This window comes from Ptychodera flava, chromosome 17, assembly GCF_041260155.1.
Source record: "Ptychodera flava strain L36383 chromosome 17, AS_Pfla_20210202, whole genome shotgun sequence".
Taxonomy (NCBI): Eukaryota; Metazoa; Hemichordata; class Enteropneusta; family Ptychoderidae; genus Ptychodera; species Ptychodera flava.
This window is the reverse complement of record NC_091944.1, coordinates 20403457-20475545: the sequence shown is the minus strand read 5'-3', so window position 1 is coordinate 20475545 and position 72089 is coordinate 20403457. Positions and strand designations below refer to the sequence as shown.

General features: G+C 37.5%; 4 protein-coding genes and 1 long non-coding RNA gene across 6 annotated transcripts; 2 read left to right on the top strand and 3 right to left on the bottom strand.

The window, feature by feature from the left end:
- The first annotated feature begins 2016 nt into the window (after nucleotides 1-2016).
- Nucleotides 2017-17597, top strand: LOC139115744 (nose resistant to fluoxetine protein 6-like). The gene is made up of 13 exons (XM_070678068.1): nucleotides 2017-2590; nucleotides 3068-3225; nucleotides 3719-3791; nucleotides 4410-4496; nucleotides 5302-5465; nucleotides 6069-6239; nucleotides 7093-7189; nucleotides 7718-7976; nucleotides 8490-8569; nucleotides 8847-8954; nucleotides 16264-16408; nucleotides 16777-16962; nucleotides 17461-17597. The coding sequence occupies exons 5-12, from the start codon at nucleotides 5450-5452 to the stop codon at nucleotides 16876-16878; spliced, it is 978 nt and encodes a 325-aa protein (XP_070534169.1). The 5' UTR covers nucleotides 2017-2590; nucleotides 3068-3225; nucleotides 3719-3791; nucleotides 4410-4496; nucleotides 5302-5449; the 3' UTR covers nucleotides 16879-16962; nucleotides 17461-17597.
- A 2384-nt stretch (nucleotides 17598-19981) lies between these two features.
- LOC139115745 (cAMP-responsive element-binding protein-like 2) lies at nucleotides 19982-25737 on the bottom strand. Its single transcript, XM_070678069.1, has 3 exons — nucleotides 25535-25737; nucleotides 24150-24353; nucleotides 19982-23191 (listed from the first exon to the last, which is right to left on the bottom strand). The coding sequence occupies exons 1-3, from the start codon at nucleotides 25634-25636 to the stop codon at nucleotides 23075-23077; spliced, it is 423 nt and encodes a 140-aa protein (XP_070534170.1). The 5' UTR covers nucleotides 25637-25737; the 3' UTR covers nucleotides 19982-23074.
- Nucleotides 25738-31382: 5645 nt separating this feature from the next.
- On the bottom strand, nucleotides 31383-34705 carry LOC139115743 (uncharacterized). Its single transcript, XR_011548177.1, has 3 exons — nucleotides 34265-34705; nucleotides 32288-32439; nucleotides 31383-31548 (listed from the first exon to the last, which is right to left on the bottom strand). It is a non-coding gene; the product is annotated as an uncharacterized lncRNA (long non-coding RNA).
- Nucleotides 34706-35323: 618 nt separating this feature from the next.
- On the bottom strand, nucleotides 35324-39586 carry LOC139115742 (uncharacterized). Its single transcript, XM_070678067.1, has 4 exons — nucleotides 39420-39586; nucleotides 38681-38850; nucleotides 37979-38078; nucleotides 35324-37600 (listed from the first exon to the last, which is right to left on the bottom strand). The coding sequence occupies exons 1-4, from the start codon at nucleotides 39534-39536 to the stop codon at nucleotides 36893-36895; spliced, it is 1095 nt and encodes a 364-aa protein (XP_070534168.1). The 5' UTR covers nucleotides 39537-39586; the 3' UTR covers nucleotides 35324-36892.
- Nucleotides 39587-42282: 2696 nt separating this feature from the next.
- On the top strand, nucleotides 42283-53683 carry LOC139115740 (uncharacterized). Of its 2 annotated transcripts, XM_070678065.1 has the most exons (13): nucleotides 42283-42371; nucleotides 45113-45275; nucleotides 45993-46228; nucleotides 47023-47083; nucleotides 47653-47730; nucleotides 48147-48295; nucleotides 48571-49284; nucleotides 49888-49934; nucleotides 50633-50692; nucleotides 51748-51801; nucleotides 51974-52026; nucleotides 52294-52378; nucleotides 53593-53683. In XM_070678065.1, exons 5-12 carry the CDS (start codon nucleotides 47660-47662, stop codon nucleotides 52349-52351), a joined length of 1206 nt encoding a protein of 401 aa, XP_070534166.1. In that variant the 5' UTR covers nucleotides 42283-42371; nucleotides 45113-45275; nucleotides 45993-46228; nucleotides 47023-47083; nucleotides 47653-47659; the 3' UTR covers nucleotides 52352-52378; nucleotides 53593-53683. The 2 variants fall into 2 exon arrangements, with proteins under 2 accessions (XP_070534166.1, XP_070534167.1); XM_070678066.1 differs by lacking the exon at nucleotides 52294-52378 and having other exon boundaries at nucleotides 42284-42371.
- The last annotated feature ends 18406 nt before the right edge of the window (nucleotides 53684-72089 follow it).

The following is a 72089-nucleotide window of genomic DNA, read 5'->3' as shown; positions in this document are numbered from 1 at the left end:
GCGGGTCTATGATTGTGTATACATTTCATCGATTAAGTCGTTATTGTCATGGTTTCATAAAAATCCTCTGTTAAATGTTACCCTCCTTAAACTGTCTATTGTAGAATTCAACCGCCTCTGCAACAGTTTTGTAAACCACCCCATGATTTGCCCGATACCCACCTCCCCGTACAAGATGAAGGCTTCCTAACTTTACATTTATTGAGCACGTACATTACGCACGTAGTCGGCTCATCATGATGGGCACTCAAAAGTCAGGATTACACTTTAGTCACAAAGAAAGCAGTCACAATATTGATCTTATTACGATGTTTTTAAGTTTATGTTTTTAGAGGGCTCTGATGGAAATTACAATTCATTTTGCAAATCAGACTACCCTCGTTAAATAAAGTATAATAATACTAATAATAATAAGTGTTGATTAGAAGTGGGAGAAGAATATAAGATTTAAACAAATACATCGTATACACTCTGCCTCTCGAGCAAATAGACAGTTTTCATTTAGACATAACATCCAGAGAAGCATTTGTGACACTGTTCGAGTATTAAATAGAGGGTCATCAGAACTGCACCTATGCAACTTTCTTATTTACAGCCTGTGCGACCTCCTTGTTTACATACAACATATTTCATACACAATGTCTACATGAATCACGTCAACACTACGGTTGTGTTGTAGCGACCCCTATCTTAATTTTTCCCAGCAAACAAGTACTCCACATTTTCAACAAGTACGGCTCGTTTTTTTTTTCAGTATCCTTTTATATCTCTTCTTTTTTCCTGACATTCATAAAGCCACTGAAAAGTTTTGCATCATGATACGCTCGTATTTTTTCCAAAGTGAAGGTGATAACTTCGGTTTTTCTCTCCCCTGTGTGTTCTTTTCTGGATTTTCCAATTTTTATGTGCCCCAGCCTTTTTCCCGATCACCACAAATATCTGAAGTAATTTGAAACTGCATTCTCCCACCCTTCACTTATTTCTGGATCCTCACAACCATCCCAGTTTTTATTTCAGCGCTAAGTCCCCCTCCCTTGTTTTTAATGACACAAACGATTTTCTTTAATTTGGATCTACCACTACAATAGTACCCCCTGTTTTCTTTTTTTTACCCCAGCGATTTTTTTCTGGATGTTACCCCCCCCCCTCGTATTTTCATTACCCCAAGATTTTTTTCTGGATGTACCCCTCCTTTCTTTTATTCACTCCAGCGATTTTTTTCTCTATCTACCTCAGTACCCTCTCCGTTTTTATTTTCTCCTAGCGACTTTTTAAATATTGGATGACCATGCCCCGTCGTTTTTTGTTATCGCGCCCCAGCGATTTTTTTCTGGATCCTCACAAATATTTAAAATAATTTTGAAATAATCGGCGCGCCGCACAATACAGCTGCAACATTTAAAGTTAAATATGTACATTATGACAAACATGGCATGTTTTAACTTTCATCTATCTCGAACGTACCTTGGATACAGCTTTTAGATTGGTCGCATTGGTCCAATACGACCTTTGAGCGCAGTTCAGCCGACGCCTTCCCTTTAACATTAAAAATCATCTGTGTAAAGAGATATTAGCCTAGAGCCAACAAAAGTATATATCGATGTCCTCCTAACAAAATTGAGGAACACTTACAGGTAGTGAAAACAAACAAGACACAAAATATAATCTAGACTCGAGCACCGTCGGGCTAAATCTGTAATATTGGTACGAGTTTCAGATTAGCATTTTACGGTATATTACCTGATCATTCCATAGGCCACTGTATACATCTGTTGTTTTGTTTTCCGTTCTAAAAAGAGGGTATACACACATATGTTTTCATTGCGGCAATGATACCATTTTAGCTCGTCGAAGATAGCTAGCTTTCGTGTATGTGTACCAGGAACAATTAACTTCTGGATAAGTATAGGCCTTGTATTCATAGGGGTAGGTCACAATAGAACTGGGTCCTTGGGCAAACTTGAAACGCAGCCCATTTCTTTTCCTCGACAATTACATCACCTATAGACACAACAGATCATCCGTTCAGACTTTACTGGCCATGAAGCATTGTTACTGTCATAAAATGGTTCATTGAGTGACATATTGACAGCGTTTTATTTCGACCTTTCCGAGAATTTTGGAGGGAAACGCTTGGAAGGCGGAAGGCTTGGTCAACAACATTGAGGTCGGATTTTACATAACAAAGTGTGAAATACAGTTTTCAATACGGTATTGAGGAAGCAAAGGGACAACCTCCATGCTTCGTGCATCGCCAGCAAGAAAATGGCTGCTCGAACTCTTGACGTGCAGCAGAAAACTGTTAAGACTTCGAGCTATTTTCTCTACGTTTGTGCTTGCTTGTTAACGCTATGCCCGGCGCCATGGCCATGTCAAGCTGCTGAAACGGGCAAGCCTAAAAATAACAGTGATCAAGCTGTTGTCTTTTCTGATGGCACCTCGACTATTGCACGGCAAATCCCGAGCACGCTGACCTCCCTCCGTGTCGGCGCATGTGGTGAAAGTGGGTGTAATCTGACAGCCCGCTGCCATAACGATACGGCGATGTCCCTTGAAGATTTTCGACTTGGAAGAACTTACGCAAAACAGAGTGAGTGATCTCATGAATCTGATCCGATTTTAAAAGAACATATCGTAGCTGACGTTATTTGTACAAAAATATATACAGTTAAACTATGCTCTGTCTCCGACTCACGTTGCATTGTGTGCCGTTTAAAGCAATCCAGATTTAACATAGGACCCTTGGAGGCCTTTGTATGGCCGTGAAATGACCTTGCATATTACGAGCTATTAATGGGCGACACTGGAATGTTCAAATCAATTGTCTTATTCCATACGAAATTAAAGTAATATATATTTCTCAAAGTATGACCACGCTCAAACCGTAATATTAATTAATTAATCAATCCATTAATTAATTAATTATTCATGAATTCATCCATTCAGTCATTCATTCATTTGTTCGTTCGTTCGTTCATTCATTCATTCATTCATTCATTCATTCATTCATTCATTCATTCATCCATTCATTCATTCATTCATTTTTTTATTTATTTTAACATTCTAGTGTACTATTCGTACGGAACAGTGATGCCCGAAGCAGAATTTACGAAGAGTTACAAATTTCTCGGAAATTTTGACCTCTGTCGAGAAGCTGATCCCCAGTCGCAGGGAAGGCCGTTTTCGTCTCAGTACTGTCTAGCAACGGTGACGACAAAGGAACAGGTACAGTACGGGGGCAATCTTTTACCATCTATAAATAGACCTTTTCTATTAACTTGTTCACCCCCTGGTTCCCTGAAAGCCGGTCCCCAGAGTTACAGAAACCCGCACATTTTTCGTTGCCTTCTATGTTGAGAGGAAGTCTATGCTCTAGGTCGGCCAAAAAGAACGATTGAAATTGAAATAGAACCCATGGCAAATTAATTACTTGTTTGAGGTTGGTGTATCTGAGTGCATTGTAACATAAAACCACCTGTTGCACGATTATAATGACGCCAGCTATTTTCTCTTGTGAAATTTAAATCGTTTTATCTGGTTATTGTTAAATGTTTATGAACATTGCAACATATAGTGATAACCTACATTGTATACTTTAGACTCCTAAAAACGTCTATCAACGTCTATCATTACACGTGCACAGTCCCGCCTTGCACAGGAAGGGGTGTTGCGAGCCAGTGAGAAGCTGAGGTCATCATAACATTCCCTTTTGTTGTAGAAACGTGCAGAGCTGGGGGTGTGTTTTCCGAACACTTGTCGAGACTCAGAAGTGGCTGTAATATTATCACGCGGTAAGTTCAGTGTAAACAGCATTGCATTCGACGGGGCAAAATTATATGACTCTGGCAACCTTATTTTTCATTATCTTCAAAACTTTACATCTGCCGTATGATTGTATTTTATAACGTAATAAACTTACTTGACTTTCAGAAGAAAGTCTTTGGTCTTAACCCTTTGAGTGCTGTAATTTTTCCCACCAAAATTTTACTGCCACATTTTACCAATTTTTTATGAATTTTTCTGAAATTTTTCAATAATTTTGGACCAAATGGACATCACATTTCATTTGCTACAGTTTATTTTCAAAATTTTAACAAAAATTTGAAAAAAATGACTGGAGTATATTTTCTAAAGGTGACAAAAATTGACTTTGTCGCTCAAAGGGTTAATTTGTCAACCCCAGTACATTTACTTTGATCCAGAACAACATATATAGCTAGAAACGTCAACTTCACGCGCCAATCGCAAAGTTTCTTAGAATAACGTGCAAGTCAGGGCGCGTTACGAGTTGCCTCTGTGCCTCTTCTGCCTCTATGACGTCATTTTGAAAAATGAAAGAGGAATGAATCGGTGAGTTTATTGTACTGTGGCTATCGTTAAAAGCCAGATACATCTTTCTATTTTTTCAGCGATGGTGGCAGCCGACGTCACATCTGGTAAAGCCAACGTCCATTGTACAAAAGATGAACCCTGTCAACGGGTGCAATTATAGCAATGTATGTCATTTCACAATATATTCCATTTAAAGAAAATTCTTTGTTTGCCGTCCTTGGATTTTTGCAAAACCTACCAGCCAGCCAGGCAAAAAAAAACACAGACAAAAAACACAAGTGTATTAACATAAGCAATTTTTTTAATTTTTTTGTTTTGTTTTGTTTTGGTTTCTTTTGGAAAGGTAATATTTTTCTTTGTAATAGTGTTAATATTGTGTTTGTTTTCTTAATTTTCTCTGAAAAGTTACCAGCACGCGGACGGCAAAAATAATTTTACCTAAAGCACCTTACAGTATTAAACGTGAATTACATCGTTTCTTCTGAAGTGAATGCTTTGAGCTCAACATGCACATTTTCATTGCTGAAAAAATCCAAAGGCACATTTCTAAACCGTATATTTTTGTTGAGCATGACTGATTAATTCAAATTGAAATGTAGTTCGTAAATTGTCCTCACTTGGTTGACAAGATTCACCCTCTTCCGGCCCATAATGGACGAACGAAAGCAAACTTTGCAAAACATGGTGTACGAGGCGCGGCGAAGCCTCGTACATGGAGTGCATTATGGCCGGGAGGGGCAAATTGTTAGATTGCTTGTGAATTTGCAATGCCAGTGAATTTGTAGATGTAGAAACATATTAAGCCACTACACAATACTGGATAATTGATAAAGGCAAATAAATGCATTTCGGATGCATTATCAGTAATACTCTTTGGGGAAGACGGCGCAAAATTCACCGGTTTTGACAAAGCTATAATGAAATATATTGTAATGATCATTCAGAATAATTTTCTTGCCTTTTTGTCAGTTTTATATGTTCGCTACTTGGAGTGACCCTGATCCTTGCGACGTCATACGATGTACGGTTAAGGCGTCATCGTCAAGGTGGTGCTGATTTCGTCGACAGCGATAAATACGTAATAACTAGTAAGGTTACTGGAGGCGATCAACAGCGGATGACGAGGAAATCGGGTGTGGTGTAACTTTGTTTAAACTTCCAGTTTCAGATAAAACTGGACCTGATGTAGTCTGAGACATCTTCCGTTTTAGTTATAATCGCACTTTGTATACTGAGATAAGTGTCGCCGCATAATATTGACACACACTCCCCGACTTACTTTATACAAAACAGGAATATTTTCGCTGAGAGTTATAGCACTCGTGATCGTAGTTTTGCTGTTACGTTCTTCGTTATGTTTGAAATACATCGTAAAATCAACTCTTCATTCAATGTCAGGCATTTCTATAGTATTTGCTATATCATTCAGCCTTTATCATTTGTTTTAGAAAGACTGAAAGTACAGAAATTGTGCGTTGTTAGATTCGCTTGCCTTACATCTGAAGTATTTTATCGAAGTGTTCAAATCACATGGCATGAAATGAAGTGGAAGATATGATATATTCAGGACGACGCAAACTTTTGCCTGACTCAGCTATGATAGGCAGTGCCTGTCATGCAGGCGCTCTTTGTTCAAATAAATTTTCGAGCTGTGGCTCTCAAGCCCCCACAGTATTTACGACTGTTTCAAAGCCCCACTCTCTCCATTATTCATTGTAACGTACGATTTCTTTCAGGCACCGTGACCGACGTCTTCTTGTCATTCTCCGTCCTCCAAAGTTACAAAAGATGGACGTGTCTTACTCAACCTGCTGGAACAATCACCTGTCTCCATGGCATCCGCGTCATCAGCTGTGTCTGGATCATCTTGGGACATACGTATCAGTACACAGGACGATACTTTCCTGGTATAGGTCGTAATTCTTCTCGCACTTGCTAAATATACCTGTCTATCTGTTGTGGTTGGCACTTTCCTGATAGTGGCAATGTGGCCCAAGGGTTAAATTGCTGTTGAGTTTGTGCTTTGGCACGGCTACAATTGGGTTACAATTTTAGTGCTGTTGTAGACTACAGGAGTTATTAGTGTTGAATAGATGGTTGCGATGGCGAGGATGATGGTGGTGGCGGGGGTAGTGGTAATGGTGGGGGTGCTGGTGCTGGTGCTGGTGCTGGTGCTGCTGTTGCTGCTGCTGATGATGATGATCATCATCATCATCATCATCTGTGAATCTTCAAATACTGCTAACGCAAAATGTGAATATCAAATGGAATGGTGCTTTTTTTGACATCAAGAACTGCTGATCTTAGCAGAGAAGTCGTCAGTTCACTAGCATATTATTGTGAGAGAGAGAGAGAGAGAGAAAGTGTGTCGGTTTCCTTGTCTCTTTGAGGCAAGACAGGAGAACACTTGGGTCATGGTGAGCAGCAGGCAATTCAACACCATTCTAGGGGTACTTCGGCATTTCGTCATCACTAAAGGCACCCTATAGACAAGCACTGATAAGTATCATGGCGCAGATGGGCCAATGCATTTCAGGGCTATCCCTGTTTCGTCTCAGTAGGCGGGGTTAAGCCTACGTCTGTTCAATCAATTTTGCTGTCAGTTTAGTGCAAGGTGATGTAGCTGACTTCTTGTCTTAGACGTAATTGAAAGTAAAAATTACAATATAAAGGAATCGACTCTCCTTTTATAGTCTTGCTACCGTATAAATAGTTGTTGGTACACTATTTTTGCCTGTATTCAACTTTTCTTGATTACAGATAACCCAAACTATATATTGAATGTTGTTCTGAAGAGACTGTCTGCCCAGATCTATCTCAACGGGTATTTAGCGGTCGATACTTTCTTTGTGATCAGGTGAGACATTTATATCAGCGAATGAGAAGACTTACTGTAGACTAGGCCATCAAATCAGAAAGGAATATACGAGATCGACCACCACATGTTCCTTGAAAGTTAGTCAGTCTTCAACATGCTGTTTGAAAAAAAAAGACATTATTAAGGGTTTCTTGACAGCTACAATACAAACCAAGTATTTCAAGAGTTTGTTCACAGCTGATTTACATATGCGTTTACCAGTGAGTCAGTTTATATTCCTGGCATCGCGATCAATATGTTTTAGTGAAAAATTTCGTCAAACGTAATTTTTCGAGTCTCCCTGACATTGTGAACTTAAACTTTAGCCGCTGTAGTGTGTCGCGGTCGTGTGGTCATTTTGTACATCGACTAGTAACTAGTTGTGTGGAAGAAGTGTACGGTAAATGGGGCACAGACAGAACAGTTGTGCTACGCATGCGGTCAGTTTTGACTTTGTGACTGTGGTCAAGACACACAGGAACAATAATGTGCTCAAAACTATAATACGTGTTCTTCTCTGTCCATCAGTGGAATGCTGGTTACATACCTAACCTTGAAGCAGTTAAAGATCTCACACGGTGAAATGAATTGGGCGATGTTTCTGTTCCATCGGTATTGGAGATTGACACCCGTTTACATGTTTGTGATGTTGCTATGGACGACGATCATACCACACATTAGCACTGGGCCAAGATGGCACTACCTTAAAAGCAAGACAGATCTTTGCATGGAGTACTGGTGGAGCAACTTACTCTACGTCAATAATTTCTTCCATTTCACCAAGCAGGTAAGAGTTCACTAGAGAGAAAAGCAAAGCAACACCACGGTACTTGATATCGTGAGTTTTGAAAGTGCTTGTAAGATAATGGCATTGTTGTCTTTTACGGTGATGCCGACTCTAACAGTGATAAGGGCAAGAAAGATTGAGATGGTGGTCTCGGCGATTTACAGTTCAAGGCGACGATTATGGTGCGATGACGCCGACGACGACGATGGCGACGATGATGATCATGATGATGATGATCATGATGGTGGTGGTGGTGGTGATGACGATGATGATGATGATGGTGATGATGGTAGTGATGGGGTGGTGGTGGTGGTGGTGGTGGTAATGACGATGATGATGATGATGATGATGATGATGATGATGATGATGATGATGATGATGATGATGACGAGGATGGTAGTGTTGGTGATGGTAGTTATGGTGATGATGATGATGGTGACGGCAGTGATAATGATGATGATGATGATGATGATGATGATGATGATGATGATGATGATACTTTCGTTCCAACAGTGTATGCCCTGGGCGTGGTACCTGGCTCTGGATATGCAGTTTCATCTGATAACACCCATATTTGTAATACTTCTATACAGGTAGGTCACAATATCGAATCAATGTAGATCTTCATCTCTAAATATAACAATTCGTGCTTCTGTCGTGTATTCTCTTTCCTTACTCCAACTATACAAAGTTTATATAGTAAAAGCACAAGATATATGTCTATGAGAGAGAGAGAGAGCGTCATAGAAAGGCTGACAGAAAGTGAACATGGGCAGACACGTAGAAAAGAAGTATTATTGAGACTTACGAAGAAAAAAATATGCAGAGAAAGAGGAATGAATGATATTATCTTGCCTTTTTGATTTCAAGGCGCTGGAAAGTGGGCTTGGGCGTTCTTGTTGGAGTCTGCATAGCATCGTTCATCTCCACGGCAGTGATAAGTAGCGTGGTTGGCCTTAGTCCAGATTTAAACAGCAAGTGAGTCTTATATACTGGACACTTCAGGGTCGTATTAAAATTTCATGAACACAAAATTGTATTTTTCCTGTCAAATTATGGTGCGCTAGAATGCGGTAAATCCTAATTCAACACCGCAATCTAAACCATGACTGGCCAGAGCCTCGAGTTTGCAGGAGTGTTTGCGTAGAGTGTCTTGGGACAGGGAAAGCACTAAACCGCTATAGGCCGTGGGCTAGAGGGGGTCTACGTGCCCCCCCCCCCCACAGGATAACAAACCTGTATTTTTCAGAAGCCTTAGGATCCCTAGAATACGAAATGGAATTTTAACAGAAAAAATATAGGGATGGAATAGCTGTTATGGTCATGTTTTGAAGGGTACCGCAAAATCACGATTTTCCAAGCCAAATGCATTTTCGTCAAATCTGTCTTCTTGTAAGTCATGTGCTGAGCTCATTTTTTAACATAACCTCACTTGTTTGGTATCATTAGAAAGGGAATTTATTCCTCTTTAAGATGACATATTGTAACATGCAATATCTTCTACAGTTTTTGTCAAATATAACCAAAACTTACCCCTTACCCCAAAATTTAACATTGCAAATTACAGTAAATCTCAAATTCTACCAATTTTTTAGCTAGGCATAATAAAAAATGCAATGCTTTGTCTGAAATCTGTTTTATTTGATACAGGGACATGTCAGAATTATCAAATAGACTTTTAACAGAAAAAATATTGGGAATCTACAGCTGTAACAGTCATATTTTGAAGGGTACCGCAAAATAACAGTGTTGCAGATTTGCATGCATTTTTGTTAAAACTGTCTTCCTATAAGTTATCTGCTGAGCTTGTTTTTCAATATAACCTGGCTTGTTAGGTATCATTAGAAAGATAATTCACTAATCTTCAGAATGACATATTGTAACATGCAATATCTTCTATAGTTTTCATGATATGTAACCAAAACTTACCCCTTACCCCAAAGTTTACAATGAAAATTTCTGTCATAGCTAAAACCAAATTTTACAATTTTTTTAGCTTGACACAAAATCTCTGGCCGTTTTTGCTATTAAATCTGTTTTATTTGGTACAGGGACATGTCAGAAATATGAAATAGACTTTAAACAGAAAAAATATTAGGAATCTACAGCTGTAACAGTCATATTTTGAATGGTACCGCAAAATCACGGTGTTGCAGATTTGCATGCATTTTTGTTAAAACTTTCTTCTTATAAGTTATCTGCTGGGCTTGTTTTTCAATATAACCTGGCTTGTTAGGTATCATTAGAAAGATAATTCACTAATCTTTAGAATGACATATTGTAACATGCAATATCTTCTATAGTTTTCATGATATATAACCAAAACTTACCCCTTACCCCAAAGTTTACATTGAAAATTTCAGTCATAGCTAAAACCAAATTCTACAAATTTTTTAGCTAGAAACAAAATATCTGGCCGTTTTTGCTATTAAGGTGAAGTACTACGAATTACGTCAAAATTAAGTTGTGGTGTCATTTTCTTGAAACTTTGCACAAATATTCTTGGAAGTTGTGCAAGTGCAAAATGAAATAAAAAATGGGGGTCACCACGCTTGTTTCCATGGAAACGGACGTTAAAATGGCGTCGTTAGAAATAAATAAAAATGATATAATTCACTTAAACTAAAGAAAGCAATTATAAAACGCTTAGCAAATGAGTTAATTTTAATAAATACCAAGACTTAAGATCAATATCTATCGAATGTATATTTTCATGATGTTTGTGAAGAAATTTTAACATAAGTATCGATTACAAAATGACGATATCGAAATTATATCACTACATAATTTTCGAACTTTCTTCCTGTCGCTTTGAATGGTGTCATTTTGACCAAACTTGGCGAATAAACTCCTGACATAATACCATTTAGTTTACACTTTTAATAAAAGGGTGTCACCACGCTACTTTTTACAATATCTCCAGGTGATGGGTTATTTGCGCCATATAAATGGGAGAGAAATGTTAATTTTCGCTCATATTGAATAAAAACCAGCTTCCTAGGGGGTCAAAATATGACAAGGTTATAGGTCACATGTATTTCCAAGACACTGGGTCAAAAAATTAGGTAAAAGCGCAATTTCAACAATGACAGGTGATGTTAAATACATGCGCTACAAAATAGCCCATTTGCGGCAGGCTGGAGTTAAATCTGCGCAGAAACGTTCTAAAGCGTGTGCGCGTCCGAATTCGTCGCCCTTTACCTTAAATCTATTTTATTTGGTACAGGGACATGTCAGAAATATGAAATAGACTTTTAACAGAAAAAAGATTGGAATTCTGTAGTTGTAACAGTCAGATTTTGAAGGGTACAGCAAAATCTCAGTATTCCTGACTTGCGTGCATTTTTGTTGAATCTATCGTCTTGTAAGTCATCTGCTGAGCTTCTTATAGAATATAATGTAAGTTGTTAGGTATCATTAGTAAGATTATTTACTAGTCTTTAAAAAGACATATTGTAACATGCAATATCTTGTACAGATTTTTATGAAATATGACCAAAACTTACCCCATACCTCAAAATTTACATCGAAAACTACTGTCATAGCTAATATCAAATTCAAGCAATTTTTTTACGCAGACATAAAAAATTAGGCAATTTTTTGTATGAAATCTGTTTAATTTTGTACTTGGCCATATCAGAAATATGAAATGAACTTTTAACAGAAAAAGTATTGGGATTCTATAGCTGTAAGAGCTGTATTTTTAAGGGTACAGCAAAATCTCAGTATTCCTGATTCGTATGCGTTTTTGTTAAATCTGTCATCTTATAAGTAGTCTACTGAGCTTGTTATTGATTATAGCCGGGTTTGTTTAGTATCATTGGAAAGGTAATTAACTGGTATTTACAATGAAATATTGTAACAGGCAATATCTTGTATAGTTTTCATGGAATATGACCAAAACGTACCCCATACCCCAAGGTTTATATTGGAAGTACTGTCATAGATAACGTGATCAATTTCCGTGAATTTTTAGCTAGACATGATAAAAATAGTTCTGTTTCGGTATTAAATCTGTTGTATATGGTACTGGGTCATGTTAGAAATGTGAAATAGACTTTTAACAGAAAAAATATTTGGACTGTTTAGTTGTATCAGCCATATTTTGAAGAGAAATGCAAAATCGCAGTACCGCAAACTGGCACCTTTTTTGTTAAATTCTTCTTCTTGTAAGTCATCTGCTGAACTTATTTTGTGACACAACCTGGCTTGTGAGGTATCATTAGTAGGGAAATTTATTCTTCTTTAAGATGACATATTGTAATATACAATGTCATCCATAGTTTTCCTGGAATATGGTCAAACTTTACCCCATACCAAAAAGTTCAAATCGCAAATTACAGCTTATCACAAATTCTACCATTTTTTGCTGCACATAATACAAAAGGCAATTCTTATTTAAAATCTGATTTATTTGTTACAAAAGTATGTTACAAGTATCAAATTACCTTTTAACGGGAAGATGATACAATTTAGTAGCCACTTGGATCATTTTTGGAGGGGGAACCCAAATATTGCAAATGTATGTGTTTCGGCAAATTTGCCCTGATACCTGGGTACCCTTCCAAATATGATCCAAAAGGCTACAAAATCATATTATGTTCCTGTTAAAAGTTAATTTCATATTTGTAACATACTTTTCTAAAAAAAACACAGATTCCGTAGATTGCATACAAGCATTGCCTTTTGTATATAAAGTTAATAAATTGTAAAAAAAGATCGAGTTTCAGATTTGCAGTAATTTGCTGTGTAAACCTTGGGGTATGGGGTAAGCTTTGGTCCTATTTCATGAAACCTAAACAAGACATTGCATATTACAATATGTCATTTTAAAGACCAGTAAATTACCTTTCTATTGATACCTAAGAAGCCAGGTTATGTCAAAAATCAAGCTCAGCAGATGACTTATAGGAAGACAGATTTAACAAAAAGCAAGCGAGTTTTCAATACTGTGATTTTCCGAGACCCTTGAAAATATGACTGTTACAGCTGTAGATTCCCAATATTTTTTTCTGTTACAGGTCTATTTCATATTTCTGACATGTCCCTCTACCAAATAAAATAGATTTAATAGCAAAAAAGGGCCAGATTTTTTGTGTTAAGCTAAAAGAATTGTAGAATTTGGTTTTAGCTATGACAGAAATTTTCAATGTAAACTTTGGGGTAAGGGGTAAGTTTTGGTTATATATCATGAAAACTATAGAAGATATTGCATGTTACAATATGTCATTCTGAAGATTAGTGAATTATCTTTCTAATGATACCTAACAAGCCAGGTTATATTCAAAAACAAGCTCAGCAGATAACGTATAAGAAGAACAATTTAACAAAAATGCATGCAAATCTGCAACACTGTTATTTTGCGGTACCGTTCAAAATATGACTGTTACAGCTGTAGATTCCTAATATTTTTTCTGTTTAAAGTCTATTTCATATTTCTGACATGTCCCTGTACAAAATAAAACAGATTCAATAGCAAAAACGGCCAGAGTTTTTGTGTCAAGCTAAAAAAATTGTAGAATTTGGTTTTAGCTTTGACTGCAATTTTCAATATAACTTTGGGGTAAGGGGTAAGTTTTGGTTATATATCATGAAAACTATGCAAGATATTGCATGTTACAATATGTCATTCTGAAGATTAGTAAATTATCTTTCTAATGATACCTAACAAGCCAGGTTATATTCAAAAACAAGCTCAGCAGATAACTTATAAGAAGAACAATTTAACAAAATGCATGCAAATCTGCAACACCGTGATTTTGCGGTACCATTCAAAATATGACTGTTACAGCTGTAGATTCCCAATATTTTTTCTGTTAAAAGTCTATTTGATAATTCTGACATGTCCCTGTACCAAATAAAACAGATTTAATAGCAAAAACGGCCAGATTTTTTGTGTCAAGCTAAAAAAATTGTAAAATTTGGTTTTAGCTATGACAGAAATTTTCAATGTAAACTTTGGGGTAAGGGGTAAGTTTTGGTTATATATCATGAAAACTATGCAAGATATTGCATGTTACAATATGTAATTCTGAAGATTAGTAAATTATCTTTCTAATGATACCAACCAAGCCAGGTTATATTCAAAAACAAGCTCAGCAGATAACTTATAAGAAGACAGTTTTAACAAAAATGCATGCAAATCTGCAACACTGATATTTTGCGGTACCATTCAAAATATGACTGTTACAGCTGTAGATTCCTAATATTTTTTCTGTTAAAAGTCTATTTGATAATTCTGACATGTCCCTGTATGAAATAAAACAGATTTAATAGCAAAAACGGCCAGAGATTTTGTGTCAAGCTAAAAAATTGTAAAATTTGGTTTTAGCTATGACAGAAATTTTCATTGTAAACTTTTGGGTAAGGGGTAAGTTTTGGTTATATATCATGAAAACTATGCAAGATATTGCATGTTACAATATATCATTCTGAAGATTGTGAATTATCTTTCTAATGATACCTAACAAGCCAGGTTATACTGAAAAACAAGCCCAGCAGATAACTTATAAGAAGAAAGTTTTAACAAAAATGCATGCAAATCTGCAACACTGTTATTTTGCGGTACCATTCAAAATATGACTGTTACAGCTGTAGATTCCCAATATTTTTTCTGTTAAAAGTCTATTTGATAATTCTGACATGTCCCTGTATGAAATAAAACAGATTTCAGACAAAGCATTGCATTTTTTATTATGCCTAGCTAAAAAATTGGTAGAATTTGAGATTTACTGTAATTTGCAATGTTAAATTTTGGGGTAAGGGGTAAGTTTTGGTTATATTTGACAAAAACTGTAGAAGATATTGCATAGTACAATATGTCATCTTAAAGACGAATAAATTCCCTTTCTAATGATACCAAACAAGTGAGGTTATGTTAAAAATGAGCTCAGCACATGACTTACAAGAAGACAGATTTGACGAAAATGCATTTGGCTTGGAAAATCGTTATTTTGCGGTACCCTTCAAAACATGACCATAACAGCTATTCCATCCCTATATTTTTTCTGTTAAAATTCCATTTCGTATTCTAGGGATCCTAAGGCTTCTGAAAAATACAGGTTTGTTATCCTGTGGGGGGGTGCACGTAGACCCCCTCTAGCCCACGGACTACTACTTTTTACCTTGAGAAATACATAACAGGTTATGATGGTCATCTAAGATTTTACTGAATGTTTTCCAATCAGGTAGCAGTATGACTTGTAACAAAATTATCACTAGCAAACATAGGTGTATATCACAGGCGCCCGTGGGCTGGATAGTCTGCTAGATCGATCGATTTTCTGCTCGATCGATAGAGCAGGCTACCCAGCCCACGGGCGCCTGTGGTGTATACGAATACTGCCAGAGTTCATGAAGTTCCGGACAATTAAGCCAGGCTGAAGAACACCAGCACAAAACTTTTTCAGGAAGAAATCGATGCTTGCGTAAGGGACTCTTTGATGGTAACGACGATACAGAGTGGCAACGGGTATTGTTTAAGGCGTGAAGCGGTTACGTAACCCATCCATGTTCGCCTCGCCTCAGGTTGCTCTCGCCTCTCTTTTCCAAAGAGTGCCGACCATGCATCCTTCGGTAATTTTCGGATTTTCGCCAATTGTTAAGCGAAAGTATGTTCGGCAAAGTTTGTGTTGTTGTTGTCGTGTGGTGCTGAGCGGAATTGACGTGCTGGCGAAAACGGGAGTGTTTTGAGCTTCAGGAAAGTGAGTTTTACCGTTTTAAAATTCCTCTCATATTTTTATGAATATATAATGAGTGTGTTTGAACCAAATTTGAAAGTCTTTTATCGATACTGTCTGGTTTTACTCAATGGTTTACGGTCAGTTATACCGTCTTTTACACGTGCGTCAAGGAAGGACATGTTTATGAAACTGCTGGCGTGTTATGTTTTAATTGGCGTGAAGCAGTGTTTCTGGCCTGAGAGCTCACAAAGTAACTATGGTTGCTACGCGACTGGCAGTACGATAATCGCATAATCTCGTGTAATTATCAACCACAAACAAAGCCTCCAAAAAGTTTAACACCTTTGGAGCTCATTTTAATATGAAAAGCCAATAGTCTACCGAGACGACCATGGAACAAAAGACATGCAAGCGTTGCCACTCTGTCCATGTTACTCTGTGGTTTAGCTGAAAGTTCCAAACGTTTTATTTGTAAAGGCCTGGCTATACTATTCAAAATACGGGGATGGTAAGCGATAGAAACTAAATATACGGAATAGTGAACACGCAAGAGTTAAACGTCAGAAACGAGATTTAATCCTCCCTCTCTTCTCAAATCATGTCAGACCATACAGTGTTAAGGTCATCTACAACCCTCTTGGAGGATGGTTATACGACAAACCATACTATCGTATACAAGCCTATATCGTTGGCGTACTCCTGGGGTTCCTGTTCTACAGAATGGACGGAAAGAGCGTGAAGATCAAGCAAGTAGGTTTAAGAACTAAATAAATGTGATAAATAAGACGATAAACAAACAGAAAAACAAACAAAAATAAATAAATAAATAATAAAATAATAAATAAAAAGATAAATGAATGAATGAAGAAATAAGTAATAAATAAATAAACGGTATTACCGGCAATAAAATGGGCTAAAATTATAATTCTGAATGTTATGAATGACTCTGTTCCTCAGATCAGCAAATGAAAATATTCGTCGACAAAATTGCGCTGCTGAAAGTTTAAAATACGCCGATTCTCAGTAGCCTATTTATGAATTGATGACTAAATAAGCTGATTGTTTACCTAAACTCCACATCTTGCTTTTTTGTTTGTTTTGTTTCTATTCTCTCTCAGACTTTTAACATATTGTCCTGGTGCATTTCCGGGGCCATTAGCCTTGCTATTGTACTGGGGCTATATCCAACATATCGGGACAGCTGTTTCCCAAAGCGGTAGCAGTCCTCTACATCACTTTCAGCAAAGTAACCTTTGGTTTGGCAGTAGCATGGGTCATCTTTGCATGTCACTGCGGTTATGGAGGTGAGGATGAGACGGTATTCTGAGCGCTAGCGCTGAGTACAGCATGGTAGGGGTGAGCGCCCTCTATAGAAGTAGGCATAAATGCTCCTGACTTTTGTTTCGGTCGCCATGCGGGGAAGTATTTACTCTCTGAAGCTTTGTGTCAAGCACTTCCAAAATAAAAATCTTCCAATAAAAACAATTTAGAAATGTCCTTTTCCATTGAATTTATTGGACTGAAATTCCCACTTTATCTGAATCTAATTCACTACTTTCTCAAAGTTAGTTTGTAGTTTGAAAGATGATTGGGCATCACAGAATACATTGTAAAGTTCAGACAAATTCATAAATAAAGAGGTGTTGTTTTCACACCGTAATCTCGTTATATGTTATACTTAAGGCGGGCAGATTACAAATTTCAGAAATTAACATCAACGAGAACAACGTTAAAGCAAAAAAATGCATTTATATGTCAGAAAGGACGTTAATTGACATTTTCATGCATTTTTTCCTTAATAGGTGCAATAAACCATTTCTTGTCATGGAAAGCATGGATACCACTTTCACGACTGACATACTGTGTTTACCTGATTCATCCTGTTATTATACAAAGCCACAATGCATGCAGGGAGGTGTTGTACCACTATACAGATGAGAATATGGTAAATATTAGGTTATATTTAAATAGGCAACACAAGTTAACTTTTTATAATATGTTGATTATTTTGAAAGAAAATGAATGTTATCCTTGTTGCATATTTAGAAGTTGTAGGAATTCAAAGTCACACAGAAAAAAAGCCTTCTCTATAGCTCCTCCGGATGGAATTTGTGAACAGAGAGAGAGAGCGCGAGAGAGAGCGCGAGAGATTGCTCGTGTGAGTATGCTTGTCAGTGATACGTCACTTCAAATAAGTATAAAAGATATTTCATGAGGAACTTACAACATTGGTCTGTAACTTCTTCCTGTTGTTTTATCGTTGTTGTTTACACAGGTGTATTTCTACTTGGGCGTTGTTTGTTTGTCTTACATGTCAGCTGTTGTTTTAACTCTGGGAGTGGAAGTTCCTCTGTCTTCCGCAGAAAAGACTCTCCTCCGGAAGATCAAGGAAGGTCATCACGACAAAAGCGGCCCTCAAGTTGTTTATCTTTGACCTAAGCTACTTCATAAATCACGACATTTTGAAATTAATTTACATACTGATTGTTGATCTCAAGGACAGCACATGGACATGTACCATTTTGAATACCATTCCTGAGGGTTTTTTGAGAACGTAAAAATTACCTGTATTTTTCCAGAGTTAAATAATGAATCAATATCAATTGCACAGATCACTACCGTGCTTGACAGGTCTGTTTCTTTATTGTGTCTTAGCTGTTTAAACCATGTCATATTGATAAGTATGTAAATCTATAGAGTTTCACCTTAAAGTCGAATGAGCCTCGGGGACAGATTTCAGACTCTCAAACTTTCACAATGCTCTTCTGATCTACCACTTGTGGGGGTTCATTTTAAAGCTCTCGGCGAAAGAAAACTTTTTATAGTCTTAGTTTTTTTCGAAAATCAAAAATTTTAATTTTTCTCAATAGAGTAAACACAGGGATGGCGGCCATTTTGAATTTGAAATATTGGTAAATTAAGGTTGTTTCTCTAGTACAAAATTTGCACGATGACCCTGATGTTTGTTCTCAGTTGATTAGGTAAGAGAAAGGTTGAAATTGCCATTAAGGAAAGTTTGAACAAAAGTTTAAATCTCACTTTCAAGGTGCATACGACCTTAAGCTGTTCACTGCGGATAGAAAGTTATGATGAAGAACATCAATTGTTTCAGATTTTCTATAGTTACTTCATTGATATCTTGGAATTAAATGAATAGATTATACGTTTTTTTGATACAGATATTCAGACTCAAAAATTTGTACAATATAACTGATCTGCTGATCTGATCTACTTTTTACGCAAGCTCATTTTGAAGCTCTTGAAGTAAATACAGTTTTCACACTCATAGTTTTGTGAAAATAAAACAAAAAATTCCCCATAGCTTTAACACTGGGATGGATCTATGAACTCATGAGGACCTCGAAAGTGAAAGACCTAAACTTTTGCTCAAACTTTCCTCAATGAAACTTTCAACCATTCTCTTACCAAATCAACAATAAAAAATTGGGGGGGGGGGGGGGTCACCGTGTAAAGTTCGGAACTAGCGAAACAAATTATCCAACATTTTGTGATATTTGAAATTCAAAATGGCAGCCATTTCTGTTTTAACTCTATGGGAAAATTAAATTTTGGATTTTCGAAAAACTTAGGCAGAGTTTTTCTTTCTCCAAGAGCTTTAAAATGAGCTCCCATGAGTGGTAGATCAGAAAAGAATTGAAATTTAAGAGTCTATCTGCCCCCGAGGCGCATTGTACCTTAGTATATGAAAATCTCAAAGCTGTATTGGAATTTCTCTTTTGATAATCTATATACTGATTATTGTAATTTACAGCATACTTTCTGTAATATCAGCAATATTCAATTTAGGAGGTGATCCTGGAACAACTTTGGGACTATGTTCTAAGTGCTATCTATGCTTAAATTCTTTGATAGGGAGTCCTACAGATTGCAGGATCTGAAAGAGTTGACATGACTAACACAGAACCATGTTGCCTGACAGGAGAGGTCAGAGGTCAAACCATGTCCACTTTGTGGGACACACCCGCTGCACCTGTTAGTTTCTGGGCACTCCTGCGTTCGATAACTATGGAACTAATCAGTGTTCTTTCATTGCATGAACAGCACTGTACAGGGATGGTTTAGAAAGTTCCTCCAAAATCTGCAAAATTGGGAAAAAATACTGAGATTTTTTCACAATCTGGGATATTCATGGTATACTGTCACAGCACACTGTCACTGATAACTGCCAATTTTCTGTTTGCCTATCAAGCCATGAGACAGGGCACTGGACAAAATGAAAAAACATAATATTCTTTTGTGCAGCATTACTGTGTAAGTGACGTAGTCTTATATAAGCACGACAACTCTTTGATTCTGTGTGTGTAAGCTTCACTATTATAAAACTTTATTACATGTGGATGACATTCAAATTAAAAATTATACAGGACAGGCATATCTTTGTATTGAAAAAAATAAAAGTCACATACATTGTTCATCTCTTTATTGTATCCTTTTATTTAGTCAACCATCTTGATGTGTTTATAGAGTGTGTTGCATAGGAGTAATGTACATTGTATGTAAATATCAGTGACAGGAAGAAATTGAAGTTTACATAAAAATGCATACCTAATACAATACAGGTATTTCACCATCAGAGCAACGTGATGACCTCTCACCTTTCCATCCCACTTAACAAGGTCCAATCCTTGAATTATTGATAGGAATGTTGGACCTTATATTCTGGGAAAAGGGGGGGAGGGAGTGAAGTGGGTTCATTTAGGAGAATGTTTTACATAAATGTTTGCTATCTTGACATGCAAGTTGATAAAAGTAATTAACAAAATAAAAATCAGTAATCAACAAATCTTGATTAATGAAAGCAAACAAAACTGAACTCTGTACAGTGGAGAATGACATGATGCAGTGTTTTGTCAGAGCATGAGTTAAATCTGTCCTACATGCTTAACCTGTTCACACACACCATTGATTACAATGGGTTTGGGCCAAACCATGGTGGTGAAAGGGTTACAGACGATGTGTATTTACGCCAAATCACACCGGTTGTACAGATTGACCTGGCACAGCGTCGCCTTTCACTTTCCTCATCCATCAGGCAGTATTTCCACTAGACACAATGGAAAGTATCATGTAATTCTAGGAAACAATTCGAAAATCGCCAACTAAGTACAGAATAACTTAAAAATAAACGAAATAAATGTATGTACTGCAGCTTACAAAGGCATATTGCATGCAAAGTCCTGTCATTTTCAAACCTCTAATGAGCTGACAGCTGGGATATGTATATTGCATTATTGAGATTTTTGTCTTATTTTCGACATTTGCAATCAACTATATTATTAATATTGTGATCAATGTAATTATAAAAATTGGGGAACTGTGATGGCTGCCACATCAGATGACTAGATGGGCATCATGTCTCAGATTTTGGATATTTAAATTTATGCAAAAATATTCATATGCATATTTAAATGAAGTAGTACCAGAGGTCAGAAATCTGGAATTCTTCTCACGAATACTCGTGTTACCATCCTTAAACGTTTGCCGGGCTCAAGAGGGAGAGGGAGTGTGGTGATGCATGGAATGAAATAAAATACAACAATAATCATAAAGGATGTGTTATTACGGAAGTAATACTAGGTTGGTAGAATTTTGAAACTTGTGAAAGCCTACAACCTTTGGAATGTCCCACTTTCATTCTACCAAACTACGATATAGTCAACCTATTCCAGTATAGACATAAATACATAAAATCTCAAACTCTGTGTATTAAATAAATATTAAAGTATCAATTTCAGAGAAAAAATGTAAATTCACTCCACTTTCCAAACAGCAGATATATCAGACTATTTTAAAGGCATATAACAATGAAATAATATAAATGATACATATGTACATGTATAGTTTTTTCTCTGCTAATTTCTCCCTAGTCTGTCAAATGTTAATTATATATAACCTGATTTCAGTCAAATAGCACAGTAAACTCTAAACACATTGTTTCCGCATGGAAAAGGTCACAAAAAATGTACAATGGTATTGATCACTGGAGAAAATGCAAAACGAACAAACTGCCACAGCCACAAAAACACATATACAGTATACATTAGCCTTGACACGTATAGCATATACCTGAATTCCAATTCAGCTGGGAGCGGTAAATTTTTGATAAAAAATAATTGAAAGAAGAGGAAAGAAATTTCAGATACGCTCTCTTCTTTCAATTTGAAACAAGTTACATAAGCGGAATATCAACGTGGTCTCATTTGATGCTTGCTTAGATTTGTAAATGAATATGACGATAAATCTATTTTATACATGTCAAACATGTAAATTTCTTTACGGTAAGAAAGTTACTAAGTTATAAAGTGATAACATATGAATCAAAGAATTAGCCATTCCTCTCTACACATGGCAGTGTATTGGAAAAAATAAATCAATTTCTTTTTTCAGAGTTCTAAGGTTGGCTATATAAGATGTCCAGTGAAAGAAAAAGGTGGACATGAAAAGAAGATTTGTTGACTTTCAGACCCGCATATACGTTATATACAGTAATTTGTGCTTCACATTTGGCAAGATATACTGTGCACTATTTCAGTTGTCAGATTTCAGTCCCAGCTGAATCTTTATTCACCACATAATATAACCTCTCCATTCTTCTTATTCTTATAAAGTTCTGTTTTTTCCAGTACAATTTGTAAGTTTTTATTTTTGTTTTTTTTTCATTTAACGTTTTATGAAGATAATAAGGAAACATCTGCTAAGATAATTGCACTCCCATGAAGTGATTACGTTTGTTCCCGTTGTCATTTTTTGAAGATTTCTCACCGACAAGTTCTTCTCTTCATGAGCCAAAGTGACATAAAACGGATGTCACTGTTGGCCTAGCCACGCCTGTTCGATGTAAAGTGGTTGAATCAGTCCTTATATCTTGAACTTTTTTTTTCGGTGCAAGTTTCCGATGATGGTCACTCTGCATTTTTTTCCACTTTGTATACTTGTATATCTTCAAATTTGTCATCTCAAAGAAACACTCAGATGATGAAGACGACAGCAAAAGATGAAAACATTTGTATGATAATGTACTTATACATTAGATGAAGTGCAGAACAATCATTGCTGGCATGGATGAATTTAACTAGTTTATCGCATTTTCAGACACAGATCCTGCGCTAGATTGAGAATTACCGCTGGCTCTGATGCAATGACCCTAGCACTGGAACAGGTTGGAACTTCACTTCACACAAGATGTAAATGCAAATATGATCGCCAGTTGCTTTTAACGGAGACAAAATTCTCCCTACTTGTAAACGGCAACCTGGTCATAGCATGTATCACACGGCAAGCAGAACCGTACATAGATACAAATTATGAGTGTCACAAATACTACAGCTTCTGCTTGTCTAACGCAGTTTTTGTTTTGGAATCTGTGTTTTTGCAGTGTCGTTCATTCCATTTCCGTCACAAGTTGACAGATGCTTGTTTCCGTGCCCGCCCAGTGGCTGCTGCCAGTCTGAGTATGTTCTTTATTTCCGGTGGTAGAATCCCTTCATCTATCAACTGACACCACTTTTTGTACTGTGGAAAAGAAATGATGGTAGTCGTTTTTACAAAATATTCAGCAATAGCACCTATTATGCGATATTTCTAATGAAAATTGAGGCAAACCAATTTATATAATCTCCTATCATATTGATTAAAACGATATACAGTATGCCCTTTTCCTTTGGATATATTCTGTACAGTTTGTTTTAGAAAACTGCTTGAATACATCCTTCATGTCTTATGTAACATATAAGACTTTGATTGAAGGCCAAAACATTTGTATGATAATGTACTTATACATTAGATAACAGCCTAACTTTAACTTCTTAGACTTTCGCGACATCTTCTCAGTGTTTCTGTTAAGGGTGTAAGCAGATAAATTTTACCGGGGTTTCAAAGTTATTTTACAGGGTTTCGCCTTGGTCTATCAGTGACAATTGAGGGCTGCAGAAATGTTACTGTAGTTCCAGTGTGATTCACCAATGTTCTAAAACCTAGGCAAAAACACTGTCTTCTATTTGCCAAAATGTTCATGCTACACATACTTAACCCCTACCTTCAACTCCAGACTACCCTATTATGCATGCAACATTAGTCAACTGATGTAAACGTTGAACATGCCTCGGGGACAGATATTCTGACTCTCAAACTTTTACAATTCTTTTCTGATCTACCACTTATGGGGGTTCATTTTAAAGCTCTTTGTGTAAGAAAATTTTTCACTGACGTAGTTTTTCGAAATTCGAAAATTTTATTTTTCTCCGTAGAGTTAACACAGGGGCGGCGGCATTTTGAATTTGAATATAGTTAATCCTGGGTATTTTGTTTCTCTAGTACCAAAAATTTGCACAGTGAAACCCAATTTTTATTCTTGACTTTGAAAGAGAGTGGTTGGAAGATTCATTAAGGAAAATTTGAGCAAAAGTGTCAGTCTTTCACTTTCGAGGCGCATACCACCTCAAAAAGAGTCATTGGCAGAATACAAACTTACTGTTTCCAATTCCTCTCTGAGCTTGCTGATTTCTCTCTCTCTCTGTCCAACCATTTTTTCCAGGTTCTGGTATCTGAGTTTCTTTCTAGCCCGACACTCTCTTGCACTCTGTCGACTTCTTTCAAGTTTGGCTTTCTGATCTATCTTTGATGGCTTTCTCCCTCTCCTGCCTGTACCTGGCTTCTTTGCCTTGCTGGAGACTCTCTGTACAAGAAATTTAGTGTTCCATATAAAAAACTCTAGTAGCTACAAATATCAGCAAGCAGTGTTATAATAATGTAACTTTTTTATATTTTGGTGTACAGTGACACTTGCATGAAGTATCTTTAATCTTAGGGTTAGGGTTAGGAGAGTGGGGATTTGCTTGCCTTGGTACAGGGTTTGGTTAAAGAAACATGAACATTGTGAAAAATTTTGAATGTTGCCGCAAAAGCAATAGCGTTGATTGCGATTTCAGGTTTGTTACTAAATATAGCTGCACGCGCACGACTTTCACACAAATATGCTGAAATTCAGACAAATTTTGTCGTTGTATGCGCGGCTGTTATTGCAGCTTGTAAAGTCTCAGTCATCAATGCATACGAATAAGTGTGACGCTAAATAGCCATTCTAACACTCGCAGGTTTTATTTTCGTCTTTTATGCGGAAAATGCGGACAAATGTTTATTTAGTGCATATTAATGAAGAGAACAGTGACGTCATTTGCGATCAGCGCTATAAGAACAGGTGTTTGTGGTATGCATGAAAAATACCATGTACCCTGTTCGCAAGGACGACCAAGGCATTATGTTTGTTTGTAGTGATTGCTCTGTACATTCAGGCTTGCCGTTGTCACCTGTGTCACTTTCAGTTCAGAAACCAGGAACTTGCTCTGAGTTCAACCAGATTCGGATTCCATGGGGAACCACTTTAATTAAAATTATTTGTAAAATTTCATGAAAACGATAAAGAATAATCTACGAACAGTTAAACATGATCAAAATAACGTGGCGAGAAATATACTTTGAATACAGAAGGCCCTTGCGAAACCTGCCTGCGCGTTGGTTACAGTACAACTTCCTTGTTGATACACAGAATCGCATAGAACAATGCAGTGTCAACGACCTCGAGCACAATTTTTGATTGTAAACAAAGATGGCGAACCATCGATTTCGCAATCGCTACGGGTACGGAATTTTGACGCTGCATGACGACTACTGACTCACTGTTTCGCTGTAAAATCGGAAAACTTCGGAGGAAGATGCAACTACAAGTCATTGTGGACCGGAAACAGATATTATTTTGCTGAAATGTTACGACTTGCATAGAATTTTCTCGAAACCATAGTGAAGTGACCTTCGGACACAAACTGTACCATACACGGCACCGAGAAACTACCAGCTTACCTTCACTTTGTTTTCGTCTTTTCGCCTCATGTTTGGCGAGTCACCCTTCATGACGCCAGCTTCAGTGAAAATGAATGTCGTGCCTTCTTGGAGGCTGCTCATTTATCGTTGAAATAGAGAAAATACGCGATTTTTCGGGAAAACTTTCGCCAACTTCTGCAATGTCACTGCTCTCGAACCAAAATAAAAACAAACATGATATAATGGTCATCTGACAGTCATGTGATCAATAGTACAATATCCTGGTTGCCATTGGGTAGCCATAATTCATGCAAAATTTCTGGCCAATCACATCGATGCAAATTTGCGCGATTGCGCCAGCTAGTAAATCCGGTTTGCTGCAGCTGCAGCTAGATTGTTAGCAAAGGCGGGAATTTCCAGCATGGACCTAGACCTTGCACAAGCATTCGGTTGGGGAAAGTCCCTAGGGTGCATTCACAAATACTGGTGGGGCTGAAGGAATTCAGGGAAGATTTGATAATTCTAAGGTTGGTCGAGGCAAGGGGACTTGAAGGTCGTGTATAAGGGGGACCTGAAAATATGTATGCTGAAACACACCATATTCAGTTTGTCAACAAAACCTGTAAATTACAGTCCAGACTGAAAGTCATTTGTCAATGATACAAATGCACACTACACAAAGACAGGCTGTGTTGGCAAGCTTACTATTGGACAGTGAAACATGCCATAGGGAGTTGAACAAGAATGCGGTTGATAAAGATGGGGTCACCATGCTTGATTTTCTACAAACCTAAAGTCACTGTTTTTCATGGAAATCACTTAGAAGCCATTCAAGTTCATGCAGTGAATAAAATGGCGACATTCCCATTGTACAATATCACAAAAATAAAATGTTGAATGGTAAAGATTCTTCATTTAAAATAAAAAAATGTGTGAATAAAAGTGTTTATATTTTACCAAATTTGGCATAATTAGACGCAAAATTTCAGAAATAAGTTTTATTTGATAGAAAATTTCAATCTTCCAGTATTGCCAATTTTGTAAGTAACAAATTTTTTCCAGTAGGTCACATATTGTTTTTCACTGCTGGCAAAATGTAGCCAGGAATTCATAATTTGCACACTCTCTCATGATCATCCTTTTGAGCACTTTTAAAGGTGTTCCACTGACCTGACCAGTGTCACACTCAAGTCAACATCGACTAATCCAAAAAGGTCGACTGATGCATTTAAAAATGAATCAATTCAAGAATTTGCCTTCAATTTAAAAACTTTCCTGCGGAATATGGATCTACAAACTGCTGGCAATATTTCTATAACCACCACTGTCTGCGTCATATAAGGTAGTGTCAAACATCTGCACGCAGAACTGCACAATATATGTATATTTTTTTGTGCGCATACATCCCTAATAAGTATTTTGCTATATGATTTGGAGGGAGCGTGAAAAATTTTGTATAGCTGGAGGAATTTGAAATCTTTTTGTTGGGATTAAGGGGGATCGGAAAAAAAAAAAATTCAATCGCGTTTCCTCCAGCCCCCAGCCATATTTGAAGCCCTTTGAAACTACTGCCCTCCCACCAGCACATGCAAAGTGCCCTCAACTGAATTATAATACCCACCCCACTGCCCTCCAGTATCTTTGGCCTGCTCTCTCTCTCTACTCCCCACAACAACAGTTCAAGCTCCACACTGCCTTTTCCCCACCACTGACACCACTCTCTTCCCTAAGGTTCTATCAACCAAAGCATTACCCTCCCTCTACCTATCTTCAGGTATACACTACTAGAAAATTTCTCCCTGTCCAGTGTAAAAACTAGAATTTCTTCCCTGCACACAGTGAAAATTTCTGATTAGTTTTTACATTTTCCCATCTACTGAAAAACTGCACTTTAACATTTTTTTGCACAAACAGCTTTGATTGCTTTACTTGAACACTGCTGTAGCTTGGCTGTTCTTCACATCATCCGAGTCACAGAGTTTGAATTGTGTAAGACTGGTGAAGAAGCTGAATCCCATAGATCGAAGATATCACTCACCTGATGAGACTAAACGCGATGGGGTTGAAGTTGAAATGGCAATAATTTAGCTAAAGGGCTACGGAGGGGACAAATAGTAGACAGGAATCTTAACTGAACTTTTTTGCCAATCTAATGGTGTGTTGTATTTTGGGCTTGCCAATTACGCTAGCCTGTGGACTACCGTACATACAAACTGTGTGCATAACCATAGTACTATGTTGAATCAATGAACAAATTGCAGCCTACAATAATTAATAGCAGTGTTTCATTCATGTAAGCTACCTGCAAAATCTGATGAAATAATCAAAATTAATCTAAATATTGATTCAGAGGTTACCTTTTACACAACCCAAATCATTTCCATGTTCAAGGATTACTTTGCATGTTAAATGATTTGGAAAAAAATTGTAGTACAGTAAAATGTCTCATCAATGGCACATCACCGCTTTCAGGTTGAATTTTTTACCGGAATGTATATTCATGAAATTAAAAGTAAATATTTGCTCATACAATGCCCCACACAACCATTACATTTCAAAACATTATATGGTGGTTTGGTCCTGGACTGGTAAAGAGTCATTAATATCCATTCTGAAAACATATCATACTATATTATTGGTAGAGATGAAAAAAGAATAATGCAAATGTCAATGTAAATAAATATGGTTCATTTAGCATCGGATGAACTCTACAAAGACAGACTGTCATCCTTTACACAACAATGCTGGTTGATTGAGATTTTGCAGGTATCTGCATGCTACACTTATAGGGACAGATTTGTCCTCAGTGACATCGCAAAATTTAATTGCCCATTTTTGTATTGCATTCTATTAAGTGAACAAAGTCATGAATTTTGCTGGTATTACATCATTATATAGGTTGATCCTGTTGTTAGATATCTCAAAGATGCTGATAGAGAAGGGGTTACCCTGGGCTCTCTCCTCATGGCCAGGCCACTGAGATCAAGTGGCCTATTACATGATATCAGATATTAACAATGAATATATGCTAATGAGCCACCTCAGCTGTTCTGGCAAAGTGCCAAACTCAGTATGAAGTAGGGCAAGGTCATTTGGATGCTCATCATGTCATTGTTTGACATTGTATGGGTTTATGGCCCATGCTATTAGATAAATCAGTCACTGCAAATTTGCATATATCCATATATGGTAAAATATGCATGTCAGCCATGTTCACTTGTGGAATATCAGTAGCCCATGTTTTGGCACATGCGTTATTTCTAACTTTAAAAAGTAGTGATTAGCCTTTACAAATACAAGTGACTGAATAGGTTCACCCCTTTACAACCATGGTTTCACCCAACTCCATTGTTATCAATGGCAAGTATGGATTTGTTTACGGAGAATGGGGATGAACAAGTTAAGATCAAGAAGGTATTTCACATCTTCCAGGTGTAAAAACAAACAAATAATGAGACTTTTTCTTTTAATTATTTTGAAAAGATATATAGTACAGACCCTTAAAACCTCAACACTCTTGATTCACAAATAATAATTATGAGTCAAAATTACTCAAACATATTTAAAAGAATCCCTCTTCGGCACAAATTGAAATTAGGATGAAATATATTTTTATGATAATTCTTGTGTGTATAAGTCTTTGTTAATACATTATACTTTTGGTAAATACAAAAATTATACCACTGTCAAAGAGGACAAAGTCATCATCATTTGAATTTGACTGATAAGTTTTTATGATTGCTTCTCAAATACATACCCTAACACTGTTGCTGAATACAAATAACCTTAAATACTGTTTCATTGACATGAACAATGGAAGGAAGTATCTGAAAAGATTTGACAAAAATCCCTTGACTTGTTTTAGTGCCGGTTCCTCTGTTCAACTATATCATTGACAACTAAAGAGTTTTAGAAAACTGCAGTCATGGTACGTTTGCTTGTTGCTGTTGTCAAGGTGTTACTGAGAAGACAGGGTCATAACCTTGACAACCAAAGGTCATCACCTTGGTTTCAAAAGGTCCATGACAAGCTGTAAAGTTGATGGTGGTAGGAGCAAGGGAAGTGGAAGAAAGAAATGATATCTTCTCAGCGATGTTGCGTGCGTCACCAATTTCCTCACAGCTGGTTTGCTGACGCAGTGTCTCTGCTTCTTGGCACACTTGGTGCATTGTGGGTAAAATCTCTGATCCTGAAGAGGTTTCCTGTTGGCTTTGGAATTCTGCAACACAACCTGGATGGATCAAAAGATTTGAACAAACAGAAAGGTGAAAAGAATTGATATGTTTCATTATTGTGTTTCATTTCACAACAATGTAATTTTCTTAGGGAAAAAAAGAAACGATAATCAACACTGCGTCGTGCAATACTTTTGTTCACGTTTCTTAAAAAGTTTACTTGCAACACAGTATGGGAAAAATTCTGATGCCATTTTAAAGGGATTCAGTTATCGGAACTGCGCTAAAAAGGTTGTATGGGACACATACGACCAATGCATCCTGTATCCAAGGTACGATGGTAATTGATGAAAGTTGTGCACGAAATACATTGTTTGTAAACACAAACTCAAACAGGCGCAATTCCGACTACCGTTTCCCTTTAAGCAGTACTTGAAACATGGAATGAGGTTATAAAAAGAGTTTTCTTACATGAAAGTTATGTCTTTTTGTTACATCTTTTTAAAATCTCTTTTGTGGTGTAAGAGTAAACATTTGACATTACAGCTATGCACAAAATCTCCCAAAATAAATACAAATCTGATGGTTTTTCTGGTAAGTTAGCATTCCACTGACTTAGTGAATCTAACACACACGTTCTTAACTCTCATGTAACCAGTAGCTTGCCTACAGCACAGCAAAGTGCCATGCTCCTTGTGTACTCCCTAAAATGTCACCATTGAAAATCTTGGAATTCATTCACTCAAATTCAGCCTGACGGTCTTACTGGGTTGCGACTTGAACACCATTCAGTTTTTCAAAGTTAAACACAGTTCACCGATAATGTACATATTGATTGATGGCATTTACATATGATGTATTAGAAATGTTAGACAATGCTCTTTAAGTTTAAGAATTACTTTCGAAAGAATTATTGATTTGCCATCAAGTCAGTGATATCTATATGGCATGAACAGCACACGATTCGATGCTTCCACTGGTATATGCCCTAACAGACAAAGAAACAAACTAACTGAAAACAATACAAACCGAGGTTCAGGTCAATGCAAAAAGTCATTTTGGCATAAATTTGACAATGAATCATACAAATATTTGTTTATCTTGGTTCATTACACATGTGAGTCCTGTAAAATTTTTACTGCAGTACAGTACGGCCATAATCCTGTGATGGGCATCAGAATTTTTCCCACATTGTGCAGAATGTGCCTCAGGAGCAGCCATTCACTGCTGATGCTCTCAAACTTTGACAATTCTTTTCTGATCTACCTCTAGTGGGGGTTCATTTTAAAGCTCTTGGTGTAAGAAAACTTTTCATCACCTTAGTTTTTCAAAAATTGAAATATTTCTTCCCTCAATATATTTAATATAGGGATGGCAGTCATTTTGAATTTCAAATATCAGTAAATCTTTGGTAATTTGTTTCTCTAGTTCCAAAATTTGCGCAGTGAACCCCGATTTTTCATTCTTAATTTTGAAAGAGAGTGGTTGAAATACTCTTTGAGGACAGCTTGAGCAACAGTTTAGGGCTTTCACTGTTGAGGCGCATACTACCTTAACAGGTCCACCCTGCCCATTGATAATATGGATTTGGACTGTACCATGATGGTGAAAAGATTAAAGAATATATCACATAGACTTCTAACCATTTAGTTTTTTTGTTTATCAAATGTTTGGCATAATTACAGGATCACTTGCAGTTTATAAATTGAATACTTACAGCTATGGTGTGTGGTTGGTGATCAGCTATGTAAAACTTCACCTTCAACCATCTTCCACAACTGTGACAACCATGTTGCTTTCCTATACTCTGTATTTTCTTCCTTTGAGAACTATTTGCATACTTCACGGTAGCACGGACACTCTCTCTGGCAAAAGCACCTGACAGACACAATATGCAGAAGTTGAAATTCAGCCTGGATGTATTAAAGACTTATCTATTTTTCTTCTCTTTTACACAAGAATATCTAGATTAAATGTGACGAAATAAACTGTGCAATACATATGATTTTACAAGATAAATATTATTGCCTTCAATGAATGTGTATAGAAGGGAGAACTGGTTAACTTTTTCACAACTGTGATTTGAATCAATCCAATTGCATTAGTTTGTCTATTTTCTGCTGCGTTATCTCTTGTCAGCATATGAATGTTTTTGAAAGGATTGGGAACTTTAGCAGAGTTGATGGAGTCACCATGGCATGCTCAGTTCAAAGCAAATTCGTTGAATTCATTTTTGTTCATATTAGCAAATAAACCATCACGTAAACTGTTGATGGATAGAAAAATTCACCCAAAACTAGGTTAATGACCAAAAACTAGGTGATGGGTTGACAACTTGTAGCAACTTCCTTTTTTGGTTGTGTCACAGGCAGTGGATCGGGAGATCTTGGACTCTACTGTCTATGGTTTTGTGTGTGCATCATCACAACACACCAACAAAGTGATAGATTAATGGATGATAGCAAGATCACATCACACTACCGATGTCACAGTATGTACGGTACTTGTCTGAGTATAAGCCCCTAGTTTGGCAACACGATATGCAGTTATACTAGGAGCAGGGCTTATACTCAGGCAAGTGTGCCGCGGTAAAAATAAACCAACCATGTCTCCTTACCTGGTTTGACCAAATCACTTGGAAGTACAGATTTAAACTGTCCATTGAAAAGTTTAAGACAGCAACACTGACAACACCATAGACAGGAAGGCATTGCATGAATTCAGGTGTAGCTGTTTTATCAGTGTTGTCATCATCATGTGTATTGGAATCTACGAGCACAAGAAAGTGAGACCAAATATGAACTTCAAAAATATATCACAGTATATATTTATCTGGACTGAACAGTACCAACTGCATCAGATTCCTCTTCTTTAAATTGTAAATAACTGTGCAACGATTAAAAAACCTGATGTTTGAATCATCTTCACGTTGTCTTTGTCCTGTATTGAGAAAAAATAATCTATCACTTTTCTCTTGTACAATATCACTTTCAAGTTTATGTCCAATTATATTATAAAGTGCTGTTTAAGGTCAAATTTCCTATGATCCTTAGTCATACCACTCCCTCGATTGTGTGTTGTGCCCCATTCCCCGATACAACCCAACCAAGCTGTAGAGAGGTGCTACTCTACGGATTGCAGTAAGGTTTAATATTACAGCTCCCCGAGATTTATGTCATGGGTGTAACTGTAAGGTACTTTTTTGCATATCACAACTTCAGCGTTTTCGTGTATCTATATCTACCTGGCCAAAAAGACACAAAAGCCATGCGTCTTTTTAATCTATTAACATAAAGAAAACGAAAGTTATTGTGTTAAACAAAAGTAGTCATCTTGTAAAAGGAGTTACACTCACTTACAATGGAGTGACTCTTGACTTAGTGAAAGAGTACTGTTACCTTGGTTTTGTCATTACCCCAAATGGTAAATTCAAAGGTAATTTTCACAATCTTAAATTGAAGGCAATGAAAGCTCTTTTCAGCCTTCGTAAGGGCCTTCAAAATGGTTCACCTTCTGTAAAAGTTGCATTATCACTCTTTGATAGTTTAATTGTTCCTATTATGACATATGGCTGTGAAATATGGGGACATGAAATTAATGACAAATGTAACTTTCTCAATGATGTTAGTATATCTTATTATAGATTTATCCGAGGAGTCTCTAAACATGCACCGTCTGATGGTGTTGTTGGAGAGCTGGGTAGATATCCAATTCACTTTATGGTGATAAAGCACATGCTCAAATACTGGCATAGATTGGTTTTATCAGATGACATCTTACTGAGATCTGCTTATACATCCAGGTTGAATTCAGATTGGTCTAATTATATACAAAGCATATTGAGCTCTTACAGTGGGAGTGATATATGGTCTAGTGTTTGCAATATCAATTCCACAGTTAATAATGTATATGATAGTTTATGTGAAATTTATGAACAAACATGGCTGAGAAACATTCATAATGATACAAGGAAGTGTGAAATGCAGAGGAATAAGCTCCGAACTTACAGACTATTTAAGACAAAATTTTAATTTGAAAGTTACTTGCTAGATATAAGATCTTTTACCTATAGGAGGTGGCTGAAAAACTAAGAATAACAGAACTGGGTAGAAGGTCAATACCAAAAGTTCCTGCAAATGAAAGATACTGCCAAGTATTGTAAGTCTTTAGTTGAGGATGAATTTCACTTAAGTAGAATGTCCAAAATACAGAGCTTATCGAGATAGTCTATTTTCATCCACAAGTTTGTATAATCCTGGCTTTCTTGATTTGAGTGACAGAGAAAAGTTCATGTATATCTTTACTCACAAAGATAAACTACCTCTTGCCAAATTTATTTCTGTGTACTTCAGTTCCTCCCCCAGCAGCAGCTTCATCCAGTGTTTGACGAGTTTTGTAATTTTTGCCTTACCACACTCCTTGAGTGTGTTGTTGAGCAATAAAGTAAAGTAAAGTAAAGTAAAGTTTAATGCATTTATGATATATATTTTATCATATGCTTTGATGAATCAACGAACATGTCGATCAATGACGAATAACCAACTTATAGCATCTGGCGAACTGCCACATTTGCCAATGAATGACCACACTGTACCTGTATTGATTGATGTGCCATGATCGTGCAAGAATCGTTTCAATACAGGTGATACCACACATATGCTAATAGACGATATAATCCCTGAGGTAGCAACTGATACGAATCCTAGGAGAGGTGACAACGTCATAGACGCGCTCAGATGAAGTTGTTTGAATACAAGATGCTGTAACAACCCCAAGCAACTTGGGAAAGTCACCACCCCTGTACCGACGATGCCGATGTAGTACAACCAGCTCCGCTCGCGGCGGTCGCTATCTGATGTCATTCTGAGTGTGGCGGTTACATCGTTTGCCAGTCAAAATTCGGTGAGCAAGGTCGACGGATGGCATTATAACGAGTTCATCGAAGAATCGAACGCCTAACGTACCGGTGCACTAAGTTTTGTGTGACATGTGTACAACAGCGGTTTGTGGGATTCCCTAACTCGGACTACCTAAGCTACTGGCGGTTTTCAACAAAGCATTAATCGCGCATTCGTAAAAATTATTGCACATATAAGGCCGCACGAGACTTTCTCACACGGAGGATATATTTTTTACTAATCTTTTGATTAAAGGTTTGCATAATTTTGTTTATCATTTTTTTTTATCTTTCAATCGTGCCAGCCAACCAAAAAATATATGACGAGTTAGAGGGTTTTGGAAAACCTGCCGCATCCCTTGTTCTTTTCCGTTGTTTTTCACCTGTGCACAGAGGAACAGTTGATTGTCTTTTGATACCGCCAGAGTAGAGACATAGAATTCGTTGAAACAACACGAATGTCAGCCTGACCATCAGAGTATATGGTCAGGAAATTGACGTGATTGCACGCATACAAAGAACTTTGGAACTGTCGTTGAGGGCGCACCACAGGAGACTGCAAAGTTTTGATAATGGAGGAATATTCTCAAACTGTTTATGGATGTACCACTTGCTATTTGGGGAGGAGCTTAAATATAGGGGCCCTATGCAATGTTTGTCAAGTAGAGTCATGTTTTTGTATTAGTAAACACAGCTCACTCGAAAAATAACACACTTTGAACTTTTTAATGTTTTAGTACCAAAGCATCTAATACTAAATCTGATGTGATTGCCACTATAGACAGTTGCCTATGTAGTTTGAATACTATATTATGGAGTACTTGCACTTTTGACAAGTCACAATTAAATATCTTAGAATTCTTGAATTCTTTTGCCAAGAGCACAGTGCTTCACAAAACCATTCCTGACATAACAACCACTAAGCCAAACTAATTCGGGCTAATGTGCAGAATCTCAGATTCTAAAGCGGTTATATAATGATTGGCTGTATCTTACCCTTATAATCGAATTATACACAATAGACTCCCTAACTTGCTATAAATAGTGACAATCAACCAATCAGATGTAACTTTCTGAGCCAGTGCACATGAGCAGACTAATTCTGCAGTATGCTGTAGTTACAAAGCAATCTTCACAACAAAAATCTAAAGGTTGGTGACTTTTCAGTAAAACTATGGTAAATATTTGTTTCACATTCACTCAAAATTTCGAAAGATAGGCGGGTAAGCTGTTCAAACTCACAAAAAATATAACCCAAAATATTAAAATGTGGTTTTATTGGACAGTTTTCTCATAGGATATATACACATGCCTGTAGCTATATGACAGGACACTGTTTTCAGCACCACATGATTCAATGGTTGTACAAATGATTCTACAAAAGAGTATTTTGTCACAATGTAACAATCATGGCTTGGTTTTGAGACAGAATATTGCCAACGATCAAGAATTCCACAAGATAAGTTTGAACTCTTCCCCTGGATAACCTAAAAACCTATTTACATACAAGAGCTGATGACTTCAGCTATACATATATACAACTATACATATCAGGTTGGACTTTTATTGGCATCACTGCCTGGCATCATTTCTAGCCAAGCACTGACATGGAATTCAATGGGGTCACTCAGCGACTCAACCTTTCAACAGTGTCTCAGTTTATATGAATATCCATGAGTACATTGCACACAGTTGAAAAAATCTAAAAGTAGTTGACTTACAATACAAATTAAGCTTTGCCTATGGTCATGTACAGAAAAGAGGAGAATCTGTAACTTATGTCTTGTCTACAATTATTTCCATGAGCATGGTCAAAGCCAGCATGTTTACTTCATTGAGTTTTAGGGCACTTGAGTATATGTGATACATGGTCTGTTATTGGTTGTATGATTACTGAACAAAGGGACATAGTAAGTTACTTTTGATGAAGTTGGTTTTGCTTCATGTGAGAAATTTGAGAGGACTGTCATATTTTATGGGACAAAATAAGAAGAAAACACAAAACTGATGACATCAACAGAACAAAATATGCACTTTCATGAGAAAAAAATGAATAAGCTCCATATTTTTTAAAAGTTGCCATGTTGCCTCTTGGAACACAAAATAAGATGCTGAACCGATATCATGGAAATAGCACAAAATAAGATGAAACCCAACAGAATTTTTGAGAAGCATCCAGAGGTTTTGATTTACCAGAGTGACATTTTTACTTTAAATTTTGTTTGGCAGTACCTGCTTCATATTACCGGAAGTTCTGACCATGAACATTCGTGAACTTTCAGGCTTAGAGACACATATATCCCTGCAATCCATTTTATGACCACATCACTCAAGGTCATTCAAAATACTGTCAAGTTCGTCATCAACTTCAAATGTGCTTTTCAAATTAGTAGATGATACAGTTAGATTTGTTTTATTGACCTTGTCTTTTCCAATAAATTTCCCTATACGGCTGATGTCACGTACTGCGGGAGTAATGTTGCATGTGGGAAATGAAGAAGAAACTTCAAAATCCCTGTTTCGGTGTCCTTTGGTGCAGTCATCCAATGTTTGGCTGTGAGTGGCCATTGAATGAGACAGGTCTTTCCTGACAAACATGTCCCACTTTGAGATGTTTGATTCAATAACACCCTGCTTGGAACAGAACTGATTTTGGCCACTATTTCTTACATTAATACTGCCAGCATTTGATGCGTATTGGGAGCTTTCACTGTCTGAATCAAGACCAGAATGCTGTGCTTCTTGCTGAGAATCCCCATCTTCACAAACTGACAGAAATGCACTCCACTTTGAATTTGCAGTAGCAGGGGTTTCAGGCTTTTGGTTTAAAGGAGACTTGGGTTTTTCCATGGCCATGAAGGTTGGTCTATGGTCACTCTTCCTGGATTTTCCATCACTGCTCACACACCTCACAGATACATCATCATCTGATGTGTTTTTAATCCCCTGAAGATATGAATGGTCACTGACGGTTGTGTTTCTCTGAAGAAAGGCTTGCTTAGATTTTGTCTGGTAAACTGTTCTTTCTGAATCCTGAGAACATATCAAATAAATACAGAGACAATGAAAACATATTGGTAAAGAGTAATCATCAGGGCGATCAATGTTCGTGTCCTGATAACATGCTGACTATTAAAAATTCAAAGCACTAAACCAATGAAAATCGCACTTTCACCAGAAATGGATTTGCCGTATCTCATTGTTTTCTATGCTTAAGTTGAACTTCTACCAAAGAAAATGAAGGTGAAAAGATAATTCTATTTTTTATTAAAATAATGCTGGGTCAAGGTTTTTAAGGGCATCTGACAAGTTTTGATAATGGTAAATCTTACAGAACACTATTAAACAATTGGCAACTTTTATTGATTGATAATAGCAGTGTACTGCATTACAGTAATAAATATGATGTACCTGATAGCAACTATCAGTAGTGTCTTCTCCTCTTGACCGTTTTCTTCCATACTTCCAATTTCCTTTGGATTCTGATGCTGACCAGGATCTCTCCCATTTCCTGCCATGAATTATGGATTACGCGATACGGTTTCAAAATATAAGGTTATCCAAATTCATTGAAATACAATCAAAAGTACCACTTCCTTGAGAACTTTCAACGATGACAGAATCAGAATCAGCTATGTCTCCTAGGTGATTTTATTTACTTCACCTTCTTCAAGGGTCAACGCAATGTAGTGATTTTCAAAAATAAGAGCTATAAGATATTGCCCTGATAGAGTGCAACCTGTCTTTATGGACAATTCCCAGGTGTGCTGTCAGAGTGAATTTCATTGCCGTTCTAAAGAGTAATCCATTCACTGAAATACGTGTGTTTTCACTTATGCACACATTACATACATGTATGTTGCTATAGGTGTGTGTGGAGGAAGTTTCAAGAAATTACAGAATAAACTAAAAATAGTTCAGAAATCTTTTAAATTTTTGCGTAAAGTCAAACTGTACCTCCCTAATCATTATACCTCTCTTTTCCAATGGGCAAAAGTTAAAGTTCTATATTATTTTACCTGTCTGTAAAGCACACAGCCATACCTCTGCATTACAACGACACATTTGACATTTCAAAAGGTCTCCTTATTGTTAAATACAGATTTCACTGACCTCTTTCTCCATTCTCTGCGGTTTGCTTTACGAGTATTATCAAAGTCTTTTCTATTGGTAGTGTACGAGATTCCATCTTCTTCATTGTAATCATGACAAGCACCTTCATCTTGATCAGCATCAAGAAACTGTGTCCATTTGGTTTCAGAACTCATTGGTTCAGAAGAATTCTGAAAACAATGAATGGGATTTTTTAGTCATCTAAAAACATGCGGGCCTTATCAAATCTTTGCAATTTGTAATTTTCTCAATTTATTTTTTTTTAAGATGAATAAAACAAATGTAGAAACATTAAAATACCTAAAAAGCCAGGTACTTCATTGTAAATTTGTTTCTCTTTAATTGTACCAATTAAAACTAATTTTGTCTTTGAAGTGTTTGTAAAAAGATATTTGCAAACTTGAATTCAAAATTTCTCCGGTATTGGCTATGCTGTAGAATAGCAAGGTCCATTCATCATGATTACTCTAGCGTAACCACAGTCCAGCCTAATAGGCTGGTACAGCATATCTAAAGCATGAATTTTGACAGTGAAACTTTTATCAATTCACATAACAACGGGCACTATGAATATAGTACAACGTTAAGAAATGCTCTTTAAAAAGTAATTTTTCAAGTACAAATACAAGGTTTGCAAAGGCTCTGTCTTACATGTAAACATGTTTGACTGAAAAAAGCCTTTCTCACATCAAAATTGTTTATGTATAAGACCAGGGTATTTTTTTCAAGATTTCCTTACCTGAGAATAGTCATTGTTACTGTCATCATTTTCAGAATTTTCCCAAATTTCCCCATGATCACCTTGATCTTCATCTCTCATGGTGCTTTCTTCTTCTTTCATGTCGCCTCTCATCATGTTTAACTTCTGAACGTGTCTTCTGCAGTCTGCCCCTGTTCCTTGGCCATAAATCTGTACACAGTAAGAAATACGGTATGTAAAGCTTACTCCTGGATGATCCTGTACAGTGGTTCACCGAAAAGTACCTGCTCATTTTGATCCACTGCATTAGTGGAATATCAGGAGCTGACACTGTGTAGTAAAAAGATATTACGTGTGCACACAGTCCACCACACACACTCATAATTACACCATCTCCCTTTAAGCTATCACGTTACATTACTTCTTTCAATGAAATTTGTTTGAAATGTGACTTTCATTAAAAATGTGTGATTGTCATTGACAGCCATTAGCCGATCACAGACCCTTTAAGAATCTTAATTCTTGAATAAAATCTGTTTACAAGTATCTTCAAGAGTTAGCATTTAGTAATCTTCCTCGTAGCCAGAGATAAAAAATTTCCTTCGATTTCTTTGGTAAAGTACAAAGGTTGTGAGAGAAATCTTTTTAAAATATTGTTTAAAAACCAGCAAAATCTCCCACTAGTTACATCGTTACTGATGACGTGAGAGTTGATATTTTACAAAGTGTCCACAATAAGAGGCATTTCATATTCAGGCAGTCTCTTACAGAACAAATTCTGAGGATTTCCATATGATCTTAGAAAAAATGTAAAAATATCGCCCTAAGAGCAAAACAAAATTAAAATGAATGCAGTGCATAATCTTTCTTTCTACCTCCACGATATTATCATGAAGTGAGCACGGCTGGAAAGAATACCTTTTCAAGGATTGTTTTGCTCCACACATTTTACATGCCCACTTCTTGCTCTTCTTTACTGGATGTACTTGAAAGACATTACATTGGTAACATCTCAGGACATTGAACTCTTGACCCATGATTAGTTGTTTACTAAGCTGCAGAGATAAGTAAGCATGACACATGGTCAATTGTCTCAAATGATAAATTAGTTTTCCTGATGTACTTGTTTGAAGCACAGGCACTACACACGTCGCTTTGCGATTGGTACTAATTCTCTCTCTGTTCACTGTGAATCAGTACCGATCACGAAGCGACGTGTTTCGTGCCTGTGCGCAAAACAGTTGGTTTTGCCGTCCGACCCACACACCCTAGGCACAGTCCAAACGTCGAGCTACTGTACTGCAGCTTCAGCCACTGGTGTACTTCCCAACACAGTCGCTAGTGGTTCGATATGCCGCGCCTTGTATCGAACCACAAGCGACTGTCCTTTCCAACACAGAAGTGTCACTGTCGACGACAGTGATGCTGACCCCAGAACAACAAGGAACACCGAGCAGAAGTTGACCACCGAGGCACGTTGGGTCAGATGCGGAGGGAGCTGAAAATGGCTGTGAATCGCATCAAAGGGAAAGACAAGGTGAAGACAGAACAGGTGGCGATGAAATAAGCAAATCAGTAGTAAATGGCATTATTTCACCACACAGTTACCATGGATGTACAAACATAGATCTTTGTACATCCATCCGTGTCTAGCTCCATGTAGTTACCTACTAGTTCTTCCAGTACAGTAGTGCACTTGTTTACATTCCTGTCGGGAGTGGGATGTGGTACATGAAGTTGCCCGCGAACGTGAGGACAGCCAATCAAACGAGATCTAACGCCCTGACGTCACAAAAATTTCCGGCTCAGCCCGGGCCATCTACAGATCTATCTCTGATTATGCATTTAAATACTATGGCGCAACCATTTCTGACATGGGTGAGTGCTGAGTGAACACTACTGATTGAAAGTATGAAAAGTTTTGTGAACGCAATGACAATGACGAACTTTATTTCCAAAAATCGCTAAATTATTTTCAAAAATATTGATAATCACTTTAAGGATGCCCAGAAGGAATTCTATCGAATTAATACATGCGCTACAGCCGTCAAATATCTCCCTGTTATAGAACATTCGTTCTTCCAAAGTTTATGCGCAAAGACAATGCGCCACAATCGGACAGTTGGAGCGTCATTGTCGTCCTGTGAAATACTTCTCCAAGCGAGCCTATAGTACCTTGGTGATGTTGCGAGGTTCTTCCTACTGTTTACTAGTTTTCTAAGACGCAAGTTTTGACCGGGACATATAAATTGCTCTGTAAGTAGATTTCTGCCATATATGTAGATTTTGTTGGATGAAAGGGTACTTTTCTTGTGAAACCATGCCATGATGTGTGTGAGAAAGTCGAAGCACATGATGTGGGTGGATGGACGTTTGTGATGTTGATCCTCGATCGAAGAAAGGTCGCTTTTCTCCCGTAAAAATCAAACTTATCGTCCATGGCTGTCAAATTTTGAGTATCGGGAGCAGAATTTGTGTTTTCTAAGAACTTATTGTGCGGGACGTTCAGACTTTTCGCGATAAGTTGGTCGATATCCCATCCTTACATTGTATTGTAACACTCAAGTTTGAGGTAGAACCCCACCGCTGACGTAACCACGAATGAGGTAACATTTGCAGGGTACCCTGTTACAGCGTGATGGTTAGTGTAAATATTTTGAATTGCAAATTTCGAAATTTGACCGCAGCTCTCGCTTTGTGCATCCATACAGGTTCAATTCGTTGTTTGTCTTGGGTATCAAGTAGTTCCAATTTCTCGTGTTTGACCATGATTGGCCCTTCTTCTGAAGAGTCTCTCAGATTCGTCTCGTTTATTCCTGGCCTCTGCTGAATAAACTTCTACCCGATTTTGTGCGATTCGCTTGTCAGCCAATAGATATCCACCTCAAGTTAATTTTTAATTCACAATCAAATACGTTTACTATACCCCGACAAGAATAATGGACGAAAGGAAACTTTGCACGGCACATGGAGCTAGAGCATGGAACCATGGTAGAGTACATAATGGAGTGCAAAGTTTGCTTTATGTCATTGTGAGCCTGGAAGGAGTACATTCCAAAAATTCACTGGCAGTGGTATTCACAAAGCTGTAATAATACTAGTAATACATGTATTTAGTGTATAACTTACGATGCCAGAACTCGTACTGCACTGTTCAATGACACCTTGTGTGCAGTCAATTTAAATTGGCATGGATTTGTCTCCTCTGCACCTGTAAGTGACTGTAGAGCTTACTTGTAGCCCGTGCACAGAGGTTACCACCATGGTCTGTGATACAACATAACTTAAAACTTTCAACATTTCTGAACCCTGTGAGTAAATTTAAGTATTTCAGTCAGCTGCAAACCAATACATGTACTATGCAAACAAATTTTGCGCCAGAAACTTTCTAAAAAGCACTAGTAGTGCATCAAGCTGGCTGTACAGCTGTAGAGGAGACACACTTCACTAGCATTTGACACAGCTTCTCTTTCAACAGACAGACTGAAATCAGTTGCATGTAATATATCGTGAGTGATTATCGCTATATTTTACCTCCAGGTCAAGCTGGTTATAAATAGTGTAGCACAACATGCCCCATATGGTGCATTTTAACAAAAACTTGAACATTTGGAAGGTCCCTGAAAACAGATGCATGTATTGTCTGCTATCACAGACCAAGCCATGTGGGTGAAAATATGTAAGGTTTTGGCTCCAAACCGCTTTTTTCTGACTTGGCAGATGGGAGAGTGATACTGTTTGGCAGGAAAAGGGTCTTCTGTTTACAAACAATTTTTTCATCCACGTGACATCAGTGGCTGCTCTTCAGAGTCTCTAAGCCAGCAAACACAAATTTGCAATGCTTGCAGTTGGTAGAAAAGTGCTGGACCACTAAGCTCTTGCAACTGTTAGAGAGTTCAGTGTCGAAAATAATGAAGATGTGCATGCATATGCTGTATTTATACTGGTCTTTTAGTTTTTCCAAGGTCAGGATTTATAAACGGGGCGCAAAAGACTGGCAGGGAGATGTAAAGAGCCTTCACCATCAAATGATTGAATTCACATATATCAATAGCAAAGTGCCAAGCACTAACTAAATTTGTCCAGAGCATAAATTCATGTTTACAGCTTTATTTGGAAGTTAATCACAACAGTGATTAATTTATATAAGGCACCAGCTTCTGTATCTTGACTTTTTACCTTCATGAACCTTTGAAAATGTAATGTTATTGTCACCCAAATTATACAAGTTATTGCTGAGGACTTAAATGTTACTAAAAATTCTCCCTGATGCCTACACTTTTGAAAGTAAGTCTCAAATGTTGGTTGCTTACAACTGTACACTGTAGCCAGTTGACACGTGAGTGAAAGTTTACAGAACAAAAATTGTCTCAGTGTAGTAAAATGACCTCCTTTAGTACAAAGTAGTTTGAAAGTTTTGGCAGACATGCATGACAACCATATGGTATATGATAAATCATTGAATGAGTATCAGGTTCCTGTCAAAAATGTGCGCTGCACTGTTTCTGTAAATTTGTTGGTTAATGGTATACTGTCACCTATTCCAATTTTGCCACAGTTACCATGGAAAAAAAATCTAACCAATCACAAATTTTAAGCGAGTGGCCACTTTTTAAAAACAGCGCCCTCACATGGGCATTTAGAATACCAAGGAATGCCCCTTTGGCTATATATGGGCATATTTAGATTACAGGTGACTGTATACCTTTAAGGCTAACATGGCTGGCTTTCTTTCAAACCTTGTCTCAGGAAGTGAAGGACTGCACTGTAACCACACACTACCAAAAGTCATCCTGTTTGTTTTGTACAGATGGGTTTCTTGGCAAAAAAATTGTCCTCAAAAATGTTGAGTGGATAATTTAATGTGGTTGTTGTTGACAAATAATATAATTAATATAGTATCGTAAACATTGGTCTGATACTAAACACTTGGTATAACTCTGATTCAAGCATAATCTTGTAAGATCTGTTCTTCAACTAACACTGCATTGCGATTTTCTTGTTTGCTGTGTAATCAATGTACAAACTAAAATCTGCTAGTATTATCTACATGGCTTGTCTCTATCAGACCACCTCTGTCAGAGGTGGCGTTCACATCAGATGTTTTGGTTTCAAGTTGCTTAGCTCACTGTGACCTAATCAACAGCTCTCGCCACCTTTTGACATTGATGGATCAAAACACTGACAGTGCTGTTCGTTCATTATGTGGGGCGCCCTCAACTTCCAATCCAGCAAATAAATGTCTCTACCCCGAAATCATGGTTGTCTTCCAGGAACTCTTTATGTATATGTATCATCATATTGTCTCAGAGAAAATTGCACTAACAAAAATCAAATTGACCTTTCTAGTTTCTATTGATGAACAGTTTTCTATCAAAATCTCTTTTGCCACTTGTATGTGCAAGATCTCATTTGAAATTTTCTGTACCCCTAGACAAAATATGGTAAGCTCGTCAAACAACTAGTGCCCAAGCTAGTGAGTGAGAATTTAGACCATAATCACGCTAATGACATAATTGTATTTGATTCAAACCTCATGGCAAACTATAGCTGTGTATCTGGTTCTTTGTGGCATATTTATTTCATAACTTGAATCTTGCTTCGAAATTAGAACTGTTTTCTGACATGAGTATGGAGAACTGGGTATATCAGTAGCACCACACATCAGCCTAGATGATAGTATACACAGTTGTTCGTTGCACTCAAGATATGATTTGTCTTAACTATTGCAGGTATAGCTAATCAATAAGAAAAATGACCGCTGCCGTGACCAATTACCATAAAATTGCTACAATACAAGATGTGGATCCAGATGAGCTCCTCATGTGTCCATATGACCCAGTACACAGAGTTGCAGCAAAGAGATTTCCATATCACCTCATGAAGTGTAAGAAGGTAGGGAAAAGAGATTTAACCCTTTGCACCCTGACCCACCCCCTCCGGTGACCTATGATGTCATACAGACATTTCCCCCAAGGTCAAAGGGTTAAGTTTGCTTTCCAGTGTCACTGACATTCATTGTTTCAACCACTTTGCTGTAAGAAAACTAAAATGGGTTTGATCAACTGTTTACTATCTTTAGAGATGCACCAAGAAGCAAAATCGATGAACAATTATATAGCCATGTGAAAGTTTTTGTATTACACTCAATATCTTTGTCTTGGGCTGTCATTCTCTCAATGATACTAGAATTCCCCTCTCATTTTACAGGATTCTGCGGGCCATTACAATTACAATCAAGTGGTTGTGCACTGGAATTTTACTATTCCAGTCACTTACCTAGCTATCTTTCCAAAGCATTGCAAAACGACTTCAATATCAGTAATTCTCTTGATCTTTGTGTGTTTTTTTTTTGCAGTGGTTATATTTTAACAGATATATATGAGTTTGTTTTCAAACATGCTGAATTGTAAACTGTATGGAAACATGGGGCGCACATACATTTCATTTGATGGCCACTATATCCGCATCAACCTTATTTGGACAACCAGTTAATTCAGTTGGATGTTCAGTCACACCAATCCGTGTCTTCTTTGTTCTTTTGGCTTCGGCTATTTCTGCTTCTGAATATTACTGAGCTCAACCTTTAGTATCTTTCTCCTTTCCATCCAGAATTTCCCAACTGTGATCTTAGAGCCATGTCCATTCAACGCCCTCATCTGGTCAAAAAACATGAGTATCGCCATCACTTGTGTACCTGTCCAGATAAGGTGATGCTTGAACAAGATGTGTTGCATCATCAAGCAAGGAAACTGGAGACGAGGGCGCTTTCTTCAAAGGAACACCGACGTACCACCATATCAAACCCAGACTTTAAAATGCCATCACCAACTGAAACTGGGATATAGGTAAGGAGTTATCTATTTAAGTTTACTAAAGCTACTCTACCTATCATTTTTTGTTGATTAAAAGAAGTGGAAGTTAAGCAATTTACAATCGTTTACCTATTCACCTAAGATCAAATGCTAACACTTCACAGAAAATGTCCCTTAAACTCATCAATTTATATTAGTGTGTTTTCTCTGAAATAGTACATCTTGATAAGATCTTTCCAATAAAGTAACACCAAGGTTTTTGTATGATAAATTTAAAGCATGAAGATTCTCAAATTACCATTTATGATTCATTTTACCGGAAGTGAAGAGTAAAGTCTACCTCATTCATGTAACCTCTGTATCTGTGAAATGACTGTTGAGATGGTTAACCCATCCAGTTGAAAGATATTTTACAATTCTTTGTCATCGCAGTACAAACTTTGACCCTTGTACAGGGAATGTTGAGGTGACAGTCTAATTGCCCCCAAAGATTACATTTTGAAATTTGTATTGAACAATCCTGATGTATTTAATGTGAAGCTATACCTCCTGGTGAATTTGACATCTTGGGATAATTTCCCCAATAAGTTCAAAAGGTAAACCCTTTGCACTCTGCTGAGTTTGCCGTGGGGGGGGGGGGGGGGGGGGGGGGGGGGGAATGAGAGTTCAAAGGATGAAAACAACCTGGTCCACCATTCATGCCATAAATTCAGTGGTTCTAATTTCTAATCCTTCCTGTTAGTGAGCGAGTATTCAAAGGGAATGAAAACACAACCACAAGTATCAATATAGACTGAGATGTCTATTTCTCTTTTATCCCATAACAGATTCTGATGAGTCCTCACATGAACTTGAGAACAGACAGCCAAATTCTTGGAATGGGAGTGGGTAAGTGATTTTTATGTACAACATTTTTCAAGTAATCATATCCATATTGATAATCAAAGACTGGCAGAGAAAATGTCAGGCTTGAAACAAGGGAAGATAGAACATTGACAAACATGGATAACGTGGGTTATTTTATACTCTATACTTAATTACATACTTACTGAAACACCTCAAATGCTTGTCAGTAATATTGACCTGTCCAGCTAGTAGAAATGACATACAAAGGCTTCTGTGATATAACTTTCAGTATACACCAGGAATATGCCATTGACATGTTCTATATTGTGTGCATTTATGTTGGGCAAGAATATATCTCTGCTTACCAAGAATATATCATGTTTCAGTTTTTGGAGAAACTTGATTAACTTTTCAAAAGAATATTGCTCAAATAAAGTCAAACAATGATGACATTTGCCAGCCACCAATGCTAACACAAGTGGAGTACTTGTAAAATATCATAGCTGTATTGTATTGATACAAACTGCAGATGGCATATTTGGAAGATTAGCCTGGGGCAAACATGTATAAGTCTTCAAGTGAGTGCAACAATGTTGTTGTTCTGTTTTCAGTGACTTTATGACTCCAAGTGAAAGGAGAAAACATCATGAGAAACTGAAGAGAGAAGCCCTCAGACGAGCACGTGGCAAGTGAGTTTGTTTTACAGTACTTGCTCATGTCAAAACAATATATTGTTCCTTGTATGTGAAAGAAATTAAACAGTCGATACATTTTTGGATGAATATAATGCAAAAACAGGACTGATCAATAGAGAATAAACACTGGCTAACTGAACTGGAGAACACTGATATCTGTAGTCTGTCATTGAATAATTTGTTGATGGCAAAGTTATGGTTTATTATGACTTCGTTCATGTACATGAATCAACTTGCCAAAACACTGCACCCCTTGCAGACAGTGTGTGGTCATGTGCAGTACCAAGGGTACTGCTGATGTAAGATTCCTCAACTATGCTACACCATTGTAAATCGAACAAATTGTCAGGCCATAGGAGTACCGAGAAATTCTAATATCTTGTTTTTGCCCCCTGGCTAAACTCCTGCAGACCAGCTGTCCCAGAGGAAGGTGATCCAGACTATGAGGAGTACATGAGGTCAGAACGTCAGCGTCAGCGAGAAATTAATGAGAAGCCAGTGAGGAGACCGAGGAATCCCCCTGCAGTCTTGCAGCATAGCCTATCCCAACCTGACTATGGTAAGTGGGAGACTGTAGTAAAAGATAGGGCCAATGACGGCAGTGAAAGCTACCGGTATGTACAAAAGGTCAGCTAGTCGCGACTACTTCATAGGCCTATAATCATTTTGTTGATACAGAGAATTTACAAGCAAAAAATTCCAAATGGTACAATGTTGAAAATGCTTATAGCAAAAAAACAGTATTTTGTGTATATTATGTGATGTTACTGTTTACATATGAATGTAAATAAAAAGATTTATGCTCAGAACAGTTTGTGTCATCAACTTTCTCAGGTCCTCCAAGAATTGCAGCAAATATCTATGGAGCTGAGACAAATACACAGCCTTTGGCAGCCAGTTCAACTGCTTTGGTGCCCACAGACAGGATGTTCAAGCAAGCTGCTCTGAATATAGCCAGCTTCTATTCCCAAACTGGCGACTCTAACTCCAGCAGTGTGCTCGGCCATGTAGCCAAGGCAACGGCCACAAATGCCTACTTGGAGGAAATGGGAAAGAGATCAGCCGTACCTATCAGCGTTTCCGTTCCAACTGCCAGGCCAGCAAATGGATTGTTAGCCATAGCCCAGACATTGGATAGCCAGACTGATACATCTTCATGTGCTCCAACAATGAGAGGGGTGACCCCAAATTTTGTTCCAAGTGGAGGAAAGATGTCCAGCGGGGTGGTTGCAAATACCTCCAGCATCTCACCATTCCAGAAAGCACCAGCAGGACTGGGAAGGGGTCGTGGGAGAGGCATCATGGATCTTTTGACTCTCAAGAAATCCGGTGGCGGCATGAACGACAGCCAGGGTCCACAGCGCAAGAAAGCGGCCATGGATGGGAACGGTCATCCAGAATGGCCATCTCTTGCTGAAGCCATGAAAGAAAGTGCCTTACCCTCGGAGAATGGGGACAACTCTGTGTTGTTTTCCCAAGCAAGAAATGACAGTAAAACTCCCTCTGGAAATGCTGCATCCACGGAGAACAATCCTCCTCTTCCTCCAGGTTTGACAAATTGATATTCAGTGGGATAGCGAGTAGTGACAATGTGATTATATTGCCACTTAGTTGTGTAATAGCAATTGAATCATATTCACATATCTCTCCAGTCAAGGAAGCCTTCTCCGTTCTTGAAATATCATCAATGACATCAGTTTTCACTAGTAGTGCTAATAATTTGCCTAAATGGTTCAGCATTATCTTTAGATTTAGTAAATAGCTGAATAATAATAATAATGTATATGCCAGTAATAGCAGCACAAATTACAAAATGAGTTTCCAAAGAAAGGTTGCCATGCTGGTTTTACAAAACAAAGACATTACAGTCCACAATTTCAGTGTCCATGCACTTTGAATCCCAAGCATGCTTATATAGTAGGTGGCAGACACAGAATTGGCTCATTGTTCAATGACTTTGTCAACAATACTATATATTAGCCAGTGGCATCTGTCATAGTATTTCTTACTGTTATGAAAACAAACTGATTTGCCAATGGATATTTATGCTGTACATATCTTCATTTCATAAAAATTGGACACCCTTATAGGTCTTTTGAGAAGCAACTGTCCTCCCATTCGATCATTTCATCTAATCCATGTCTCTTACAGGTGTTGTATCAGATGCTAAGGCTTCCTCAGCTACCGACCAAACACAGGTATACTGATGTTTTAGATTAAGTCTATGTAAAAGTTTGTATGTATATACATGTATAAGGGAACATTTAGACAAAACACAAGTTCCACAGTTGCATTCTTTTGCAGTTCTCAAGCTACATGCAGGACTGTGATTAATATTCAAGGTCTCGTCAAATGTATCGCACCACCCATCCATTACTCCATGAATATTCATTATCAGCAAGGACTGAGTATAAAGGTTCTTTCAATTCAGCCAGGCACCATAGGTTCAACTGTCCCTCTGAGTAGTAATCTCCTTGAAGTGTATGCACAGGGCTGAAAAGCTAGTGTCATCTGTAAAGTTTGAAACCAAGTAAAAATTTGAATTGTTAGGCTGTAATTTGAATGTGGAAAATGTTGTTGTCAAGCAAATTATCATTAAAAAAACACACAAAATAGCAATCACATAAATTCTACCCTTGAACCAATTAAGCTATCTTCCACAAGATGCATACCGGTAGAAGGATGTTAGATTATTGTGCTTCCATTGTACTCGCTAAGGTTTCATCAGTCTACCAGGCATTTCTTGACAAATTCAATTTTCCGACTTGAGACAGTACATAATTTTTCTGGTTGTCCATTAAAATTTTAGCCAGTTGTTGCAAGTTTATTTTTTTTATTTTTTCATGCCAGAGGCAATGCTTAGTCTAAATTTTATGTGTATTTTATCATCTTATAGGAAACCATTGAAGCCAAGAAAAAGAAGAAAATCCGTAAGCTGAACAAGAAACTCAGAGAGGTGAGTGTTTCTTGTTTATTGTATGTATGCAAGTGACATGTGCCTTTGTTTGTTACCTTGACACCATTTACACAGTACTACGTCTTCAGCCAGTCTCAAGGAGCAACTGAGTTATCTCCAAGGGCTACTCAAGCTTCCTTACTCCTCTAACATCCTTTCAGTAATAAAAATATCAGTCGGTACTGTGAGACCCATGTTGAAATATTTCAAATGTATCTTTGCCATGTTGTATGCATGGTTGCACCTTTCTTAAGCAGTCTATGCATTTGTTTAATCTGTTCACCCCAATTCCCTGTAAACAGGTCCAAGATCACCATTGATAACAAGGGTTTGGGTAAAACCATGGTGGTGAAAGGGTTAAAAGTGCACATGCATGATGTTGAATTCAATTTTAGATTTTCACAAAGTAAGCCACTGAAAACTTTATTCACTCCATGAGCTTTGAAATGAGCCCCCACAAGTGATAGATCAAACATGTATTGTTAAAGTTTGAGAGTTGGAATATCTGTCCCCAAGGCAAATTCTACCTTAACTAAGAGAGTATACCTGTATGCCAATATTTCACATTCAGAGCATTTAATCTCTATCATACATTGTAAATGCTACCCTGAAGAAGGCTATGTAGCAACCAGCAGGATTTATGGTGTGAATAATATAGTGTAGCACTTGTCCTGAACTTCTGTGGCAAATGATACTCTACTCAAATTTTGTAACACTTTTCTTATGTAGCTTTGCCATGTTTGAAGTAAGGAAAATGATATACCTATGGATTTTTGTATGTCTACACAAGTAAAATAAAGATTAAAACTTTTTGGAAAGCTTTGACTTCACCATCCTCCTCACAGAATTGCTGTGTTTGTGAACAAATATTTTAAATTACAAGAATTCATCTGTAGAGCATTGCTATTCAAAAATGCACCAAGCTGTCACAGCCATATGAAAAATGAATATATTGATAGACTTTGCATCTTATATGTTTTGTTTAATGTGAATAGGTTGAAAATGTCATCTTCTTTCACTTAGAAACTAATGTTTTTTTTACATCTGGAAATTAGATTGTTATTTTACAAGAAAAACAGAAGAAGGGTGATACACTTAATGAAGAAGAGGTATGTAACAACTACACTCACTTTTTAATTTTATTCAAAGTTTTCGTGATTGAAACAATTGTCTGTGAGCACCTACCATTCATCAAATACTTATCAAAGTTCCAAAAGCGTGTGTTCAGAGTTGTGAGATGTTCTTTGCATTGTGAATACACGTCTGTTTAATCTTTCACAGATGAAGAAAGTCAACAAGAAAGATCATTTGGTGGAGAAGTTGGCAGCTGTGACGTAAGTGTAAAATCATTTATTCTGAAAAATAAAATCAAGAAATAACATAGCAGTGCAGAGAAGGTCTGTATACGCCGTTGCATCGTACATTCAGTAGCTATGTGAGACTTGTTTAGCAATCATAAGTATGTTTTTTATGTTTTTTCACTTTTCACCATAATTCTATGACACTGTCACCACAAGTTTGCTCATCGAGTCATTTCGCACAGTTTATATCAGTATTTTGAGCTGTTTAACCCACCATACTGAACGATGTGACTTCTGTAGGGGACTACAGCAGGAATGGTTCCTCTCACCACTCTATCTAGAACAGCTGTTGATGTAGGACTAGGTGTAGACCACATGAAACTGGGTAGGCATAGCAGTTCTGAACAACCAAATATAGGTCCAAACACAACATTTGAATTATTTAGCATACATACATATATATATATATTATATATATATATATATATATATATATATATATATATATATATATATATATATATATATATATATATATATCAGCATGCAGGTTAATCAACGTTTGTTCGAAAAGTATTTTGTTGTAAGCATTTTATTTTCATGGTGGTATTTTAGAAGTGTTAACTTTCAATGTGTGTTTTTTTCATTCTGTAGAAGCACATAGTGTTTAGTGTTATTGCACGATCTGTGTTCTGCACATGTTAAAAGGAGAGCCATATGTCATTTACAACAGTACAAATATCAATTTCAAAATAATGTTCAAATTTCGAGATAATTATCTCTCTTGCACAAGCAAAGCATTAGACTTGTGTACCTCAATCAGGTCACCTGTCCACTGTTCCCCATTAAATGTGGTATATCTGGAATAAAAAATTTTCAGTTTTTTCAAAAGTTAACTTCCCAATGGTGTGCTTATACTGTTTGAACAAAGAAGCCTATTAAACGCCTTACCAAGTAAAATAAAAAACTAAAGTGCAATGAAAAAAAACTTAACCTAAATAGTTTTGTTGTAAAGTGGTTTGTAACTAGCGTGGTGTATTTTCATATATAGATCCCAATGCAGTGCCTGAGGTGATATTTGCACTTCTGTACTCTTTTCGATAAGTTTCTTGTTTTGTTAATTTCTTGTATTTTAATAGTGCAAACTACAAATTGTCAAGTTAATATTTTGCTCACATTGTGGAAAATTTTTGTAGCAGCTCTAATTTTTGTTCATAATTTATTTAATATTGTTTCATTTTTTGTTACATATTACTAATATATAAATGGCATAGGTAAAAGCAGTTTCCCCAAACATCAGGAGAGAAATTGTATCTATATTGTTAAAATAGCTTGAAGGTATACTGTCACCTGTTCCAATTTTGCCACAGTTAACGTGGAAAGAGAAAATCTAATCAATCAGATTTTAAGTGGGTGGCCGCTTTTTAAGAACAGCGCCTCACATGGCATTTTTAATACCAAGGAATGCCCTTTTGACCATATATGGCCATATTTAGATTACAGGTGACTGTATACCTTAATATCATATCTTTTAAAAAACCTGTCACTGTACAAACACCTTAGAATCTTACAATGATTTCATTTTGTCTCTCAATACAGGCTGGAGTGAAAAGTACCTGCATTTGTTTTCGAGAAAAGAAGATCAAAAGTGCAACAAAAGTTTTAAAGTTGTTTTTAACTTGGTGCTAAGTATTTCATTTTTTTAATCGTTTGCTATTTGAAATAAATAACTTGTATCTTAATGAAAAGTGTAATTACTCTATCTGTAAGTTATTATAAATTGTAATATTTAGATAAAAAAAGAAAATTAAGACAAACTACAGTATTTTAAAGATGCTACAACCTTGTACTGATATTAAGCAACAAAATATGTTGTTGTTGGTGGGGGTGTTCTTTCGCAAGTAAATAGCTAACCCTTTCACCACTATGGTTTGGCCCAACCCCATTGTTATATCAATGGGGATTTTAGACCTGTTTACAGGACAATGGGGGTGGACAGATTCATTATAAAGTTGATTTTAGCAGGGTATGTATAGTCCTTTAAAAGACTTGAAAATTGATAAATGACCAGTGGAACAAAAGTTTTATCAAAATTGCACAAACTTTGGTAAAAAGGTCTCTTTTAATACTGAGAAATAGCTTTGCAATGGCTGAAGCCCTCATCTTGACTAATGTACGAAGGACCTGAGTATTTCGTGTAAAAACTTGTACTTTTGTCTCTCAGTATACTTTATGCATGCCCTTTATATAAAAGGTTTTACAAAAATTATAGAAAATCCAATGTCTACTGAAGTTGACTGAAAGCAAACAGTAAAAATTATCAAAATGACAGCTACAAATTAACTTCTGCAACCATTAGGAGAGATTTTTAAAATTCCTACGGTACAATAGTGAATTTTCACTGGTTATTTCCAAATGAAAGTTGCCATACAAGTGATGTTTGGTAATATTACGTTCCACAGTACTTCAAATACTCAGACAATATCAGCAAGGTTGTAGCATCATACTGAACTACTGTGAAAACCAACATTTACAAAGAACATTTTTTGTGACCAAATATTCAAAATTTCTTGTAATTTACTCTAAGTAGTTAGGTCTGCACCCTCTTCGATAATGCACAATTTACATCGCAGAAGTTATTGACGTGAGATGTGCTTTGAGGGATGGAAGCACGCATATTGGACATGAATTTGGCAGGTCTGGCAAAAAACCTTCCTATAAACATACGTATAACCAGTGTTACACGCTGTATGTCAGTGATTGAAGAAAGCAAAGGACATGAAAGATGGTCCATATGCAAGTCCGGAACAGGAAGAAGAAACTCCATGGATTACATTAGACAGTGACACAGCTGTTTTGTTTTAAAGAGGGGAACAGACCAACTTCTTTTCTTTTTACATGTTTTATATTTTTCGATATCAGTTTAAAACTTTCCTTCTATGAGAGTGTCAACCAGCCCAGTTTCATTGATAGAAGGGAAGTGACGACGTTGTTGTTGTCCAGTGTTATTGTTGCTGTTAAATGAGGAAGACCTAAGTGTCTTTCTCAGACTTGTAATGCCAGCAGGGTAAAGTGTTTCAAGCTGCCAGTAATTGCTGAACCAGTGATATTTGGGGCAAGGGTACTTGGACTTGGGTGTTGGCTCTGTTAGAAATCCATTGAGGCTGTGGTAATAAAGGGACTTCTTACCCATTTTAACCCCATGTTTGGGTTATGTCTGCATGATGTCATAGGGTCAGGGTTCAAAGGTTAGGTCACCATGGAGTCAGGGTACAAAGGAAAGGTCATATGGGGTCAGATTCAATAGAATGCAAAGAGAAAACAAAAAACATTTATCCGTTCTTTTCCCAATGCCGTCAACAGCACTGCCCTTTACAATTTGAATAATTCTCCCTGTGAAAACGTTTTGCCCTGCTGGTATACTGATATCTGCCTCAACTCAACATCACTGCTTAGATTTAGCTATGCAGAGGACAAGACTGCCCAAGAACTTGTCATCCCTCAATTTCGAAATTTTGGTACACTATGATCATTGTTTTCAATGATGAAGATGGACCTTTGCATTGAAATATTGGGATGAAAGCTTTATGATGTTTCTGTCTGAAAAATGTTTCAGATAAGTTTTCATTTTGCTGCATTTAAAATCTTATGTTGTTATCATTATTAGATGAAAAATGTTTCTGTTGATGACATAACGTAGCGTTACTTAGTAAATCTCAAGTTCAAATCTGCGGTTGTAGTCCATTGGTCAAGTTTTGTTGCAGGTATGACATGGATGGTGGGATACATTTTGCTTGGCTAAAACACCAGTGATTACAAAGTAAATGCATTTGCTTCCAACTTAATTATTTGAAATCTCTGGACCTGGAAAGCGTGCTTGTTGACAATATTGTTTCTCAAATCTGTGGTTTACAGGGAGGCTGTTGAAAGTTAGTGTGGTACGGTAGAAATTAGTACCTAAGATGCCTTTTATGATGAATTAATGCATCCCTCCTTAAGATGATGTTAAAGTGTACAACAGTGTAACATTGGTTCATTCTTCAGGTTTGTGCTGAGTGTTATGACACATTGTTTCACGAGCTTACAGCTACAACTCTGACAAGGTCAGATTAACTGTCAAAGTGCCATTAGCTTTATCTTGTGATATATTTCAGCAATAAACTACACCCAGCAATGGTATACCACAAGATTTTGACCAGTTCACCACATACATGCACAAGCTATTAGTCGTACATGCACGTTGTGAACTAGTCAAAACTGAGTGGCATACCCATTGCTTAAACTGTGTACTGCTATTACATCATAACTGTATATTTTGAAATTCTGGTATGGAACTTTACAAATATCGCGAATATTGCACGGTTCTTTTCCCGCCATAGCAAATCAGATCGCCTTAGTTGTGCCATCAGTATACTGGTATGATATCATTTCCATTACAGTCATTGTGATTTTGAAATAAAGTGTGTATCTATATCCTGTCAAACTGCACAGAGTTTAACTTGTCAAAACATCCTAGATGTGTACCATGTCTGTGGCCATGGTGACGACTGAATTATAGTGCAGTCTAGCATTCATTTATCAACAAGAACAAAGCACTATGTACTTACATCTGTCTGGCAACGCTGATACTTTGTACTTCAACATACTTTAGGGTGTAGAACACGAAAATGTATTTATTTTATGAAACAAAGAATTATCGCTATGTTATCAAAAGTTCCTTTATATTGTTTAAATTGAACTATAGTAGGCATTGAATAAAAAATAGGTGATTCTCTTGGATCCAGACACCAATAAGTATATAGCAAGTAGAATTGAGCATTCCATGATGCTGATTTCTTAGGATCCATTTTGAGTCATCAAATGGGGAAGAAGGGAGGGGTTTAGAAAACTGGTGTTTACATGACGAATTGTAAGTAGGGTTAGAGTCAAAGCATTTTAATTTCTGTATTAACCATGTATTCTATGCTTGTACTTATGAGTCTGTCTTTAACAATGGAGTTTTTAGATATTCACACCATTTCACGACAATCTGACAAACCACAGTTATGTGTGAAGGGACTTTTGGATGTTCAGCCATTTTTAAATTGGGAGGGATGGTCAAAATGACCTGGAAAAAAACAATTTCCATGTTCTAAGATTTGGCATATTTAAAATAATTTATGTTCTAAGAATTTTGCATATTTAAGACAATTTTCCATGTTTTGAGATTCAGCATATTTTTCCAAGAATTGCCTAAGCATGCAGAGTTTTTTCCAGAAGTCCATGTGGCCACTCCTTTGTTTCCAGTCCCCATCATGTGAACATTTTTGTGAAGCAGAAAAGATGCAACATTTCATTGTATTTGAACTGGCATTTTCCATTTGTAGTCATTCCTTTCCTTGATACTCCAATTTGCAAAAAAAATGAAAGATTATTCTGTTGTCTATTCACAGAGCAATCAAGTTTTTATAACCCTGTTTGTTTTTGTTATAATGCAGTCAAACTTCAACATTTAGCTCTTGGATATGTGCAAATTATACTTCGAAACATAGACAACTCCTTTTTCTGTGGTTACAATAAGTGGCAAAGACAATTAAGTTCAGAATTCAGTGAATTTTGCCTGTGGTAATTTTTCAATCTATTTGATAACTCCTAATGTTGTTACATACTAGAGTGTAAAGACATTTGGGAGTCGAGTTATGAAGATAGCACATTGGTCAAATTGTCCATCTTGTACCCCTAGTTTGCCATGATCATCTTCATTAGTTGTCTGTTAAACACAGAAATTACCAGCATTTGATGACCATCCCAAAAAGTTACATCACTTGGAGTTACCGAGACAGGGTGAATGTTCATCCATTTCAGCCATAAATTAGATCATGACAGTTGTGTTCAGTCATCGTGTATGTTTCGAACTCCAAAGATTCTTGAAATATGGAATAGTGCTGACTACCTCTGTTGACAGCAGTCAGGGAAAACTAGAAAAAACATGTTTTCATCTTCAAATGCGATTTTTAAGGCATATTGAAAGGTGAATCTTTGTATCTAATTTCTTTGTTATGTCAGATATTTGTGTTTATTTTGTCAACTCTTACGACTTTACCTAGCAATAAAGTTTACATCAAGATGTCCTGAACAAAGGTCTTGTGTTGTTACTTCAAGCATTTTGCGGCAGATATTTAAGAAATTTTTCTTGCAAAATCCTTTTGCTGGTAAGCAGATTCTGAGAATAAAATTGCAGCACCTTTGGGTAGATTCCCTGCCATGTACCAGTATCAGATTATGAATATTGAGTCTTCAGGGAGGGGACTACCCATGGGTTGTGCATCGTTGGCCAACTCCTGTGATACGCAGTCAGCAATACAAGATAACATTTTCTAATATTTGTATTTTCTGGAAACTTTAACCCAAAAAAACAAATTTAGAAGTCCGTTTGAATAATGAATTCAAAAAGCAGTGCTATGTTGCTAGATTTCAAGATGAAATGGCAACAAAGAATGCAAAAATGCCTACTCAGCAATTGCTCTCAAATCTTTTGAGAAAAACATCATTGTACATCATTGCATGGTCAGCAACACAAATCTTCATACAAAATCTTCATGCAATCTAAAAGCAACTTGTAAAGGAATTTCTTACATCTCTAATGCTGGAAATAGCAATACCTCTCTCTTAATCAGCCCTCCGTATATGTTTTGGGGCTGAAATTTTCATGAAGTGGTATGAAGTGCATAAGATCGAAGGGAATGGTACACTTTTTTTTGTATTTAAGTTGTTTTATTGGTAACATTTTCTTTAGTAACAGTAACTTAAATTAAAATGAAGTACAGTGCTTAGTTATCTACAATTTTTTGTAAAATTGAAATCCATTTGCTGCAATGTCTCTCTAATTTGTCTTTTCCAGAGCTATTTCGTACTCTAGATGGTAGTTGAATTTCACTTGCAACATAAAAGCTGCAATGTGGTTTACTCTGTTTCATTTTCATGGCATAGATGTGTCTTTTGGCTAACAGTAGCAAGTGATTATGAATGTCAGAGTAACCTTCAACACCAAAGAGCACTTCATTTAAGTTATGTCTAGTGAACAAACTGAGAGATTCTCGAAAAATGTGTGAAACTCGTTCCAGAAGGTCTCAGTGAATTTACAGGTGTAGAAAAGATGATCAAGTGTCTCGTTGCTGTTTTGGCAGAATGAACAGAGCAGTGATTGGTCCATACCTCTTCTAGATAGATCGTAGTTTGTGTACAGAATATGATGAAGTTTGAACTGGAATTCACGTGTGTTTGTGTCTATGGCTACCTTATCAACGATGTATCTCATTAAATAAAGACGGGGACACTATTATTCTTTCTTCCCATTTTTGTCCAACAGCATATGCAAGATAAAGAAATTACAATGTTTTTACTTATCAATCGTCTCAGAAAGAGCCGGTGCCTGTTAAAGAGTCTCCATTGGGGGCGCTCTTCATCTCTGCACTCTCCGATGGCTATGTGAAAGAAGCCTTATACTGGACAGCCTGAGATCAGCTGATCGGTCTTGTGTCATTATTGATACCCTTCTCCAAAGTAAATGCCTTAAATATTTGCCGATATTTGTTAAGGTATAGCCTAATCTGAATTGCTTTAAAAGTCGGGGCCTATGAAAACCGATGCGTTGCTCAATTTTTTTTTAAACAAAAAAAAATAATTCTGACCTGCAGCAGGGACTCTTACATCGGTTGCATGCACAGGTAAACATCTTTCATAATTCCTGATGTACCGGTCCTTGAACCTCCAGTCGTGTCTCTAATGAAAAATAAATTATGAGAGAGCCACTACATAAATGCCTCTCTGAATTTTTTTGTCATTTACACGAACAAAAAGTCAGGGAAATGGCCCAAAAAACCTGAGATTTGCAGATATAGCTACTCCACCAGTATAACACTCTTGAGTTCGTGGTATGTACCACAGTCCCCGCAGCCACAGACTGTGCATGCATATAGCACTGACCCCTTTGATCTTTTTATTTATCTATGTGTCTCTTTAAAAACATGTGAAAATCAAAGAGTTGCTTTTCTTTAGATTGACAGCTTTATTATATATGCCCAGAATCCAGTGGGCTTCCAAATGTCGTTTGCATGTTGGCTTATTTCTGTTACTTGCCCGTGTCAGGACACTCGAAAAGTACAATCATGTCATGTATGTGTCTGGCGCCCTCTGGTGATCTTTCTTTCGCTAGTGAACCCGCTCAGGATGCTCGAGAATTTACTGCCGCTATCACATTCAGTCCGATCCTTATCAATGTTTTAGGCCCTTTTCATTAGAATTGCTGTTATTATAGTATTTTTCCAAGAAAATGTCAGGAACATATCTCCATCTTTATTACATGGAGTTTGTATGGATATCGGCGGTCGTCAGTACACCTACAGCAATGTATACGTCGGCAAGTTGCCACTCTCGATCTGTTCGTTGTCGCAGTTTGATCGTATTTTACCTTTGTAAGAATACTCTTGACATTGGATATATCGGAATATCGTTTCGTTAAGAGAGCCATACGTTCTGAAATGCTCAAAAAAGTTTTTAGTTACTTTAACGCATGAATGAGTTGCTGTAGTATGCGTCTCCAAAGTGAAAGACTTTAACCTTTGCTCAAACTTCCCTTATTAATAAAACTTTCAAACATACTTAAGAATAAAATGAGAGGCCCACAGCGCAAAGTTTGGACTAGAGAAACAAATTACCTGACATTTGCCGATATTTGAATTTCGAAATGGCCGCCATTCCTGAGCGATAAAATTTCACGGGAACAGATTGGGAATTTAGCTAAAGCTTTCCGCTTCGGGATGTGTATATTCCGTGTTTTGCAGAAAGAGAGACGTCAACAATTTGGGCCTAGTATTTTTATGTAGCCGTCTGAGCTAATACCCACGGAACTGCAATATCCATTGGTTATCACGGTACAACGTGACTTTGAGTATGTGTGTGGAGGGGTGTGTGGGTATGGTGAGTGTGTTGAGGGGGGTCTTCAAGCGGGAATAATGGATTGTGCGATAAAAAAGGTGATTAAATGTCTTGAAAGAATGTCTTGAACTATTCCCTCCACTACTACTAAATTTTCCATATGATAACATCGCACCAGCGGAGTACGAGCTGCCCTATATCTTCCTAATAGTTGGTTAGAAATTCTGCTTAAGGTAGAACGCGCCTCGGGGACACAAATTTGGACTTTCAAACTTTTACAATTCTTTTCTGATATACCACTTGTGAGGTTCATTTTAAAGCTCTTGGTGGAAGAAAACTTTTCACGGGCTTAGTTTTTAGAAATTCGAAAATTCTATTTTTCTCCATAGAGTTAACACAGGGATGGTGGCCATTTTGAATTTTAAATATCGGTAAATCTTGAGTTATTTGTTTCCCTCGTACCAAAATTTGCACGGTGACCCCCGATTTTTATTCTTGATTTTGAAATAGAATGGTTGAAAGTTACTCAAGGAAAGTTTGAACAAAAGTTTAAGTCTTTCACTTTCAAGGCGCGAACTATCTTAAACTGAAAATTCATCATTCTTTTTAAATATCTGAAAACACAAAGAAAAAGAATAAAAATAGAGACTGTACGCTAAAAGAAATACCCATATTAATCATATATTCCAAACCGGATCCAGGAAACGCCGTGGGCGATGTAGGTGTATTTATGGCAGAGTTGTATTGTGTTAAAATCAAACCGTGTCACATATTTTCAATAGTTGTCGCCTCCGCTGAATCACGGTCTAGACCACACGAAAGAAATGATCAACCATTCAAATCCGAGAATGGATACTGAGACATCGTGAAAACGTTAGCACATCCGCCCACTGTTTGTCTGCATGTGTAGATTGAGATATTGCGTTGGGCCTTTCATTGCAGAGTTCTAAATATTGAGAATTGGAACCATTCCAAACAACAGGCAACCTATAGCTGACATTAAGTCACTGAAAAAATGGAGAAATGTAAGGCCTATTGGTGTGCCGTGTCTTCTGTGTGCCTGTTTCCTGATGGGCAGGATGTCATATTTGCATACTTCATTGCTTTAGAAGACAGTAACTCAAACTGCTCATAGTAAACAGAAATCGCACAGCTGCCAAGTTTGAAAGATGTCGATTTCGCCCCCTTGATCAAAAGATTAACCTTTCGTAATACATTTCTATCCACAGTAAAAATAATAAGGGTAAATAAATCAATAACTAAATAAGTAATTTACAAAGGACGTATGACAATATAAACATATTCTAAGTAAACAGTTAATGACGTAATTCCCTGTACGTAGTTCCTGATATTTTACAGTAGTACATCATTTCCAGAACGTAGACGGAAAAATTAATTGTGAAAATCAATTGGTCACGGGTATCACTAACTTAATTTTCACAGGTTACCCACTCAAAGACTGTGTTGATTGCACCTGTGAGGAGATATAGGTGCATTCCAGACATTCCTTTGCGTATTCCCGAACCCTGCCCCTCCTTTTCGGAGGAATAGAAAGTGGCGACAATGAACGCGACATCGCCACTTTCCGCTAATTAAAAGCCGGCGCCTGAGGGCGCATTCAACTTGACACTGTCGGTTAATCCCCAGTACTATACAAGACAAAAGACGATAGGATCGTTCAGTGATCGTGATGAGATTACCCGCAATACAGTGACGTCATTCGGTAATTTACATCTTAACATGCACCTAACATGAACTCATTTGAGCTTTTTCGTTCTTTCAGGCAAGCAGTCTATCAAGTAGGGTGGATAGACTTGCTATCAATTTTCATGGACGCTAGTTTCTATGTTCTATGATAACATGTTACTTTTGTCACTGCATTGTTCATGGTATAAACAAAATGTCAAAACTCGATAAAAATATATAGAAAAAATATGGATAATATCCTAGAGAGAAGACATAAGTCCCTCAGTTTGTCTGTCTGTCTCTGCCCGTACAATGTCTGTCTGTCTGTCTGTCTGTCTGTCTGCCCCCCCTCTCTCTCTCTCTCTCTCTCTCTCTCTCTCTTCTCTCTCTCTCTCTCTCTCTCTCTCTCTCTCTCTCTCTCTCTCTCTCTCTCTCTCTCTCTCTCTCTAAGTGTGGTCGATGCAGGGACATTCAAACTCAAGCAACTCAAGGACGTGTTCCCGTGCAGTTTCTTTCCCGGCGGTCAGTATTTTTTCATCAGCTGGTCTGGAACATTTGCCCTTTTAGTGCTCAGCGGACAATTTGTGAAAAAGCCCAACAGGTGCATGGGAGGAGAAGGATTCTATCGTGGGTTGGCAGGTGTTGAGCAAAATCATACAACGGCAACAGGATTGTAGCATACCGTTTGTGGTGAATATATGGCAGCGAGATATTGATAAAGGGAAAGGACAAGCGGTGACCGAGTGTTCCCGGTGGTGAGAGGGAACTTAAACACTATCGATGGAGGTGATTTTTTTCAAAGCTCAATTGAACGAATGAGCAGTTAGTTGCAAACGCTTTCAGTTTCCCTATCAAACCTTCATTTGATCAAAATATCTTGAGTTGGTAAACTTTCTGTAAAAAAAAGAGTTTCCATTACGTCTTAAAACCAGCCTGCTGCACTGCAGATGTCCGAGTCCTGTGGTGTAATGACAATCGATAAGACATATCTGCCATACTCACAGCAGCTCAACACCATACTGAATTATTCTTCCAAATCCCGGTCATTACCCTCTTTCTCGATTTCAAAGTTAATTTCACGTGGTATAGGACGAAGTGACCACCTATCCAGCGCGATATCCACAAAGCTTCTTTTAAAAGATCGAATGATGCAGAAACGAGTTCAATAATTGGAATTGATAGAACATTGATCCGAAATCAATGACACGTAAAACGTTATGGACAATTAGGTTAACATTTTATTTGCCTTTTTTAATAGTTACTTTCATTGATTTAACCAGCAAGGTATCCGACATGGTGGCCTGGTTTGTAATTGATGCGGGCAATATCCCCTGTGACGTATTTCGGAATGTTTCAAGTCGATGACAGACCCTCGAAGGAGTGTTTTTGCATACAATACGGTGGAATGTAATGACCTGCATTAAACCTTTGACACAATGCCGCCCTCATCGAAGTTCGAATAACGTCGGGCCATTTGAACATCAATGCTTTCGAGTTAATGAAGGGGATGGGTGTGAAGAAGCGAAGTGGCGTATACCTTGGGAATTTCCCAGCTAATTGTCAGTACTTACCACTTTACCAATTCCCCGCTGGATCTCCTGTCTTCCCAGAAAGGAGGGTATGACGTAACCCAGACATCTCAAAGAAAAGAATAATTAGTCTTTTGTCTTTTGAGTGTAGAGGAAGCCATTGTTTCTAGTTTTCTGTTATTATTGTGGGCGGCGTACGCCGAGGGGTTTCCCTTTTTTCGTGCAAGCTAGTGCATGACAGAGAAGGTATTTGTAACTAAAACAAAAATAACTCTTGGATGTAATCCAAAACAAAACAAACTCAATTTGAGTCGTACCTTCGTAAGTTGCCTCGGAGGTCAATTTGTTTATTCTCCAGCGCTTCTTAAACCTTGTGACGTCAATTTTCTTTGTAAATAGAAAATTGTGAAATGTTATTTTAATCTTTGCATTAAATAGCCTTTTAGACTTCCTCACCATTCGGGAAAAAATAAGGAGCCACACCGCCTTGGAAGTGAGGAGTGGAGAGATTTCGTGGTATAAAAAACCACGGCCCCTCCGCAAGAACGTGCTCTATCGTCCTTCAACGGCGTAAAATGACGTACTCATTGGCGCAGTCACAATAACGCGTACCTGTTCCTCTGCGCTTTAACGCAAACACTTATACAGCAAGGCACTTCAATGGTCACATTGTTTTCTTAACGCGGAAGTGTGTTTTGTACGTGTCAACGAGCGTTCAGTTTTCACCTTCTTCCTAGAACATTACTCAAAAGTCCTCTTCTGACCAAACTCAAGGTTATACGTTCACCGCTAAATCTACAAATGACGCATTTTGGGGTGTTTGTGTTTTCGACTAGTTTGCTCTTCGTCCCTGGCCTTAAGAAACTTTTCTGTGAAGAAAGGATGCCAGCGCGGTCACTAATTTTCTCCAACGTCACCTAAACGGACTTTCTCAAAACCCCTTTCACGGTCAAAGCGGGGTTACACGCGTTTAAGGTATACATCAGCGACAATATATTCAGACTGTACCTACGACGATGTCATATGTCGTCAGTTTCGACTGTTGATGCAGCCTGTTTAAGTCGATATCGGGTCTTTGAAAAGTTTATTGTATTGTAAGTTGATTTTTGTCTAAAGTTCACAAAGTACTAGTACCTCGCTTCTACTGTGTAAGTTCTAATTCACAAGCTTTCTTCGTTAGCAAAGCTGATCTTAAATGAACTCGAGCAAATATTCGCATGTAGGGTTCGTATAGAGGGCGCTTGTATCCGTAAATGACGACACCAACTTGATCAGGTCCAGGACCTGCGCAAAAGAACTGAGGGCAAAGACATAATTGAGACAGCTCACAGCTGTTTCAGTTAACTTGAATCTTGCAAATACGGGTCCATAAATGTTTTGATATATGATTTGGAAGTAAAACACAATCCTGAAAACCTAAAGAATAAAACGTGCACTGTATACTGGTCTCGACAGAAGATGCCGTCTGTCAGTCCTGGTCTAATTGAAGATTTGCTATCTAAAGCGTGTCATGGCAGCTCCTTTACTCAGCTAGAACGAGCTGAGAGATATTTCTGACGCAGTTGTGCCTATCGTCACAGAGTAACTCTGATGGAGGGTTACATGCTGTCTCGGCTATTTCTTATAATGAACCCCCAAGGATGAGAGAGAGAGAGTCTCGGCTGTTTCTAATAATGAACTCCCAACACTGCATGAAACGCAATAATACAGATAAATTCACATTGATGAGTTGCCTGTATTATAGAATAATACACGTGAATTCACATGAATCCACATGAAAACAGGCTTTCTGAATACAAGCAATGGATTATTAACTGTATTCACCAGTATATGCACTATTCAGCTAAAACTCAAGTAAGTTAATGCATGGGTGTTTGCACCCATCAAGCCAAAAGTAAGAAAATGATCAATTATCTTTAAAAAACCACCAGATTTGATTGATGTTTGGCCTAATTATTGAAATTGATAAATTTTTTAAAAAAATGTCTGCTAAATCTTGACAAGTTGAGTCACGTGACCAAATCTGATATTTTCCCGCCAAAATTTACGTCTTTATTAATTTTAATATTCCAACCGTAACACGTTAAATTTTCTTGATTTTCTCTGCACTTTTGGAAACAACATCTATCATATTCTTTCAAAAATACATGGCACTCATGAAACTTTATCTATACTTCTTTCTGACATTCAAAACATTCATGTAAAACGTCAAAAATATTGTATTTGTTAATTTTTGTGAAGAAATGTTATACAAAATTCAATAATTTTGCATCTACCAGTAGGTTTAACACAAGTTTCCATCCCATTTTACAGTAATTGATAATATATTTTAAATATTTTGATTTTAGCGGTTGGAATGTTCAGTTATTTGCAATATACAATTTTGGCGGGAAAATAACATATTTTGGTCACGTGACCTGACTTAGGTAATATATTATGATAAATTTCAACTTAATCAAATGCGAAACATATTTTTGGCAATTTTCACAATTTTCTGACCAGGTCTGATTAAAAAGTATGTTCAAACTGATTTCACATGTAAGTAAGCCTATGCCCATGCATTAACATACCTGAGAATACAGGCAATAATCCATGCTAATACGGTAAGAATTATAGCGTTTTTATGCACTCCCAAGGGCGAGAGAGATAGAGACAGACAGACAGATAGACAGACAGACAGATAGACAGACAGACAGACATGTAATCAGAAAGATCAGACGGGGTCTTTTCAGTGAGCAGGTACCATGATATAGCGATGACAAGGACACCCGATATGGTAAATGTATAATGTCATGTGCACTTCTGTGGAAAATTTATATTTATTAACTGTAAATATACCTTGAAAAATGACAATTTGCTTTACATATAATGTTTTTCTGGTGTAAAGTCTTAGCTATGGTGTTTAAATTTTGTACGTTTCATACAGACTTAAGTCCACATATAAAAGTGGATGTTTTGGTAGTGCAAATATTTTTGTCTTCTATAGTTTGCAGGTGTTCCCTTCCTGAATCATGCAAACATTTGAAGTTATGTAAAAGATCATTTTATATGAACAATCTGTGAATAGCTTAATGCGTCCCTATAAATATCACCCGTCTCGGATACATACGCAGTTGGCTATTGTTAATGCAGTATGCGCCCCGAAAGGGAAACTTTCCTCAAGGAAACTTTCAACCACTCTCTTAGCAAATCAACAATAAAAATCGGAGGTCACCGCGCAAAGTTTAGAACCAGCGAAACAAATTATCCTTGCACTTTGTGATATTTGAATACAAAACGGCCGCCATTCTTGTGTTAACTCTATGGGGAAAAATTATATTTCGAAAAAAACTAAGACGGTGATAGTTTTTCTTTCTCCAAGAGCTTTGAAATAAACCTCACAAGTGGTAGATCAGAAAAGAATTGTAAAAATTTGAGAGTCCAACAATCTGTCCCCTAGGCGCGTTCTACTATGACAGTGTGTTATCCAATCATTGGCATGTCAGAGTCTGAGAGTAAATATGAACGGCTAAAAAATCAGACAGGAGTTCATGCATGTTGCATTTACTCCGGCTTTGATCTCTCCTGCAGTTAATCTTCCCGAGATCTCGATCTTAAAATTAGTTTGGACGTAAGACTTATGCGGAACCCAATTACACACTCTTAACCAAATGGAGTTACCTAAAATTAACCAACCGAGGTCGAAGTATTCAGATAAACCCTACTAATGGGTTTCCACTGTCGTAAGAAAATTTATGCACATTTTAAAGCTGGACAGGGGTACAAAACCGATCCATCCAGGGCCGGGACGATTGCAAAATCTGGCCTCACTTTTAATAAGAATATCTTACTGTAGACTCCATCGCTAAAAGCTATGGATCCTTCATTCAAGTTATGTTGATGGATGAAATATCACATTTTTCTATTTATCCGTTGATTCACTTTTTGCACATTCATTGATGCTTTCAATCTTTAAAATTGTCGTCTTTCCACTAAAGTTTTCTATTGGGCCTCCATAACGTCTGTTTAATTGTCGTATGTGTGGTCCTAATATTGCCTGTCCTCGTTTAATATTCCGTCGAACATGTTAAATCACATGCCTGGTTTCAAGGATTGTCAAAGGATAACCCGTATATCGATTTGTGTAGTTAGGGACGGAACCGTGTTATGTATTCCACAAATCAGCCGCGTTGATCACATAGGACGGTAAAAGTGACGAGCTTAGTATTTAAAAGCTGGTATTTTTAACATTATCTAAGGGTATGACAACACAGACACAGTCATTGCAAACGAAAGTCAAATGTCGGGCAACTTTTCAAGACTTTGCATTACTCTGATTTGGCATGCAAAGTATACTTCCTTCAAATGAAAGCTGTCGCGTGAAAATATCGTGACCATTAAGTGGAATTCTCAACTGATATTTTCTTCTTCGGTCCACCAATTCCCTTCTTGTAAGCGCGTTATATTTCGCAAATCAAATATGCCGGCGCTACTGAGAAGTAGTGAGGAAAAAGCAACGGTAAATTGTGAGTTGAAATATCACTTAGAATATGTAAAGATAACTCATTTGTACGGCACTTTGCAGTCAGATAAAGCTCATCGTATTTGAATCAAACATCACCAAATTTTCTTCATGTAAAGGCTTCCGAGCATAGCTACTGTTCGAAGCGTCCTAATTTGATTTGGGGTTGACTCAACCATAGCCAATAAATACGCATTGTGCAATGCCTAACAGTAAACACTCAGAAGCACTCAGACATGCAATATTTCTCCTAGCTATGCGTTGGAATACAATAATATTCTATTTTAACAACCTTGAAAGTCAATTTGTGTTTCGCACGAGGGTTGGACCCTAATGGACTTTGTGTAGGACCTGTCCAGCCATGTCATCAAAGGGCCCCCTAGTGGTAACTTATTACTTGATGGGCTTCAATCAACGCTTTCCATCTAAGGCGGGAGACAAGTCTATTGGAGTGTGAAATCGCGAATAAATGTAAGTAATTGCGCTTTTTCGAGACAAAATAAATACCTGAGGTGTTGCCACTTTTCAGACGTGACAAAAGTGTTTATTTTGAGAAACCAAGTGACCATTATGAAACAAATAAAGTTAGTATCTATGATATGAATGGCGTTTTTGCTCGTGCCAGGTTCGACAATTCACCTGTCAAGCCATTTTACCGACGTTGACCGTGTTGAGGTTGCAAAGTTTTTAGGGTTTTGAATTCAAGAGTGACATGAGAGAGAGAGAGAGAGAGAGAGAGAGAGAGAGAGAGAGAGAGAGAGAGAGAGAGAGGAGAGAGAGAGAGAGAGAGAGGGGGAGAGAGAGAGAGAGAGAGAGAGAGAGAGAGGGGGAGAGAGAGTGAGAGAGAGAGAGAGGGGCAAACAGGCAGACAGACTGACTGACCGACACTTGGGCTGAGGCAGAGAGATAGAGAGACATAGACGAACATACAGATAGACGGCAGAGAGAAAGAGTAAGAGCAAAACAGAAAACACTTAGGAAACCTAGACGGACAGAACCAGTTAGAGAGAAACTGGGACAGATAGACGGATGAAGGTTCCTCCACAAAGACATTGTGGTCAGACAGAGACAAAGAGGGTGTGAGAGATGAGATGGTGATACAGATACTTAGTGTGAACATTTATTCGCTAAATGTTCTGCTTGTTCTCGATCTCTGATATTAAATTTCAAATCACAGGTAGAGAAGTTTGAGTAAGACTAAACTGATATTAATGATAATTCGCCAACCGTATGCCAGGTCACGTCGGTCGCTCATGCTTCAAGCAAGTAGGGCTACTGCTAAAGGTTAGGAAAAGTGTGAAAAGTTAATGCTAAAACCGAAATTTACCTTTCATTTCTTGATATACTGGCAAAAATGATACTTCGTTAGTGCTGCACCTGGGAGCGGATCGGAAGACATGATACCACTCCACCATCTCAATGGGCAGACGACATCATCATTCATATCATATCATTGACCGAGATACTTGCCTTGTTTGTTGTTTTGGTTGCTTGGTAGCTTAATGAGCAAAACAATCCAAAACATCACAAAATATTTCCTTTCAAAAGCTCTGGGAATGCAGTCTTTCTTCATGGTGACTTAAGAAATCCAAAAGAGCGGCTAAACATTTGTTTTTCCGGGACATTGTTCCCAAGAAAGACTCTCGATGGTGCCGGGCTTTGTTTAACGTTTATTTTCGCTCCCTTCTCGGCATAGTTGATTTAGGTAAGTATGAAATGTCAATAACGGGCCACAAAAGGCAGACAATGTGAAGAATCTTTGTGGGCGATGTGAGTCCAGTGTGTGTGTGTACCGATGAAATAGTCTTTTACCAGTAGCCTGCCATAACGTGTTACTCCGGGCCCTTTCTCAAGCATGGGTCTGTCCATGGCAGGGCTAGGTACACACAGACCCTAAAAGGTGTCGTGATTAAAATATCATCCAAGACCAAACTAATCAAGAATTGGTATATATACCCCAACAAGTTGTCCTGCACATAACAAAGCCCGGTGATATTTTTGTATAGTCTGAAGATTTGCTTGGCCGGCCGAGGTTTGTGTTTACACCGTATCGTAAAGAACAAACAGGCCGTCATATTGTTGTGTAAAGTGCTCTCCTGGCCATAAACACTTGGCTTTGTCCCCCACACACCAGCACTTTCTGCGATCTTTTTGTGATTAAAGAAGACAAGACCGATTTATTTTTCGTTTTCCCTCCTCTCTCATTCTCACTCTGGACTGCCATCTTTTCATTTTGTCAACCATTCTATGACAGGTGCGTCGCCGACCAAGTCATTGTGAGCGGTAGACAGTTCTATGCAGGAAAACCACAGACGATTGTGTGTAAACTACCCCCGTCCCTCCCCGAGGGAAGGTCATCTTTGGTGTCAAAGTACCTCCTATCACACATTGTTTTGCGCACAAAGGATAACAATAGCCGTCCCGCCGGCTCAGATTTCTGCCGCAGAATCTTAATTATTGAAGATGGCAATGAGGCCAGGCCAACCTAGTTTTGAAGTGAGAAAAACACAGCTTCTAACATTTTAGATTCCATGTTTTTCTCACCACAGAACTACTGTTGTTTTCTCTTGATGTACTTTTTAAATTTCAAAGTCACGTTTATTGATTTAAGAGGGATAAACATCTGCGTTCGAAAATAACAGTTACCATGACTGCATAGATATGAATTTTCCTCGGTTCCTGAAAATGATGGTTGAAAATGACCGGTTCGGAATTTATATCCAGTATTGTAAATCAAAAATACTGAGAGTTTTGATGTTTAGTTATTTTTGTAGAACGCATCCATCTACTTCCAGAATCAATTGTGACACTCAAATGTCACAGCGTTTCAGATCGCACGGTTCGCAAAGCATACACCATGGGCCAGTTTAGCAAAGGTATTTAAAAATCCACACTTAAATTCACCTGTCAGTTGTAACAAATTACCCATATACAAGCTGTGCTAACGAGCTTAATGATCATGCTTTCTGATACGGAGTAAAGTAACACAGTAGGTAAATGAAGCAAAAAAGCTGACAAAAAAACAAGAGGGTACAGGTGCTTTTGTCGCATATCACCATGGAGATTCCTGGTCTGTTATTTCGACCGGAATAATAAACAAGCTGTTTACCAGTTCATTGCCCTCCCTGTAGTTAAATCTGGTTTACCTTCGACGTACTCGACAATCAGGTTCAACAAAAAGTGTTACCTATACAGAACGAATGGATTAGGCAAACACCTTTCTAAATTTAGTGTTTGTCTAAAAAAGTTTGGTCAAACTGTTTTGACAAAGACTTCGTCACGTCTGGGCAACGCCGTGTTGCAATATCCGGTAGCCGGCTCGTTATACGCTTCATGTTAACTCCAGCAAGTCTATTTTATGACATTTGCAAATCTGGCCGTACTAGAACATATGGAGTTGAAACTACATTCTGCACGCACTCCCCTAAATCAGAGGGCCGGAAAATGCGTCGTGCTGTTGGTAT

Bases quoted from the DNA above. Each gene is read 5' to 3' on its own strand.
- LOC139115744 (XM_070678068.1), top strand. The intron at 6,240-7,092 runs GTATAGGTCGTA...TCTTGATTACAG, and splicing joins CACAGGACGATACTTTCCTG to ATAACCCAAACTATATATTG. The intron at 16,409-16,776 runs GTAGGTTTAAGA...ATTCTCTCTCAG, and splicing joins AGAGCGTGAAGATCAAGCAA to ACTTTTAACATATTGTCCTG.
- LOC139115740 (XM_070678065.1), top strand. From the start codon at position 47,660: ATGACTCCAAGTGAAAGGAGAAAACATCATGAGAAACTGAAGAGAGAA. The intron at 47,731-48,146 runs GTGAGTTTGTTT...AAACTCCTGCAG, and splicing joins CTCAGACGAGCACGTGGCAA to ACCAGCTGTCCCAGAGGAAG. The intron at 52,027-52,293 runs GTAAGTGTAAAA...TGACTTCTGTAG, and splicing joins GAGAAGTTGGCAGCTGTGAC to GGGACTACAGCAGGAATGGT.
- LOC139115742 (XM_070678067.1), bottom strand. From the start codon at position 39,536: ATGATGAGAGGCGACATGAAAGAAGAAGAAAGCACCATGAGAGATGAA. The intron at 38,851-39,419 runs GTAAGGAAATCT...CATTGTTTTCAG, and splicing joins GTAACAATGACTATTCTCAG to AATTCTTCTGAACCAATGAG. The intron at 38,079-38,680 runs GTCAGTGAAATC...AATTCATGGCAG, and splicing joins CGCAGAGAATGGAGAAAGAG to GAAATGGGAGAGATCCTGGT.
- LOC139115745 (XM_070678069.1), bottom strand. From the start codon at position 25,636: ATGAGCAGCCTCCAAGAAGGCACGACATTCATTTTCACTGAAGCTGGC. The intron at 24,354-25,534 runs GTAAGCTGGTAG...TTTCTTGTACAG, and splicing joins AAGACGAAAACAAAGTGAAG to AGAGTCTCCAGCAAGGCAAA. The intron at 23,192-24,149 runs GTAAGTTTGTAT...TCTTTTCCACAG, and splicing joins TCAGAGAGGAATTGGAAACA to TACAAAAAGTGGTGTCAGTT.